General features: G+C 31.9%; 4 protein-coding genes and 1 long non-coding RNA gene across 5 annotated transcripts in view; 4 read left to right on the top strand and 1 right to left on the bottom strand.

Annotated features, from left to right (window-relative positions):
• LOC119682470 (low-density lipoprotein receptor-related protein 1) overlaps positions 1 to 20187 on the top strand; it is a 25189-nt gene extending 5002 nt beyond the window's left edge. Inside the window, exons 2-34 of the mRNA XM_038095919.1 lie at positions 1452 to 1577; positions 1813 to 1932; positions 2036 to 2278; positions 2439 to 2690; positions 2793 to 2952; positions 3067 to 3283; positions 3768 to 3951; positions 4802 to 5126; positions 5310 to 5507; positions 5564 to 5755; positions 5817 to 6011; positions 6068 to 6618; positions 6687 to 6801; positions 6857 to 8437; positions 8985 to 9162; positions 9220 to 9515; positions 9579 to 9934; positions 10004 to 10278; positions 10408 to 15176; positions 15241 to 15483; positions 15544 to 15687; positions 15742 to 15945; positions 16020 to 16360; positions 16419 to 16684; positions 16738 to 17134; positions 17202 to 17369; positions 17434 to 18001; positions 18068 to 18336; positions 18399 to 18532; positions 18596 to 18783; positions 19129 to 19287; positions 19355 to 19481; positions 19544 to 20187. Coding sequence (XP_037951847.1) covers positions 1452 to 1577; positions 1813 to 1932; positions 2036 to 2278; positions 2439 to 2690; positions 2793 to 2952; positions 3067 to 3283; positions 3768 to 3951; positions 4802 to 5126; positions 5310 to 5507; positions 5564 to 5755; positions 5817 to 6011; positions 6068 to 6618; positions 6687 to 6801; positions 6857 to 8437; positions 8985 to 9162; positions 9220 to 9515; positions 9579 to 9934; positions 10004 to 10278; positions 10408 to 15176; positions 15241 to 15483; positions 15544 to 15687; positions 15742 to 15945; positions 16020 to 16360; positions 16419 to 16684; positions 16738 to 17134; positions 17202 to 17369; positions 17434 to 18001; positions 18068 to 18336; positions 18399 to 18532; positions 18596 to 18783; positions 19129 to 19287; positions 19355 to 19481; positions 19544 to 19693 — 13691 coding nt within the window. The 3' untranslated portion in view covers positions 19694 to 20187. The remainder of the gene's footprint in view (positions 1 to 1451; positions 1578 to 1812; positions 1933 to 2035; positions 2279 to 2438; positions 2691 to 2792; positions 2953 to 3066; positions 3284 to 3767; positions 3952 to 4801; positions 5127 to 5309; positions 5508 to 5563; positions 5756 to 5816; positions 6012 to 6067; positions 6619 to 6686; positions 6802 to 6856; positions 8438 to 8984; positions 9163 to 9219; positions 9516 to 9578; positions 9935 to 10003; positions 10279 to 10407; positions 15177 to 15240; positions 15484 to 15543; positions 15688 to 15741; positions 15946 to 16019; positions 16361 to 16418; positions 16685 to 16737; positions 17135 to 17201; positions 17370 to 17433; positions 18002 to 18067; positions 18337 to 18398; positions 18533 to 18595; positions 18784 to 19128; positions 19288 to 19354; positions 19482 to 19543) is intronic.
• A 7732-nt stretch (positions 20188 to 27919) lies between these two features.
• On the top strand, positions 27920 to 28432 carry LOC119673908. The gene has a single exon (XM_038085015.1). The coding sequence runs from the start codon at positions 27960 to 27962 to the stop codon at positions 28302 to 28304; it is 345 nt and encodes a 114-aa protein (XP_037940943.1). The 5' UTR covers positions 27920 to 27959; the 3' UTR covers positions 28305 to 28432.
• Positions 28433 to 31452: 3020 nt separating this feature from the next.
• Positions 31453 to 38724, bottom strand: LOC119678102 (protein deadpan-like). Its single transcript, XM_038089765.1, has 3 exons — positions 38481 to 38724; positions 36636 to 36731; positions 31453 to 32858 (listed from the first exon to the last, which is right to left on the bottom strand). Exons 1-3 carry the CDS (start codon positions 38643 to 38645, stop codon positions 31584 to 31586), a joined length of 1536 nt encoding a protein of 511 aa, XP_037945693.1. The 5' UTR covers positions 38646 to 38724; the 3' UTR covers positions 31453 to 31583.
• Positions 38725 to 50912: 12188 nt separating this feature from the next.
• On the top strand, positions 50913 to 53504 carry LOC119678101 (protein peanut-like). Its single transcript, XM_038089764.1, has one exon. The coding sequence runs from the start codon at positions 51125 to 51127 to the stop codon at positions 52667 to 52669; it is 1545 nt and encodes a 514-aa protein (XP_037945692.1). The 5' UTR covers positions 50913 to 51124; the 3' UTR covers positions 52670 to 53504.
• Positions 53505 to 54662: 1158 nt separating this feature from the next.
• LOC119678100 lies at positions 54663 to 60763 on the top strand. Its single transcript, XR_005252313.1, has 3 exons — positions 54663 to 55140; positions 59721 to 60499; positions 60559 to 60763. It is a non-coding gene; the product is annotated as an uncharacterized LOC119678100 (long non-coding RNA).
• Positions 60764 to 72089: the final 11326 nt, after the last annotated feature.

The following is a 72089-nucleotide window of genomic DNA, read 5'->3' as shown; positions in this document are numbered from 1 at the left end:
TTTATTGGAAATATATCTTAGTCAACTTACAAAAACATTGAAGTATGAATTAAAATTAGAGTTTGGGTTTAAATTCTATTGATTTTAGGAAAACGTATTCACACGATAAAATTGTAATCCTTTATTAAAATTAACTAGATTTTCTTAATAATAAGATTTCTATTTACCATAATATAGACAAAATATACCAAATATATATATATATACTACTTAACTTACTTGATGACTACTTAACTTGATGAGAATTATACGACACACCTCTAAAAACTTAGAGGAGATAGCCTGTAACCAAAAAGTGCTCAAAATTCGCACTTAAAAAGCTGTCATGTAAAATTGTTTCTTTTGTAAAAAGTATGATGCTGTTCTTCGCTCAATACCTGATACCTGCAACAAAGAATATTTCTCTAGTTTTCCTTTTGCAACTACAATGATATCGTGGCAAATAGTATAGATAATAATGGGTTGGTAAGATACAGTACTATTATATAGGTTCATAGTATTATTCATATTAACTCCTATATCCTTCAGTAAACGCATTAATAGACTAAAAATAACTGTAGAGGTAGAGCGTGACTAGCAAAGAGAACAACCCTTCCAAACATAACAAGGCAACTCTGTATGAAAACATGTCACAAAAGTCAAACCCTATTAAGTTTAACAAGAAATAATGTCAATCTGTTTATGTTTGTTATTATAGATTGTTGTTTGAAAGATATATACGTGACCATATTGAGTACTCCAATAAGAACTTCTGTAGAAACTGTCAGAATTATCACAAAAAACAAACGATTAAACTTTTGTTGTGGCGATGTTTGGCTTTCTTCAGACAAGGAATAATTTTTATATTAGAAAATTAGACTAAAAGTTGCAATCTTCCGATTGAAAAATTATATGAATCCCAAGACTTTCTATATTCGAGGCAGTCTAAATAGTAATTATAAATAAAACAAGGAAGATAATGAATCACTTTGTAAACATAATACACTAATTTGACACTATTTTTTAACTTGGACTCATCATCCGCAATTATATGTTATATGAATCAGAACTTCGAATCGGACATTTTTGATTCCATGACAAAAGACGATTAACAAAAAGAACCAAATTAAATCTGAAAAGTTCTTTAAAATTGACTTGACTCCAGATACTTTTTAATCGGAAAGCGTTGTTTTTCGTCATCGTAAAGTCTTGATTTCTTGTATTCCATTTGTTTCGTTTCGTTAAAAATTTATACGTATATAAATAAATTTATACGTATAAGTATAAATTTATACGTATATAAATACTTATTTATAATATAAATATAAAATTATTAAAGATATAATGCATTCCACTAAATTGTAAATGTGCAGAATATATTGCATATAGGAATATTTAAGTTAAATTACGAGATATTCAAGTATCATAAAAGCACAGTATTTTAATCTGTTTCTTATTTCTCTTCGTTTCAGCGAATGCATCCAAGTGTAATGAGGGTCAATTTCAGTGCGAAAAGAGTCAGAAGTGTATTCCCAAAAATTGGTTTTGCGATGGTGAATTAGACTGTGGCATTTCTGATAATTCGGATGAAAAAAATTGTAAGTAACATCGCACTCTAAGAAGAACTTTCAACTTAAAATACTTTATTCAAAATGCCGAAAAATCTAACTTAATACTTTGCCTGATTTTCTTCCGTCCACATCTTTTCAAGTCGTATTATCTTTATTTTATATAGAATAACTTTCAGTTATTTTCATTGAGTTTAATTTTCCAAATATTGTGTCATCCAAAACTTTTAATATACTTTCGCAACTACTACATTTGCATTTGCAGGTCCCTCGGATACTGTTAAATGTTTATCCTACCAAAGCGAGTGCAAAAATGGTGTCTGTCTGGATATTTCGCGTTTCTGTGATGGTGTCTGGGACTGTGATAATGATGAGTTAAATTGTGGTAAGGAAATGCAAACATTCCCACATTTTAACATAAATTCGCCATATTCTATAAGTAACTGTGGCGATAAGTAACTGTGTATTTGCTCTGTTTTTCACTACAGAAACTCAAGATGCCAAATGTGCCAATTTAAATTGTTCCTTCAACTGCAAACTAACGCCGCAAGGTCCAACTTGTTATTGTCCACCTGGGCAAGAACCTGTCAACGGTACACAATGTGTCGATTATGATGAGTGCTCCGTTGAGGGAATGTGCGACCAGTTCTGCCATAATACGCCAGGTTCATACGAATGCTCTTGTGCCACAGGTTATCTAAAACAAAAGAATCGTTGCTTCGCCATAAATGGTAAGTTAAGCCAACTTTTTGAATGTATGTATGCATGTTAATATGTGTATGTATGTGTGCGTGTAAGTATGTCTACTATATATTGCATAATTTTGCCTGCAGGCACTTAACATTAGCTACCTATACTGCAGTGATTCGCTAATTTCTGTAATATTTTTAGTGCCCAAAACGGAGAATGCTTCACTGGTATTCGTAACTCAGTCGGACGTGCGTCGTGTAAACACAACCGGCGAGTTGTTAGGACACTTTGAGTCACCCGATGTATCCGCCATTGAAATTTGGCATCGTAATCGCACTCTCTGCGCCATGTACTCCAGTGCTTGGACGACTATTTATATGAAATGTCATCGCATCGATGATTTAAGCGTGAGCTGGACAATGCCACTACCTGAAATAATTACTTGTACGCATTGTAAGTACACAATAAAAAGCAATGAAAACAAAGTATCCTTTTGTAGTCATAGTCATTGCTGGACCTTTTAAATGTGCATTGCTTATTGTTTTATTTTTGTAGCCATCGATAAATTACGTTTGGACTGGATATCGGGAAATTGGTATTTCATAAGTAATGAGCCTGGTTTGATGTTCATGTGCACGAATAACATGCAATATTGCAGCGTTATATTGGAGGAGGTGAATAGTCCCTCCTCCATGGTATTGGATCCCACTAAAGGGTAAAACATAAGAAATGCTTTTGCAAAAAAACCAACAAAAGCAAGCTTTTGTCGTGGTTGTTGCGGTTGCAGTCATGTTTAATTTTTTAATTGTATCATTATTTTTGCTTGCAGGTTCATTTTCTTTACCGAGTGGAGTCCAAGCTTGTCACGTGCCAATCTTGATGGTAGCAACCGTACGGTGATAGTATCAACACAAATTTTCTATCCGAGCCGTGTGACATTGGATCTGCCCAATGAACATGTCTATTGGATTGATATTTATAAGGATTTTATTGAGCGCACTGATTACGGAGGACACAAGCGCTGGTCGCTAAAGAAAACTGCAGATGTGAGTACCTTTAAAAAGGTAGCAAAAGGTAGCAATGACTGCCTGCAAGTGTGATTAAATAGCCTCAAGTAGAAGGCATGTACTTTTATTGTCGACAAATAGTAAAGGTGTTATAGCTTTTTACTGATATGAAGTCGTCGATGCAATGGAGTAAATTTATTATAAGATTTCGCAACAGTGATTTCATTGTTGTTGTTTGCTACAAGATGTATGAGTGAATTTTAATTATTAGTGTAGCACGTTTGGCGCGTGGGCATTTTAGATGAAATCCATGCACTGCTGAGTGTTGAACTGAATTTTTAATCAAACGAGCAACGTGCCGTATAAGTAACCATTACTACTTTGAGTCGTAATAATATTCACTTCTGTCCGCTTTTGATTGTAAATTCATTTTTTCAGAATTTTGAAATTGTTGACTGCCTCGTTTCGTTTCGTTTCGTTATTTAAAAGTTTTTTTCTTGCTCTGTTTTTCTCTTCGTTTCAGACACATATTCCTGTTAAGTCCCTACATGCGATTGAAGTTTTCGAGAATACTGTGTACATTGCCCCTTGGACTGATAGTGTGATAATAACCATGAACAAATTTACCCTTAAGGCTGAACAAATCGTTAAAAATGTTAAACGCCCGTACGATTTCAGAATATTCCACCGTCAGAAGCAACCAGAGGGTAAGTTTACAGTGTGCAAACACTAACTTAAACAAACAAAACCACTAGATACATCTATATTAAATTACATATTTCTATTGTACGGAGAATTAGCAGTTGCTTTTACATAATTCATATTGCTAGGAAAAAACTTGATTTGTACAATGTGAGACTATTGCAAGGAATGGCAAGGAATAGTATATATGCTCTACTACTATGTTATCATTGCACAATAGTAACTAAGTTATTTTTGAAAATAGTTTCGATTTTAGGAGTTCTTATTCACCACAAATCAATATTTCAAATAGAAAAACTTACAATTACATTAGCAGTGTGCAACCCTCCCGCTTTTTTGCTGAATGCTCGGCAAATAATTCAACAAGAGAGCTTGAGGAACTAATTATAACTAGACTAGACTTATTAAATTAATCTTATATGCAGATTTGACTTACTTAGGTAATGATCAGGACCCTTAGAACACTTGACTTAATAAATGGTAATCTTTACGTGGGAAAACGATAGCTCATCGTATCGGATACACATAGCACAGAATCATTAATATGAGAATTCGCAGTATTGGGCTATGAGAAGAAAACGAACACTCCCTATCACTGTTGGAATAAATAAGAAGATAAACTTATACTAATCGTAATATACATTAAGGAACTGCGAAAGTTTTGTTACTTTAGAATACATTGTAAATTCCAGGACATTTAAACATAACACCCTGTATCTAGCCAGTAATCCGCATATGCCATGAAATAATAAACGTATGCCTATGACTATAACAGAGATCAAAAAAAATTTGAATTTGTTGAAAATATTTTTGTTTTTTAATTTTTGAAATTATTCTCTCGCATGTATTTTTTAGTTGCACATCCTTGTCGTGAGAACAATGGCAATTGCAATCAGATTTGTGTGCCGTTTTGGACAAAAAATTTTGCGACTGCGAAATGCATGTGTACGTCAGGATATAAATTACGGAATCGGACAGATTGCGAGCTCGTTCGATATGACAAATTTTTACTATACTCCAAGCAACGTTTGGGCAGTATCACAGGTGTACCATTAACGAATCAAGATGTTCAGCATGGAGAATATCGTGACGCAATGGTGCCAATATATAATGTTACTTGGCCACTGGGTTTGGATGTTGATGTACGGAAGAAGATGGTGTATTTCATCGAAATGAATTCGTAAGTGAAGTTTCATTAGGTTCTTGTGGAAATATTTTTGTAATATTTTTTAAGTTAGATGTTTTATAAAACCAATTCATTTCAATTTTTTACATATAGTATGGATTATAACTAATTAAGAATTTATAGTACATTTGTAAGAGCATATATTGTATACATTAGTTTGATTAATTCTGTTTTTAGGAACGCTTTACATATACAAAGTCAATCTATAGATGGTTCGGAAAGACAACTTATTGCTAAAGTATCAGAAAGTGTGTCAATTTTAGCTTACGATTGGATATCACAAAATATTTATTGGGGTGGAGTGGAAAGCATTCATGTTGCACCATTGAGCAACATGAGCAAGATCGTAAGTCTACCAATAGGCCATGAACCCATGTAAGTATTGATTGAAATAGTTTTGTTTACAATAAATATAATATAATTTTCTGTAGGTCGATAGCAATTGATCCTATCACAGGCATGTTGTATTGGTCACAATGGTACTCTTTTTCCAAGAAAGCCACTATAAACGGAGCTTGGATGGATGGCACACGCAAACAGTTATTTGCAGAGTCAACAAAAGAAATGCCAATTAAATGGCCTTTGAGTTTAAACATTGATCATCGCAGTAAAAAAATTTATTGGTAGGTTCATGCAAGTAATCAATGGATTTAAAAATTTGCTTAAACTTAAGAACGGTTTCAGGTGTGATGTTAAGGAGGGGACTATTGAACGTATGAATTATGAAGGCTTGGAACGAGTAGTTTTATTTAGAGACGAACAGTATCATCCGTTATCCATTGCCTATTATAATGGTTTTGTTTACTGGGTTGATAACAAAAATGGTACAATACGTCGTTTTAATGTACATCACGCTACCAAAAGTAATGTAAAAAATTTGTAAGTTCCGTCACAAATGAATAACAAACCAAATATATAGAAATGAATAATTTTAGTACTTCTGAGATTCATTCCAATGAACGTGGGCGGACTTCGAATTTGAAAATATTCGATTTAAACACTCAGCCACTTGTTCAAAATAACTCTTGTGCACAAACAAAATGCCCAGGTGTTTGTCTGTTTACCCCAAAAGGACCAGTTTGTCGTTGTCCCGACAAATATGTATTAAACGGCTCTAAAAATCAATGCGTTCCACAAGTTGATACACCCCAAAATTGCAGCTCTGCATTTCAATGCTCTAAATCTAAACAATGTGTTGATCGTAAAGATCTCTGCGATGGTTTCGATGATTGCGATGATGGAAGTGATGAAAGCAGTGACGTAGATGGCCCTTGCAATCCAAAAATATGTGACTTAAATCTGCATTTCGTGTGCAATAGTCGTTGCTATCAACGCGCACTTATGTGCAGTTCCATTACTTATTGCTCTGATGGTTCCGATCAAACAAATTGTGAAACCAATACTTGCAATTCGAATGAGTTTACTTGTGCTAAAAGTGGCAAATGTATACAACTATCTTGGGTAAATGATGGCGAGGTGGATTGCGGTGAGTAGAAAGATTAATAGTTAATAACTTATATTTTTTATATCAGAGGTTATTTTGTATTTTCTAAGGTCCCGATGATTCTTCCGACGAAATGTTTGAAGAGGAAAAATGCCCAGAGTTTGAATGCAAAAATAATAAGTGTCGTCCATTCTCCGATGTTTGTGATGGTGTTGATCAATGCGGGTAATATATTCTCTATACAATTTACAATACAATTTAATCAATAATTTTATTATAGCGATAATTCCGATGAACATGGATGTGAATTTGAGTGCGGTATTGGTGAAAACTATTGCGTACCAGTAGGTTGTTATAATGAAGCTACTCACAGATGTGATGGAATACATGATTGCCTGGACTTTAGTGATGAGGCAAATTGTAATGAAACCAAGAGTGATAATCATCCCATTGATTTAGGAGAAACACTAATTTGTGGTCCATTTGAATTTGGTTGCACAGATCCTTTTGAATGTATACCTGATTTCTTACGTTGCGATGGCATATCCCATTGTTTCGATAAATCAGATGAGTTTAATTGTACTCATATAAATCAATCTAAAGTTGATTTCAATGACACAATAATTAGTTGTGAAGCTCCGGACCGTGCTTGTGCAGTTTCTGGTAAATGTGTATCTATTGACCAATTGTGTGATGGTAATATTGATTGCGAAGATACTACCGATGAAGGTTTTCGTTGTGCTGACAAACTTTGTGAACAATCTCATGAATGTTCGCATTCTTGTCATAACGCACCGGAAGGTTATGTTTGCTCTTGTCCTCTGCATATGTATCTCCAACCCAATGGAAAACGATGTAGTATGCAGCATTCATGTGAGCACTGGGATACCTGTTCGCAAATATGCGAAAATACAGGAAAAGGTTACAGTTGTAAGTGCCATGAGGAATTTGCACTTCAATATGATCATTTCAGTTGCAAAAGTACTGCTGCTGATGAACCATATGTAATATTTACTAATCGTCAAGAAATACGTGGTGTGAATTTGAAAACTTCTGTAGTAAGTAATTTTTATACGGCACTTCGCAACACAATAGCGCTTGATTTCTTCTACAACAATGAATCAGTGCAAATTTTTTGGACTGATGTGATAGATGATAAAATCTATAGAGGGCATTTAGTTGGAGAAAGTTTGCGTAGAGTAGAAGCTGTTGTACACTCTGGTTTATCAACTACGGAGGGTTTAGCTGTTGATTGGATTGGGATGAATCTTTACTGGATTGATTCAAATTTAGATCAAATTGAAGCAGCTAAATTAAATGGAAGTTATCGTCGCACGCTTATTGCTGGTGAAATGGAGAGTCCACGTGCTATTGCTCTTGATCCACGTGAAGGTTTATTGTTTTGGTCCGATTGGGATGATAACTTTCCTCGTATTGAACGTTGCTCTATGGCTGGTGAATTTCGACGTACTATAGCTACAACCTCGCATATATCCGGCGGTTGGCCAAATGGCCTAACTTTGGATTACACACAAAAACGTGTATACTGGGTTGATGCCAAATCTGATTCAGTTAACACTGTCAAATATGATGGTTCAGATTATCATTTAGTGCTTACTGATAAAGATAAATTATCGCATCCATTTGCTATTTCGGTATTCGAAAATTATGTGTATTGGACTGACTGGCGTACGACGTCTGTAATACGCGCTAATAAATGGAACGGTTCGGATATACAAGTCATACAGCGAACACAAACTCAGCCATTTGGGATACAAATCCTCCATTCCAGTCGCCAGCCTCAAGCACCTAATCCCTGTGGGGATAACAACGGCGGTTGTTCACATTTGTGCCTACTGAGGTAACTATTAATTTTTAAGACTCTAGTCCAAATACAGCTGTTCTGAATTATAATTTTGAAAACTAGCAATACGAGACTCCGTACCAACATAAATCAAACTCATTACATACGGATTTGTTGCTATTTCAAATACAGAAGATTTTGTGATAATTTATATCAATTTAAAACTTTAGTACGGACTTATAACACTAGATATCTAATTCAAACTGATGCATTGGTACTATGAAGTAAAAAATTGTTGCTTTAAAAATTATTGACTATATCAACAAATTAATACAAATTACACTTTGAAAGTTTAGCTCTAATCTTTTAGGTTTTACTTCGAATTGTAAAAAATTCCAAATATTATTATATAACTTAAACCAAGATACGATTGCTTTAACGCTTCCAGACAATTTGTAATCTAACAGTTTTTAATATTAAATACATATACAGGATCTTTCACCTTTCTAATACTAAGTCGCAATTTTGAACTATTAAATATATACCTAATATTGTTTGCTCTTCTAATCTTCATTTTTTTCTTTTTAACTTTGGTTATATAAAGCACAAAGAAAACGTTCAAATGTGAGTGCCCACACGTAATGCGTTTAGATCCATCAAATAATCGTACATGTGTACCAAATGAACAAGTTTTACTCTTTATAATGGGTGATGAAATTCGTGGCATCGATCTTATGCAACCAAACCACCACACGATACCAACAATAAGACAGTCTCCGCAGGTAACCCACATATTCAAAACAAAAAAATGGGTCTATATTATTACTTATGTTTTGTAGGTATTGGCTCCTCAGCGTATTGATTTTACTGTTGACGACAATACAATTTATTGGTCTGATATACAACTGAATGAAATAAAAACAGCTGGGATATCCAACGGACTTATCGATACTATAATAAATACAGATATTCAAAAACCTTATGGATTTGCTGTCGATTGGATTACCAAATACATGTATTTCTCTAGTGGAAAATCAAAATGTCGCATATTGGCAAGCAATTTGAAAGGAGAATATGTCACTGAAATACATAAAAATTTAAATATGGTAGAGAGCATAGCATTGGATCCAGTCAAGTAAGTATAAATGCGAACTTATCTTCTAATATCGCAACGTAACACAAAAATTGTATACATTAGTGGCAAAATGTATTGGGTACATTCGGATCGAGAATCGAAATACTTTCAAATTGAACAAAGTAATTTAGATGGTTCCGGGCGTAACGTTATACATCAAAGAACAAAAAGTATCCAAAGTTTAACAATGGATTTTGATTCACACCGTTTGTACTTTGTTTACGGTCATTCCGGTATTGCTTATTATGATATTATCAAAAAAACTGTGTTGGAAACATTGGCTGCAAGTGAAGTAACGACTATTAGTTCAGTGACTGTATACAATGGTTCTTTGTATTTTGCTGAGAACATACACAGTGTGATTATGGGTTGCGAGAAGGACACCTGCCAGGATATGAAAATTCTCCGTAGTAATACAAGTAAATTTTACCAACAATTATTATATAAAATACTCCAATAATAAACCATTATCTTATGCTAAATTTTAGAAAGTATACAATCTTTAAAGATGTTCTATGCTGAAGCTCAAACAGGAACAAATACATGCGCTGGTCCACAACGTGGAGGTTGTGAACAACTGTGTTTAGCTACCTCAGCTGAGACCCATGTTTGCCGTTGCGCCATTGGATACAGTATTGATGTTATTGATCCAACCAAATGTATTGGTATACCTGAGTTTATATTTTATTCAAATCATGAACTGAAAGGAATAAATCTACCCGATCCTGACAAACCTGATTTAGCAGATTTCGAGGAGATGACGGTAAGTTTACAATAAGTCTTTAATTTTTTTTTGTCAAGTATTTATTGGTAGTATTTGTATAATTTACTATTAAAATTATAATTTTTGAGGATTATGCGTTAAAGTACAATTATACACATATATTTACAGGCTCTTGGTCCCATTTCATCTATTTCATTAGCTACTTTTATTGATTATCATGCATCTGAAGATTATTTATACTGGGGTGATACTGAACATGGTTCTATTTCACGCATCAGACGTGATGGTACACAACGGATGGATATATTAGCACCTTTAGAGACATCCGATTTAAAGCAACAGGACTGGTTAGGTGGCATAGCAGTAGATTGGGTTGCTGGCAATATATATTGGAGTGATATGAAACGCAATCTCATAGAAGTTGCACGTTTAAATGGATCCTTTCGCCATGTTGTTGTTTCAAATGTAGATAAGCCAACTGCCCTGGCTGTTGATCCCGTTCAAGGATTGCTATTTTATGCTGCGGAGTTCATTATTGGACGCACTGGCCTTGATGGCAGTCAGTCGTTTATATTAGTAAATCAGACAAACACCGTTAGCAATCTGATTTTGGACATCGATGCAACTAAAGTTTATTGGTGTGAAAGCGATACAAATACCATAATGAAAGTTGATTATGACGGTAATTTAAAAACCCCTATGCTTAATTATAGTCTAGAAAATCCAGTTGCTTTAGCGAAGTTAGACGACTACATATATTGGGCTGATAATAGTCATAACAAGGGTAGTATAAAAGTAGCTCCTATTCACAATATCTCCGACTACAAGGAAATTTTAAGATCAGAGGGTAATGCGTTAAAAGATCTGAAGGTGTTTTCGAAACGTGTTCAAAAGGGCACGAATCTCTGCGCAGAGAACAACGGTGGTTGTCATGAGCTTTGTCTATACAACGGCACTAGTGCTGTCTGCGCTTGTTCGCACAGTCGGGTTGCTAGCGATGGTGTGTCATGCGAACCTTATGAGAATTTCTTATTATTTTCCTACCGCAGCACTATAGAAAGTGTTCATATGACAGATCACACAAACAAAAACGGACCTGTGCGTGCTATCCAAAACACTACATATATGCGTAATGTTATCGCGCTGACTTACGACTATGAGAAAAATCTAATATTTTACTCAGATGTACAGATGAGTACTATAAACAAAGTATATTTTAATGGAAGTAATAATCAAGTTCTTGTAAGTCATCAAGGTCGTGTTGAAGGCTTAACTTTCGATATTGTAAATGAAATGCTGTTCTGGACTTCAAATAATGATGCCTCTATTCGAAATTTAGACTTACAGTATATACATGAAAATCCTGATAACAATACGCAATTAGTGAATAAAATTTTGGTACTTAATTCTAATGACAAACCACGCGGTATTGCTGTGGAGCCTTGCATGGGTATGATATATTGGACAAATTGGAATGAGGACACTCCTTCAATACAACGTGCTTACGTTACAGGATTTGGCGTGGAATCTATTATACGCACAGACATAAGGATGCCAAATGGTTTAACAATGGATTTTGAGGAACAGAAGCTGTATTGGGTCGACGCACGTTTGGACAAAATTGAACGAGCAAATTATGACGGTACTCATCGTACAGTGTTAGCGCATTCAACTCCTAAACATGCATTTTCAATGGCTGTTTATGGGGACTTACTTTTCTGGACCGATTGGGTCTTACATGCAGTGGTACGCGCTAATAAGTACTCTGGTGCAGATGTCGTGTTTTTGCGAGAGAATATAGGCAGACCCATGGGGATCATTGCTGTACAGAACACTACCGTCAATTGCGATTCGAATCAGTGTAAAATATTAAATGGTGGCTGTGAAGATGTTTGTATATTAAGCAAAAATGGTACTGCTAGTTGCCAATGTACGCGCGGTGTTCTTGCTCCCGATGGCCACCGTTGCTTACAAACAAAGAATACAAACTGTAGTAAAGAGCAATTTAGTTGCATTTCAGGAGAATGTGTGCCTTTGGAGTTAACCTGTGATAATATCACGCACTGTTTGGATGGCTCAGATGAATCTCGTAGCTATTGTATTTTGCGTGAATGTCCATCAAATTTCTTTATGTGTGGCAATCACCGCTGCATACCACAAAATCAAACTTGTGATAATATTCAGCAATGTGGTGATGGTTCTGATGAAACTGAGTTATTATGTAAATGCGAACCCGAAAAATTCCGATGTACCAGTGGTGAATGCATTTCTAAAAATTTTGTCTGTGATAATGTGCGAGATTGTAAGGATTTTAGTGACGAGAAACATTGCGCTCCACGCGAATGTCCTAACGGCGATGCACTGTTTGAGCACTGTGCCAACTCTACAGCTTGTTACATGCCTTCTTGGCGTTGTGATGGCGACAATGATTGCCCTGATGGTAGTGACGAACAAGATTGCGACCATATAACAAAGGTAGCTTGTGGTCCTGGGCAATTCCAGTGCTCTAACGGTCGTTGTATAAATGAAAAGTGGCGTTGCGATGGTGAAAATGATTGTAAAGATGGAGTTGGAACACTTAGTTCAGATGAGCTTGGTTGTCGCTTGCAGTGCAAACCAAATCAGTTTCGTTGTGATAACAATTGCATTCCCAGCAGTTATCAATGCGATGGTAAACCAGATTGTGAAGATGGTTCAGATGAGGGAAGTCAGTGTCCAAATCGTCAATGCCGACCACACCTCTTTCAATGCAAATCATCTGGAAGATGTATTCCACAAAGATGGGTGTGTGATGGTGAAGAAGATTGTCCCGCACCTGGCAGAGAGGATGAAGCAGAGCACTGTGCAGCTGCTTCTGTGCCACATATACCAAATTGTTCACCACCTTCTTTTCTTTGTAGTAATGGTATTTGCTTGGATCGCCGGTATGTATGCGATGGCGATCACGATTGTCCAGATGGAGAAGATGAGTATGAAAATTGTGAACCATTCCCACATGCACAAATTTGTGCGCCAGATACTGAATTTCAATGTCACGATCTTGAGTGCATAGCTAAAAACCTGACTTGTAATAGTAAACCAGACTGTGCTGATGGTTCTGACGAGGATCCACAACTGTGTAATGTTTCTCTGTGTACAGGAAATGACGATTTTCGTTGTAAAAATGGTGCTTGCGTATCTGCAGATTTACTTTGTGATGGCAGAAATGATTGCGCAGATTTCTCAGACGAAGAATTATGCAATGTTAATGAATGTGCTATTCCGGATCTTTGTGAACATGGTTGTGTCGATAAAATTATAGGCTATGAGTGCCAATGTCGCCCAGGTTACAAGCACCATAGCTCAAATCAGCATTTGTGTGATGATGTGGATGAATGCAATGAACAGCATCCATGTTCTCAGATTTGCGTTAATACTTACGGTTCATACAAATGCCTCTGTACTAAAGGTTATGAGCTTAAAGATCAACATACTTGCAAGGCTACCAGTAATGAAACTGTAAAGTTTATATTTTCCAATCGATATTATATTCGTCAAGTAGACATGCGAGGTAATGGTTCAATACTTATTCATCAACTCTCCAACTCAGTTGCATTGGATTTTGATTGGGACTCGAAATGCCTTTTTTGGTCCGATGTAAACTCGACGGTTAGTACAATTCGACGATTTTGCCCAAATGAAAACAAAATGTTAACTTTACATCAAGCAATGTTAAAAAATCCCGACGGTTTAGCTGTTGATTGGGTGGCAAAAAATTTGTATTGGTGCGACAAGGGCTTGGATACTATTGAAGTATCGAAATTGGATGGAAAATACCGACGTGTTTTGATAAACGAAAACTTGCGTGAACCGCGTGGAGTGGCTTTAGATCCATTCAACCGAAACATATACTGGTCTGATTGGGGCGATTCACCCCACATTGGCAAAGCTGGTATGGATGGGTCAAATCCTCGTGTAATTATACGTGAAAATCTTGGTTGGCCTAATGCTTTAACAATATCATTTGAAACGAATGAATTGTTTTTTGGCGATGCTCGTGAGGATATTATAGCAGTCTCAGATTTAGATGGCAAAAATGTGCGCATACTACTTGCTCGTAGCATAAATCCAAATTTAAATCTACATCATATATTCGCTATAGCAGTGTGGGAAGATAAAATTTATTGGTCTGATTGGGAAACTAAATCTATAGAATATTGTAACAAATATAATGGACATGATTGTTCAACATTGATTACTACTATACATCGACCAATGGATTTAAGAATTTATCACCCGTATCGACAACAACAACCAACAACTCCAAATCCTTGTCTCACAGCGGAATGCTCAACATTGTGTTTACTTTCACCTGAAGCACCATATTATAAATGCGCCTGTCCAAATAATTTTATTTTAGGCAAAGACGGGAAGTCATGTGTAGCCAACTGCACTGCAGCGCATTTTCAATGTGCAAACACCTACAAGTGCATACCTTTTTACTGGAAGTGTGACACACAGGATGATTGCGGTGATGGCAGCGATGAGCCCGAATCTTGCCCTGCTTTCAATTGTGAGCCAGGACAATATCAATGTGGTAATAAAAACTGTATATATCCATCGTCAATATGTGACGGCTTAAATCAATGTGGCGACTACAGTGATGAACAAAACTGTGATAAGTTCACATGCTTCGAAGGTCATATGAAATGTGAGGCGACCTCGAATTCAAGTGCATATTGTATTGATAACGTTAAACGCTGTGATGGCGTACGCGATTGTCCTAATGGTGAAGATGAGGCTGGTTGCACGCCACTAATATGTAAAAAAGGCGAATTTCAATGTGGCAATAATCGTTGCATGCCTTTTGTTTGGGTATGTGATGGTGATACTGATTGTCCAGATAAATCAGACGAAAGCAATTGCGACCATGTTTCATGCGCACCAAACGATTTTCAGTAAGTATAGTGCAGAAACGTACTAGTTTATGTCGATAAAAACTTATATATATTCTGGTTATAGGTGTAATTCTGGGCGTTGTATACCAATGTCATGGCGTTGTGATGGAGAAGATGATTGTCCAAATGGTGAAGATGAGCCGTCTACATGTCACTCATCTAAAGAAAGCTGTGATCCTACATACTTTAAGTGCAATAATACTAAATGCATACCTGGGCGCTGGCGTTGTGATTATGAGAATGATTGTGGCGACGGTAGTGATGAATTAAACTGCCAAATGCGCAACTGTTCGGAAAGCGAATTTAGGTAAAGTAATTTGATATCTACTCATAGCTACTTTAAAATTTAAATATGATATCATATCAGATGTGGCACGGGAAAATGCATAAAGCATGACTATCGTTGTGATGGCGAAATCCATTGTGATGATAGCAGTGATGAAATTAATTGCAACATCACATGTAAAGCAAACCAATTTAAGTGTGCGGCTTTCAATACTTGCATCAATAAGTAAGTAATATAAATTTGCAAAAGATTTCTTGTATAATCGAAAACTTATTACAGGCAATATAAGTGTGATGGTGATGATGATTGCCCTGATGGCTCCGATGAAGTGAATTGCACTTGTCCAGGTGATCACTTTACATGCGCTAATGGAAAATGTATTATGCTTCGTTGGAAATGCGATGGTTGGGATGATTGCACTGACGGTAGTGACGAAAATTTGGAAACATGCGCACATGTACATTGTCATGCAAATGCTTTTAAGTATGTCGCCAGCTATATCAACAACAAACATTTTATAAACTATTTCCTTTTCCTTTTAATTACCTTCCTTACAGATGCACAAATCTGAAGTGTATACGTAAATCTGCCTTATGTGATGGAGTTAACGATTGTGGTAATAATGAAGATGAATCCGATGAAGTTTGTGCAGCTTTGCCAAAATGCCGACATGACCAATTTCAATGCGAGAATGAGGATTGCATTTCAAAAATATTCCGTTGTGACGGCCAATATAATTGTATTGATGGTTCTGATGAAATGAATTGTCAACCGCCAGTCTGTGGTTTCGGTACTTGTTCTCAAATATGCATTGAAAAGAAAGCAGGCCATTATAACTGTAAATGTACTGATGGTTATCACAAAGGTCCACTAAAGAATGACACTTGCTTGTCCTCAGGTAAAATATGAAAATCAAGCAATAAATATATGAAATAATATAATTTATTTATTAAAAGGTCCGGATCAAGTTCTGTTGCTTGCATCTGAACAGGAATTCAGATTCATTTTACCAGCAAAACAGGAAGGGACTTCAGTTGTAGGCTTCTTTCAAACAGATAGCTTAAAAATTGATGTTTTTGATATACTGATACGTCCTAAGGATACATTGCTCTTCTGGATTGATTCGCATCACGGCAAAGTACATACTATGAAAATAGCTACACCACAATCAGATACAAATACACGTGTACGTAGAGACCTCAAGGAGCTAACAGCGTTTAATGTAAATATATTTATTAGCAAAATTAGTTTTATATACTGATCTCAAATTTGTAGATACCCGTTCTCAGTGATCCAAAATCTCTAGCAGTTGATTGGATTACACAAATGGTTTATATAATAGATTCGCGTCACAACCAAATTCTAGCCACTGACATTGATGGAAAGAAATATGTGTGGTTGGTGTCGACAGGAATGAATCCCACAGATATAGTACTCGAACCAGAGTCACGTATTATGATTTGGTCTACTTTAGAAAATGGAATTTTAGTGGCTTCTTTAGACGGCAGCAATAAAAAGAGTTTAGTAGAAAGCGACGTTGGCTGGCCAATAAGTTTATCTATTGATTATCCAACTGGTAGACTTTATTGGGCTGATTATCGAAAAGGTACCATCGAAACATGTCGTTTGAATGGTAAAGATCGAAATGTAGTACGAAGGTTTGCAAATAAAGGTAAGGATACAAATAATTTTATATTAAATATTTTTATTTTTTATTTATTCTTTATATTAAATTATAGAAAAACCACAAAAAATCGATGTGTTTGAGGATTATCTGTATATTAAACTGTACGACCAAAGTATTATTAAAATGAATAAGTTTGGAAACGAAAATGGCACATATCTGCTTAAGGGCTACCGTTCATCGGATATTGGAATATTACATCCGCTTAAACAAAATCGAAATGGTCAGTTGCAATATTGGAAAATTTTTATAAAATTTCATTGTTTTTATTATTTTATATAATTTAGTTACTAATCCTTGCAACAAAGAACCTTGTAAATCGAAACGCGCGCTTTGCATTTTGTCATCTGAATCTGCAGTAGGGTATTCTTGTAAGTGTCCAGATGATCTTGTTATGTTTGGTGGTGAATGCAAAGCGCACGCAGAAATACCTGACTATTGTCCACTTAAATGTAATTTGGGAACTTGCAAATTAATAAATCATGTGCCTAAATGCATATGTCAGCCACAGTTCGAAGGCGAATTTTGTGAGCATTATAGGTGTTCAGGCTATTGTTTAAATTATGGGCTTTGCACAGTGGCTCCACAAATGCCGGGTTCATTAGAACAGCCAGCATTAAAATGCAGCTGCACTCATGGTTGGTCAGGCGCACGTTGTGAAACATCCGTGCCCGAATGTCAAAGTCGTTGCCATAATGGTGGCTCCTGTTTGATAACTGAGGATGGCATGAAGTGTACTTGCCCCGAAATGTATTTTGGCGAACAGTGCGAACATTGCGTTAATCTTACATGTGCAAACGGTGGTATATGTCGTGAAACATTAACTGGAACAACGCAGTGCGAGTGCCCAGATGGGTTAGTACTGCTTATTAATTAAGTTATTGTTAGCGTGGTTATTAATACAGTTTTTACTACTTTTAGATTTACCGGTAAACGCTGCGAAGTTAATGTCTGCAATGATTTTTGTAAGAATCAAGGCACCTGCAGTATTGGTACTAAAGGCGGTCCGCAATGTCTATGCCCATCAGGCTTTTACGGCGAACGATGTGAATCAGACTCTTGCCGAAATTATTGTCACAACAATGGTACTTGTGTCGATCGTGGACAACGTTTAGTATGTACTTGTTCGGAACGATTTGTGGGCGAACGTTGCGAAACTGATCTATGCAAGACTTCTAGTCCACCCAAATGTAAATATAAAAAATATATTAGGAAAATTATATATGATTGTAATTAAACACTTATTTGACAGTTTGCGATGAATCAGAAATACCATCTCGCAATCCATGTACCGGTATTATATGCCAAAATAGTGGTACCTGTCATGTAATTAAAGGCGTAGCGATGTGCAACTGCACAGACCAGTGGAATGGCGAGTTTTGTGAGGTTAGTAATTTTGCTTTTATGTCGAATAAATTTATTTTATTTAAATACTAAATTCCCTTTTAGCGGCTAGTTACCGAAGATAATCCCTGTATAGATTACTGTGATAATGGCGGCGTTTGTCTATTAGATGCTTATACCGTACCACACTGTACGTGTATTGGCGAATGGGAGGGCAGTACTTGCAATATACCACCAAGTTGCGTTGGTGAATGTGGCGTTTGTCGCATAGGAAGCTCAATTAACGAGTGCAGGTGAGAACATTAGGTGTTGATTACTACAATTTGGAAAGTGAAAAATAAGTTTTAGTTTTGCCAGTACAAATTTATTATTACTATTTATTTTATGTTGTCTAATGGAACATTCTCAATGATTCACTTGTTTATTTCTTTAATATATTTTATTTATTTCATATTAAAAATATTTTATTTCTTTGAATTCGAAAGCGTTCATATGCAAAAGTATACAGGGCATTTGTGATTTTTAATTACAATAACTGGTTTTTTCGAAGACGATTAATTGACTACAGTTCCATTAAAAACTACAATAGTTCTATTTTTTATATATAAATTTGATCAATTTTGTAACTTTTATCGTAGTTGTTTGAATGGGAGAATTATGCCATGTGTGTCGGACAGTGCTGACGCTATTAGTAGTGAGCAGACACGTACATCAAACGTAGTATCCATACTAGCTATTGTTATGGCTGTAGCTATATTAGTGTTGGGAATTTTTGGTGGTGCTTTATACTTCTTGAAGTAAGTGTTTTAAAACTAAAGTTTTCAGCAAATTTGGATTCTTAAAAATATCTTTAATACTATATAGAAAACATCGCATATCGCAACCATTTTCCCATGCCCGACTTACCGATAATGTGGAAATTATGCTTACCAACCCAATGTATCGCGGTGATGTTGACGAGGCGCCTTCTTTCACACATGATGAGGATAAGGTAAATATTGAAATATTATAATCTAATTATTATATTGAAACTATTCAAATGCAACATTGTAGGGGAATTTTGCGAATCCTGTTTATGAATCTATGTATGCTGATGCAATAGTTGAGCAAACAGTGTCAGAGCCCTTAAGCACAGCGCCTGATGAACGCAAAGGTCTGCTGCAGCACTCTCACGATGACACCATTACCCCAGATATTCTTTGATGATTAACAACAAATGAGATTTGTTAAACATACTACATAAAAACGCACACAACTATACATAAACACAAAGGCACACAAAGATACAGAATACCCCATATTTATTGTTTATATATACATATACCTTGTGATCAAAAAAAAACTTTTTGGCCGATCCATTTGAGATGCCCAACAACACTGCAATTTCTCTAATCGGTTCACAACGATTTTCTAACACGATCTGCTTCGCCGATTCAATGTTTTCTTCAGTAACAGAAGTTGTTGGACGGCAAGGGATCTCATCATGGTCCAAGCTTGTACGACCCTCTTTGAATCTTTTAAACCATTCGTATACTCGTGGTTGCGACACACACAAATCACACTTGAATTCTTTTGCAACACAAAATTTGATGCACGCACGTTGTTGAACGATATGCGTTCAACTTTGACAGAATGTGTATACTAGTGTTGCCAGCGTGAAAATAAAAAAAATTTACCGATTGGATAAGCGCGGGAATTCAAAAATAGGCCTCTCGTTCTTTTTTGATCAGAAGGTATTAATATATAAAAGAAACAAAACTAGATGAGTAAGTTTCAATCTTTTAACATAAAAATTACTGTAAAGGACTGATAGTGTAGCAATATAAAATTTTGTTTTTAATGCGAATAATTTAAGGACATAGTTTAAGAGTATCTACATATTATTATATTTAGGATAAAAAGATAAATGCAACTATAAATATGATCTGTTCTGGCAGTGATGCGACAATGTAATGTTTTAGTTCGGCAGATTTTAATTTAAATATTTAAGATCGTAATCCCTTGCAGCTAACGTAACGAATTTATTCTGTTTTTTTATACTATTTTAGTATATTGTATGTAAATTTTATTTATAAGTAATCAATAAACAAATATATATCTGTGTCGAAAATGTGGGCATCTACCAGACGCTGTTTCAAATGGACTGAAAGTAATAGTAGTACAGGAGTGTTAACTTCACTCCTTATAGATGCAATTCCGTTATCTGTAAGCAATATTTTTAATACTCAAATTGTTTGCAGTGTTTGGTAGCTCTTTTATGAAAATAAATTATTAATACAACTTCAAAATATTATAAATCTTATGAGTCTTGCATTTGTAAATTGTAACTTATACATATACGAGTATATAAAGTTTGTTACTATTAAATTAATAATAAATCTTGTTAGTTTTATGTGCATCATATGTAACAAATATTTTGTAAATATTATAGATTTAATGTAGATTTAAAATTTTTGCACCTTAGTTAAAAGTAGTTAAATATAAATATCAAATTTTAAATATAATATTTGTTCAATGGAACTCTCTTCAAAATAGTCATCTCTTATGGTTTTTTTTGTTTTTATATCTAATATGAAAAGTGCTTACAGGACATTTATGCAAGAAAATTACACCAAATGAATGATAGACAAATGCTGTGACAATATTGGATATGGAACATAAGTTAGCCACCTATTTTCTCCGACTACTTTGTTAGTTTTGGAAGTTTTCCAACATCATCTTAGGTAGACTTAGGTAGATTGTCTGGTGAATTTATCTTGAATTATTTTGAAATAATAAAATTTAAAAATAGGATTCACTGAATAAAGGGAGTCTGTCTTTCCAGCTACTTCATTTTCTCTATGTACTAAATTAAACGCACAACATTGTTAGTAAAAAGTTTAATGAATTGTTTATGCATAAAATAATTACAATTATAATTAGTAGAAAATTAGTTTTTTTAAATTTACAAAAATGTTGTTTCAAATTTTTGATAAGACATACCAACTATTAACAATATTTAATAAATTGTTTTGAATCTATAATCACAGTTTAGTAACTATTAAATTTAATTATTATTTTTCATATTCAGTAATTGATTTATTTGTACAAATTATAATAGAACTGTTACATTTTATATTGTTTTCCAATCTATTTCTCCTGTAATTATGAAATAATAACAGCATTTTATTAAATATATAAGATTAAATTTATAATTATTTTATTTATTCCTTTATGTTAAAACTAAAAATAATTTATGTTGTGTATAATTATATATATAATTTTTTTTAATTAATGAAAAAAGAAATATTTGAAAAATTTGTAATAAACTTAATATCATAAAACAATGAAAATGTAATAAAAGAAATGTCATAAATTTTAGTTAATATAAATTCTATTGTAAATGAATAAATCTTTTTAATATATATTTTATATATTCGATTTTTATTTATTTGACTGAAGACTAATTGTTTTGCGAATTATGGAAATCATGTTCTTTTCGCTCATATCATTGAGCGAAATTTAAAAATATGAAAATGGAAGGTTGGTTCTACAATAAAGCAACAGTCAATGGTGTGGAACTCAAAAGGTGATACCTCGTTAACAAGCCAGATCTCAGGATGAAATTACGCACACGTTCCCATATACTTTTTTTACCATTTAGTGCGTTTTTGTGCTCCTTTAACCCAATTTAAAATAGTACTTAATATTTCTTTATTGATAGGTCACTGTCTGGTCGCATCACATACCCACAAACTAAACCTAATTAACAGCGATGCTTGTAGGAAATGCAACGAACCGAATGCAAAGGAAACTCTATAGCATTTGCTGTATAATTGTCCGGCTCTCTCGAGAATTTGAGCACATACCTGAGGTTTCTGTTGAAATCCTAATAAAATTCGCTAATAAAACATCCTAAGTGATGCACACAATCACTAAAATAAACCACTGATCTGGTATCGTAATGGACCTTAATGGTCACTGCGTGGCCTTTTTGGTCTGCCAGCATAATCTAGTCTAATATTCCTTTCTTCTTCTTTTTTTGACCCATTTTCATTGAGTCTGGGAGTTGTTAGAAGAACACGAAAAATTCTAGAGGGCAAGTAAGATTTCTAATATTCACAACTTACTTTTAGGTATGATTTTTCGAGGTGGATTATAATGTTTTCCAATATTTTCAAAATATGAAGATAATAATAATACTACATAATGCATAATAAAAGTAAATATACGTTCCTGTAATAAAAAAAATAAAATCAAACTTTTCTCATAAATCAATAACAGACATTTAAAAATAAATTAAAATTAAGGAAGATTAAGAAAAAATCAGTTTTCACACCACGCCCAAATGTTTTCTATTTAACTAAAAAATGAAAAAACCATTTGGTTGAAAAAACTTTCACTCCTTTACAGTTAAAATTGCTGACCAATTGAAAGGAAAATCTCTGTGCCTTGGGTTCACGCTTAGCAGGATACGCACATATGACGCCACACCAAATGCAACCATATTGCGTGAAAACTGATGTTCAGCGTATCATCCAGAAAAAAGGAAAAGTATAAACGGAAATAATATGCCACTTCCGCAGACAGCCCTTTTCGTAAGTGTGTAACTGTTGTCGTTTGAAAAATTGTTTGATTTCTCAAAAAAAATAACATGATAATCATTTAAACTCAATTAGAATCTTCAAGGATTCTTCATTTGTAGGTAATAAATTGGAAATCAAAAACTACTACAGATGTTTCCGTTTTGATTTCTTTTATTTAAAAAATATGAAAAATACACATTCTCATCTTTCTAATTTTTATACCAATTTAAGAACCAATTTAATACCAATTTGAGAAGTATATTTAGAATTTCTTTAAGAAAGGAAAATGAAGGGTTATCTGTGTCATGCGTATATTATTTTTAGGATTTCCCTCTTTTTAAATTTAAGTATCGCAATCTGTCATATTCATTTTAGAATGTTCTTAATATATAACGATATTTTTATATTAATATATTCAGAAGCACAAAATTTTACTTTTGTGGTTCTGAATGTGTATACATACTCGAAAAAGATGCGAAAAGTAGTAGAAATACAAGGATTGAGTTTTGGTATTAATTAATGTGAATGTAAGGAGCAAAAAGAACATGTACTGAAATTGAAGATTTCAATTCATGGTTTAATAAGTTCGTTTTTGGTCTTTAAGTTACTTCAGTAAGTCCATATCGTTTTTGCAGGCCTCGCATTTCTGGAACTAAATTCCAGTGAGTTTGAATTGCACTCGCATTTCTAATATTGTCTTTAACAACCTGTTAAAGGTGAATCAAGGATTCATTTCATCAATTTCTCATATTTATGGGATATGAATAGTTAAGCCATTCATATTTGTTCGTGGTATTAAAATCAGGGACTATAACAGTTATCATTGAAAAAAAAAATCAAGTTCTAACTCATATTACTCGTAGTATTTGAAAGTAAAACTCAAAAAATAATAATTAAATTTGTTAGGTATATAATTTTAACTTTTATAATTTAAAACAAATTTCAATAATTTGGTTCGTAAAATACTGATCCATATCTTCACTTCGGCCTAATAAATCAATATCCATTCAAGAGTTTAACATGAGTATGAGTAAGTATGAGTAAGATTGAGTGATTGCATAAGGTCTATTTATTTTAAATCACATATCTCAAATAATGCATTCGTATCTTTTCAACACTGAACAGGTACGTCGATTTGAATATATTTGATTGTTGTATAGAAAAGGATTTTGTTTGCTTCCTTGCTGGTATATATTTCCACTTGTGTGGGAGAATTTTTTTTTAACAGCGTGAGACTTTTTGGAAAAAATTTTGTTGTGGGAATTTATTTATTTGGGATCGCAAAGCAAATTTGCAATTTATTATAATAATAAACTCGAATTTATTTGATTTTTTTTTTTGAATTGCAGTGGTTGATGAGTATTAAATGTTCAGATGAAACATAAATTTTGGTTTTAAAGATTAGGAATGCCAAGAACAGCCGGGGTTATGTCTTGGAGCCACTCTTTACCAACAACTAACGACCACTTGTAACTCACATCGTAACTTGACTGTTCGGAATAAAAGCTTGCTGAACTGTAAGTTTTCAAAAAATACAATACGGAATTTACAAGAACTACACATATATTTTGTAAATTTTATGAAAAATTATGTTGAAGTTCTAACCAATCCTGTTATAGGCTTGTCACTGTAACACTCGCATCTCGCAGAGTGTCCATCAAAACTTGACATGTACATATTTTTTCAGATATCTTTCTTAAGACTTGCTACCTTCGTTTCTACCAAAAACCAAAAATAAAGTAGTCATCTAATACCTGACCATTTTTAATATGAACCCTAAAGAAATATCAAAATCCATTATATTTCAAGAATGACTTAGTTAGTTTTCATTTCTAAGAAAGTCTCAAAATTTTTTATAACTGCAAGTTACAATAAACTTTCGATAAACCACAAAACAAGAACTTATTTTTGTCAATATAATAATAACTAATACGTCTAATAAAATATCTCAAGAACACAGTCTCAAAAAGGACATCTTTAAAATATTCCGTTAACAAAAATTCTCCCACAGACAAAAAACAAGCAATGCACTTGTTTCATTAAGACAATTAAGTCCATTCACATAAAAAATCACAGCTACGCGCATATCCTGAGAACTATCAGAAGCAACACAAATGAAATCCTTCAGATAGAATAATGAAAAGGAATTGGAAACGCCAAATAAGCGATAAACCGTATCAAAATCAATAATGACGGCAATAGTGTAGAACACAACAACAACAACAACAACAACAACAACAACGAAAACGTTAAGTAAAAAGTATCCTAGTGAACTTAAAGCAAAAATAATGAAAGGAAAGATCCACACAAGGATCACGCAGAACAAGTGCAACACAAACAACAACAATGGATATAAAAGAATACCAAATAAAACAACAACATGGGATAGGGATTTCGAAGAATGTGTGGGAATTTTTTATTGAATTTGAAGCGAACAAGTGGAACTCTATTTTTAAATATTCACGATAACGTATGGTTAAAAAAAACGCTGTCTGAAGGATATACTCACACACAAAAGGATAAGCGAATTCGAAAAGGAAATGGATATTGTGGTATTTTATTGTGTATGTAAATAAATATTAATATTTTCATTTTGCGTGGGAAGAAGAATTTTGTATGGCAGGACGATTTCGAGTAACTGGTAGCGAGAGTGAAGGATAAGGGATATGACTAAATAAGGAAGCATCGCGTAGCGCGAACGTCTGACACACGCAGTCACAGATGTGATGTTTTACTTAGGAAAGGAACTAATTATAACGACACCTTATGGGAATGGGAAAGGGAAAGGAGTGAAGGAGTAAACGGATCTACGGAATTGATTTTTAAATTAACAGGCTACCTGCACATGAAGAACGGAAGTAAAATGAATATTAAAATTAATACGAAGTAATAATCTAAAATCGAATATAATATCAGTATGTAGAAAAGGTATAAACTCAAAAAAAATGGGTTAGTTGATACATTAATATTACAACTGAAAGACATTCTTAAACATATAAATTTCTGAAGTGTCGTAATGTAACAACGGGGTTATGATGTAAATTCCGTACACATATTTCCCATAATAATTAAAGTCCTAAGATCATCCAAGCAGTTTATTCCGGTTGATTATAAAAATGCTGCTAATTTTCTCAATTTAAAGATACATATATGTTCTTTGATTAATAACTAGCTTCATAGTTTGTCATTCTTCTGTTAACTACTATAATTTAAACATGGGTTAAAAGACTCGGGGACATACTCATAGTCTGTAAAATTCAGCGAAAAGGTTATCTTCTCTTATTTGCTCGAAAGAAGTCTGCAGTCTTAAGCTAAGAGGTATTAAACCATACTACTGTCCTCAACTAATGGCCCGTTCTAGTACCAATTGTCACTAATAAGCCTAGTTTAGCTTAGGTTAGAATAAGTCAGTAGATTTGAGATGTCACGATTCATCATTATTTCTTCTAACAATAATAAAACGCAATTTATTTTTAAATTTAAAAAATATAACTGTATTCAAAAATAAATTGGATATAGATATAAATGTTATATAATAATAATGATAATAATAATACACATAAAAATATTTATACAGTGGACAAAAAACTGCACTGTTATTATTTATAGAATACACTTCCTTGCACAGTAGTTTTTATAAAAAGTTGTAGTTGCCCGAGTAAAAATATTTTTTAATCACGAAAGCTTGTTCAATGTGATCAATGACATTTTTAAAATATATGTACCTCTTTGTTATTTAAGAATCTTCTAATTTTTAATAATGACCACTTTAATATTTCCTTAGATCACTGATAATGAGTATTTGTCAATACTCGAAACAGCGTAGTATGGTCAGCTAAACTTCAATAAATTAATCGAATGTTTGTTGTTGTTTCTTAATTACTGTTCGAACCATTCTGGTTCTTTTCGTGATAAGAAGCATTATAATCGACAAAAACAGTCAACGTCAATAATAAAACGTTTTATAATTTTGACTAGGTTATCACAGCTATACTAGAGATTCATTAAGGTCTCTGATGATCAAACGTGTCATCGTGCAAATCTCGTAGAGTTTAAAGGTATTTCGAACGTTTAATAAAGGCTAAGAATCTCTAAAAGGGAAGATTTCACAATTTAGTGAAAGTCTTTAGAAATTAAGTCCATAACATATTAAACCAACTTTGTACAAGCAGTGGTAAGACTTCTCGAAGAGAATTGATGTGGTTACACAACCGAAAGTAACTCGTCACTATCCCACCATAAGATCCATGCTAATAATTGCAGCATATTAACAAGATCGTTATTTTGTTATTTTAGAGGGGCCAAATTGCGTGCATTTCCATATTATATTAGGCTATTCTATATCGAAAATATATAAATAATTATTTGTATAATTCTTGCGGTATATCCAGATTATTCAGTTATTCCGAATGTGCTATTTAAACACCCTGTCTAGTTGGCTCATACAAAATTCGGAAGTGAATTATTGCTTCTTGTTACGATTTATATATACAAAATAATTACTTACTCGTCAGTATATACGGAAATAACCTTGCCACATATTCAGCTATACCCGCCTGATAAGCCTTTGCATTATTGTTATCGCGCATTGTATTGAGTTGCGTAAAATTGCAACTGAGTCTACTATAAAAGCCATGAAGTTTCGAAATGTATCGCAGACTGTTCATATTTAGGTTGAAAATAAAATCAAGTGCAAGTAACGCAGTGTTTAAAGTATCGACAGGCGTTTTTATTAAAAGTCAAAAGACTTTAAGACAAAAGATTATAAGACAAAATTATAAATACTTGATTCAAAAAATCATATAATTTAATAAATAGTATTTCTAAGAAATTTCTAAGAAAATAACTTAAAAATGTCTAAGTTTCCAGTTTTGATCACTTGTTTGGTCTACATTCACTTTGCAATGAGCTCTGATGATTTACAATTGAACCGAGTGTCTCCGAAACTGGCAGGTCCGGCAAAGTACACACATCCTGACGACGATATTTTAAAAGAATTAGAGGAGTCTCTGAATAAGATCTCTACCGTTTATATGCAAGCTCTGTTCTCTGGGACACATACTCCAGAACTTGATATGCACATGCGTAGTTTGGAAATAAAATTGTTTGATCTATTGGACGGACTTTATAAGAAAAATCGCCTAAATGACTATATGAAGTATGAAGCAGAAGTGACGCGGCAAATGATACTATACAATATGCTCAAGAAATTGTTCGGCTATGCAACTGAAGATAATGAAAAAGTTTGAAGGAAGTTAACTTTAGATCGAAATGATTAAGAAGAAACCTAAATTTTTTGCACAATAGTACAACGCATGGAAAATTCAAGTTTCACAGTGACAAAATATGATATAGGGATCTACAATATATCATAATACTGGTAAAGGCTTTTGGAAATAAAAGTAAAGTTGAAGTATAGTTTACGAAGAATTAAATAAATTGTGATAAATAAAAATATAAAAAACTTTTTATTTAATTTGTAATTGAGGTGCTAATACTACAATATCGCTTAAGAATCTGAGTTGGTAATACTGGATTAATACTAGTAACATTGGTCTGTTAACTAGCTTTATGGTCATAGTATAAAAGAAAATCAAGTTCGTATCTCTTATTATAATTATCTGAAACTTTAATATCATGTATCATCTCATTTCTACTGTAACCAAATTCTTAGCTATATAGTATATAGTTTATATATGAAACTATATATAGTTTATTATGACACCACTAAAACAACAATGTTGAAACCTAAACACATTTTCTACCAGATGATTAAATAATAAATAGAAAGTACAACAACAATGCAATGGTTAGAGAAGTACAAACGAATGTTTGGTTCTAGTTGAGATTGTGCATAGCATTCTAGCGGTGATCTGAGCAAGAGAGATTATGAGAGAGGGCTTTACCACTTGTTATACCCTACGAAATTTTATTTAAAACAATATTTTTTGCGGGCAAAAATGTAAAATCTACAATAGTTAAGGTATAGTAAAGTACAGTATTGTATAATATAGTCAGAGCAAAGAATCTATAGTACAAAGAAGTGCCACGCTCATACAAACGAAATACCCACTTTATTTTGCTGGTGGATTTATAATAAATCCACCCAACCTCATGCAACAATGTTCGATCGAGTCACAACTGCTATGATGTCTAGTTCAAACCTATATGTGAGTCGAGTAAGGCTGACAAAATCCCGACTGCATTCGTATTCAATCATACATGCAACCCTCTGTATTACATTATATGCATGTTTTTATGTTTGTTCGCTGTAAAATGTTCAAGCGATCAAACAGCATTTCAGTGACGAAGTCAAAATTGTGTACATTTGAAAAGTTTTTGAATTTAATAGTATAAAACAAAAACAAAATTATCTGTTTGATATTGTTAAGAATTGTAGTGTAAAAACACATTACAAATTTATTTATGTCTCAAATCTGATTTTTTCCATTCTATGAAGCTTTATTTTTAAATGTTGTCCATGCGCAATGTTTTGGAAGCAATATCGTAATCACCAATTTTAACATTTCAAACCGGTGTAAATAGCATTCATGCGTTTCCTCAAACCAGGAAGCATTATTAGTGGTTTTAGTGACTTCTATACATTTTTTCAATATAATTTTTCTTACTTTTCTAATATTTTTATTTTCTTTAAAATACTTTTCAAACACTTTTATATGAATCTAAAAAATATTTTTTAAAATAATCACAAAAAGTCAACAAAAAATCAAACTATTAAGAAGTATTTCCTTTTGAGGTAAAATATATACACAAATGTGCAATAAAAACATACGTATTAATATACTGCAGACTTAATGTCTCCAATATCACATTTGTACATACATAATGGTTTTTGTAGTGCATCATTTGTTGCAATAAAAAAAATAATATATTTTATTACTCTTTACTCCTATGATATGGGCCTTTCCAGTACAAGAAGATAAAGCAACAAAGTACATCGAAAAATTATTTGAGGGATTTCTTTACCATTCACTTCGTTTCTAATCCATGTATATTAATTAAATAGACAAATAAAAACAAGAAAGGCAAAAGAAACAGGCGTATAAAAACAATTGTGGGTTGCAATGAGTTTGAATTGGACATCATACCAGTTGTGACTCGATCGAACATTGTTGCATGAGGTTGGGTGGATTTATTATAAATCCACCAGCAAAATAAAGTGGGTATTTCGTTTGTATGAGCGTGGCACTTCTTTGTACTATAGATTCTTTGGTCAGAGATAGCTAAATTATATAGATGTCCAAATTGTTGAAAAAACTTCAAACTACTTTTAGCTAGATAGGTTTTTCGTGAAGAAAACTAGTGATAGTTTTTTCAATTTTTTTGTTGTAATTAAGTTTCTTCAAGTATAGATTGAAGTTTCTTTATTGCATTTGTTTCAATTCCAAAATTAAAACTTAATGGGTAATTAATTTCTGACCCTTATGCCAGAAAAAATTTCTTTTTAATTTCTTTTTAAATAAAATGTTATTCTTACTTTACACATCTATCCAGATCAGATACGTTCGGGAGCCAATACAAAATACTGTGCAGATTGGAGGGCTGTAGCCACAAGTACATACGTCCATGGTTTTTTTTGGAGATACGGTGTTAATGTTAAATTTAGTTTTATTCATTTATTCAATTGAATTTTTTTTGAATATGGTATCCCAATAAAATAATTTAATTTTACCAAAATATCTCAAGGGATAATTTATGTAACTGTGGTGGATAAGAAAAAAATCGCGTGGCCGTGGGGCGTGGTTTGGACAGCCCCGATATATACTATAATATTGAAGGAAGTGAATGAAAGCGGGTTTTTTTATTTACACAAAAAACTAAAACGTGATATATCAGAAATTTTTATTTATTAAAAATTAATAAACATTTAATAAGAACTTTATGTAGTGTAATTTCGCATACATTTTATTATCATACAATTGCAGCCATCTTTCTTTTTTAATTATGCATATTCCATATATAAATTTCAAATTATTTATCATGAAAATCAAAACTTAATGTAATAAAACTTAAATAATTAATTTTAAGCAAAACTGATTGCTTTCCACATTTTGAAAAGATTTAAACATAAAAATTAGAAAAACTTAAATTATAAAAAATATACAAAATTATACACAAATCACAGATAACTATAATATATTAAAAAATAGAAATACTTAAACATTTAAAAATAGCAAAAATTGGTTTGAAAAACATAACGTAACTGATAATAGATAAATGTTTTAAAAGTAAATTAAAGATTTAAACGATTCATTTCTGTACATGTTCATCAAAGAATAATAATTTTTAAACAAAACTCTTAAAATTATTAAATAAAAGAATAGTTATTAATATAAAAGAATAATAAAAATTCAACAAATAAAAGTAACGCGTTATCCTTTCATCAAAGCAGTTTCGTTAAATTTGTAAAAATGTAACGAATCTCAACAAAAATCTTATAAATGTTACAACAAAACAAGTATTTAACGATAGCGGCTTCCTAAATTCACCTTCACCACTTTCGAAAGCTACCACGGACGCCACATGCTGTCCCGATCTTCATCGCTCACAAGTAATTCTTTTTTGGTGTCATTGGCAAATTTCTTAGTCGAAGGTTCATCCGAACTATCGCTAGAGTCTGCCACTTCTGAGATGCTACGTTTAAGAGAGATATTAAGTTCACTGCCACTGCCGCTGGTCGAGGTGACTTGCTGTTGCTGCAAGTTTATAGACAAGCGTGAATGCGACAAAGAGGTATCTGTACTTGAAGGAGGTGTATTGAAAACCCCTGAAAAGTTATGTTGCTGGATTTGACTAGTGTTGTGATCTTGCGGTGGTGTAGCTGGACGAGAGTTAATGTATTCTGAGCTGGTGTGCATGATAGAGTCATCACCATGACTAGAGATCGATGATATAGGACTCAGTGGTGGACTTGTAGTTGCAGTAGAGTTATGATGTAAGTTATTTTGTGGTTGATGGAATGCTGTCGAATGATTTGAAGTAAATAGGTTGATGTTTTTGTTCATATTTGGATGGGTGGGTAGAGACGAATGTTTCGGTTGATTTGACTGCTGTATCAGTTGTTGTGGAACTTGTTGCGGCTGCGTTTGTGATTGCGATTGTGGTTTACTGAAAGCACTTAACCGATTATAATTTTTAGCAATATCATTCATTTGCGGAGCATTCACTGGCAACTGTGATGTGGTAGTTGTTGTTGCTGTGTTTGAAGCGTGTGGCCAGTTACCAAACGGTAAATTTGAAAGAGTATTATTATTTAGAAGATTTGTTGTATTTGTATTGGTATTTGGCATTATCAAGGCAAATTCACCAGATGGTAGACGAGATGGTATTAACTGCACCCCACCCATTTGTATAGGCGTCGCATGATTACTGTTATTATTCAAATCTTGTGGTAGAGGTGGAAATATTCCACCTTGTTGATTAACATTGGGTGTCAAAGGATTTGATAAAGCTGCACCAAAGAGACCGGATGCATTTGTAGCACCCAATTGACCACGATAACCGTTATTAAAATTCGTCATCGAACCTATTTGTTCCAGACCAGTGGCGCAGCTATTAAGATGATTCGAAAGCCGCTGACGAACGCCCACATCCACGCCATCTAGTTGACTGATATATCGGTTTACTTCTTCGGCACATTCTACAAAACCAGTTTTGAATTTATGTATAACTGTTGGATCTGTTTGTATAGCCATATTAAGCTGTTGTCGTTGTACTGATTGTAAATGTTTAACAGTCATCTCGAGTATATCAGCCTTTTCAAGTTTTGTATGTCGTGCAGGCTATAAAATAAATGGACGTAATGAGAGTTTAAGCAATATATATGATTATGAGATTAACTTAAAAAATAATCTATAAATTTAATATTAAAACAAATAATAATATATTTAATTCTGAACCTTTCTAAAGCAATATGGTAAATTTCTTGGACTACCTTAAAGAAAAATGAATTTTTATTAAAAATCAAACAGTTTGCCGAGTTCATTTAAAATATGCTATATAATACATTTATATCTGCTTCCCATTCAATTCTAAAAATATTTATACAAAAATTTTACTTTACTTATTCTTAATTCTTAATTATTCTTATTCTTATTATTCTTAATTTTAATTCCATTTTCTTAGAATACCTATATTATATTTTTTATCTCAATTTTTTTTCTTACGTTTGAGTGAAGTTAGCTGGCACTTTGGCTATTGATTTTTAAAATTGTATTTTATTGAAACATAAAAATGTCTAAAATTATGCGTGTTTTATAACGAGAACATTTTAAATTATTTAATCTTCCGCTTTAATATGTGATGGTGAGAATCTTATTATATAGATTTACGATTTTACGATTTTATTTTGATCAAATATTTGAAGACTTTATTATTTTAGATTTTATTGAATTGATATCTTTTAAGATATATTTTGGCCACCATATACATATATTCAGTCTAAACAAAACTTTTTTGAAGTTATTCTGTCATCAATGTAAGAAAAATTGATGGGAACAAAAACATTTTCCCATGCTTCCTTCATCCAGAAAGCGCTACGAAAATAAAAGAGGCCGCTTTGCTTTAAAATATTTAAGCTCATATTTTTTTCTTTCGGATCTGTTTACTCACATAATTCGCATTTAACATATTTTGGCTTGAAATTCTAAAGAGCTTCTTTTGATATGGTGGAAAGAATGTGTTTTGTGGTAAAGCATGGATATTCTAATTGATTGCAATTTGTTAAAGACTCTAAAAAGCCAACAACAATTACATAATCGAAAAAAGCTTGGGATGAGAATGAGAGTAGCAAAATCGGTGGCAGTAGCATGAAATCTGCAATAAAATGACCATGCCAAGGGCCAAAAAGAAGTGTGTTAAACCGAGACTGCAGCACTCTCAGATTTTTGCTCCACAAATAAGCACATCAGGGTCTTAATCAACCGGCCTTTGTTCGCTGTGATCTCATGTATGTGAGTATTAGCAAATTTATGATCACAGCACGAATTTGCCAGACACATAAACAAAAAAGAGTGTATTCATATGGACAAAGTCTGAGCATTTTTTTTTGGATTTTTTTTTGTAAATTCAGAAAAAGTAAGCTAAAATAATAAACCACAGAAATAAATCGACAGACAACGAGTTAAGTTGTCTAATTTCCGAATTACAAAGGATCAACAGAAGAAAAACTGAGTTATTGAGTTTGTGAGCTGAGTTTATACCTTTAAATTCTACTTCTACTTCCTACAAATGGATCGTTGCCAAGAAGTTCAGGTCTCATATTGATCAGTCGATATTTAATTAAAGTGATGCGCACAAACGATCTTTAACAGCATTCCGAAGACAGAGACAAAATCATTTATCGTGAAAAGTGAGTAGCTGCTGTGATTTTCGTAATAACAACAGAACAACAGCACAACAGCAATTTTATTCGATCTGCAACAAGCATTACATTGTGGTTCACTGAGTCGGTAGAACTCGGCTGCATATACAGGCATGCTAAGCATTTTTATGCTTTTTAAAGGGAACTTGTCTACACGATCGTGTCTGTGTACTTTACAGGCAAAAACACTCTTTCCCACGCAGGTTTCATTTTTTGTGTTTACTTTTGCTTTTGTTTTAGTTTCTTATTTTTTTCTTCTTTCTTTTTTTATATAATGGTTGATATACCTACATATATCTACATACCACATAATGACGATCTTGATTTGAAGATCATCAGCATTACGATCAACCTGAACTTGTGCGAACTATTTGTTGCTGGTTGGGAATAACTGATTATTTGGTCATGATCATAAACGTAATTAAACTGATAATAATGAAATTGAATGCATAAAAATTGTGCTGCTCATGATCATTGGTTTTGACGTTTTTTCTCACACAATACGAAAGGCTGTTTGTGTGAATGTAGTGCGATCGCTTCGTGCACAGCAGGATCCGACCAGAAGATCGGCATTTCTTTTTTTCTTTAGACTAAAGACCACTAAATTCGCACATCACACAGTAGTTATGTGTGATGTTGCATTTGAACAGGTTTTTATGGGTTTGTGTTTCTTGTCAATTGACGTTTGGTTCGTCGGAAGATCGTTTCGTTCCTCTCTCTCTCCGTCTGTTTGTATCTGTGTATCTGAATATATGCAATTTTCTCAGACTGAATTTTTTGCTTGTTGGTACATTATGAATGTTTTTTTCTTTTTTTTTTTTTGAGTTTATTTGCTTTTATCAATTCCGCTATGATTTATCAGTATTTAATTTTCGGCTTGTTAACACTTAAAGAAGTAAACCTTCTTTCTTCTTATGCTTTGCGTTTTTTCCAGTGATTATTAATAAAATTTCGTACTCAATTAAATATTATTATAATTTAGTTAAATATGGGAACTTTTGATTTTTTGCCGCTCTTATCACTAAGACTGTGCAGTAGTAAAACAAAATTCTTAAAAAGAAAGTGATTTTGATAGTTTAAAGAGAATCCCAGCATGGAGGGATAACACTTGAAATTGTCATTGAGAATTTGAAAACTCATTGAAAAACTAAATAAAATACATTAATGTATGCTTTAGACTTATGTATGTCAATAGCCAATAAAGAAATTATAGGCGTTGTCCTACATGGAGAGATTTCTTAAAAAAGAAGAAATAATAGGATCAAGTGACCTATGATTTGAAATAATTTTTTTAAATATATTACAAGCTTAAGAACAACTAGTCCTTTATAAATTTAAATTTCAAGTGAGTGCACTTGAAATTTACTTCAAGTAAAAGTATTTCTGTTTACTGAACTAACGAATCCATGGTAAATTTTTTTAAGGATTTATATACAAATATAAACGAATTTATAATAATAGGATAATCAACAGATTCATTTATTCCAATTAACGGTACGAACTTTTAATATGGGGTTGCAAGCGTTATCCTAGTAGATGCCAGAGCAAATGAATGCATAAGCTCTATTGGATCCACTTGGTGTACTAAAGTGAGTATTTTTACAAAAATGATTTGCTATATTTATAATAAAGATCTGCGAAATTGACAACAGTAGCGCATCACTAGCATAAAACTCAAACAGTCAGTCCATATGTTTCGAATTCGTGTACAATCATATGAATTTGGTTTGGTTTCGAAAGAAATGATTTATATCCAATCTATAGATTAATTATTAAACAAAGTTTATTTTTAATTTATAATTTGCATGGTAATTATTTTACTAAGAATTTTAATATTTATTTAAACTAAAATATTGCATCGTCGTTTTGTTAAATTTCGAATATCATGTTGAATAAAATGGACTCTAATTAAAACATCAATTCATCCCAATAAGCCTTGAGAACATAAAAGCAATAAATCAATGTATTTTAAATCAAATTTAATTAAATTCTAACAAATTATGAAAAGAAGTCCATTCTGTTAACTTTTCCGTTTCAACCTTATTTAGTATCTCTTCTAAAAATACCATATGCGCACATAATACTTAAATAAAAATATAACTAATAATTTAAATAATAATACATGGATTAAAATTTAATATATCTTTTGTATCTGTCTATTTAAAAAAAAAATTGCTATTTAGTTTATTTAACTTACGTCCTTTTTCATCGCTTCCAAAATCAGTGATTTGAGCTCATTTAGGCAATGATTTATGCGTGCTCGCCGACGTTTTTCCATAATTGGTTTATTAGTCTGTAATAAAATAAGATGAACACCCAAATTATATAGTTTCGAGTACGCAAAATAATAAGTTAATAATAATAATAATAAAAACTGCATAATAAACATTCAAGGTTTTCACTACTCGTACTAAACGCTACCTGAATAAAGTCTACAAATATTTTGTCTTAACGACACTTAACAAATTTTTGGAACAGATGTCGCGCAAAATCAATTTACCCTCTTCAAGGACTCGTAATTTCGCATTCTTCTAGTCATTTAGCGCAAGCATTTTCGAGGAATAGCCGCTTACTGTTAGTCTAGTAAAGAAAATGTTTCCGAATAATGGGGATTTCTGATATTTTGAAGGTGTTAACTGTTGGTTTTAGTTACCGTTTGGTATATAATACTTTAATATCAAAAATTCCTTTCGCAGTTTTGAAGTGAATTTAGTGATGGCATCTACAAAATACTAGTTTTTGATGCAAAACTATTTCAGAATCGAAAAGTAGTAAAGTGAGTGGATTAAAATTGTAAATTTCTCTTTCCATTAATTTGATGTGCAGTTAAAGTAATTTTTGTTCTAAGATCCTCTATCCTAAAAAATGTATCTTAAAAATTTCAAATACTTTTTGCTAATTTTATACATTTTTAATTTATATTTAAGTAGCTATAGCTTCTGCAAATTTAAGTTAGATATAATTTCTTTTAATTATGTTATAACTTTGTTAATAAAATAAATAAATAAAATAATTTATATTTATAATGGTTCAAACTGAGGTGGTGAGATTTATTTTGAATTAAATAATATTTTATCAAAGATTTGTTTATCAAACAAACCACTACCCCCTAAATATGTAATCGTAGACCTTTAAGTAGGCAGTAGTAGAATTACTAAAAGATGTTAGCAGTTATATAAACAATAAACTCTACCTACTTTCAAAATTATTATGAAATAGTAATTCAATTAAGATAAAAATCAAAATATTAAAAGGAAATGATATAAGGACTAATGTTCATATCATACCTATATATGCTTTAAAAATATAGTTTTGAGAGATATTGTTTTTGAATATATTTTCGATTAATTTGAAAATTTTCAATTTGTTATATTTTTATTCATTTTTATTATAATTGCACCTTGTTTAAGCTAATTAGCAATATTAGAGGATTACTTGATTACTTTCTAAGAATTAATATAGAAAAAACACATTTTAAAATAATTTGTATTTAAACTAAACTATTGTTAGCTATATAACATGCAGACAAAATAATTTGTTATTATTCAGAAATACTCCAGACTATATTTTTGTAGCTTTTAAATAGTTTGAAATACTTTATGAAAAGAGAATAACAATCACGGTTACTTAGAGTTAAGTTTTAATACTTAAAGCAGTTTCAGTTAATATAGTTTTGATGTAAAATTATTTTAGAACCGAAAATTAATAAAATTTAATTTAATTAATATCACATTAAATTTCTCATTTCAGTAATTTGTAGCAAAACTTTCAGTAATTTTTCTCTAAGTATTAACGAATACTTAATTATTCATATGATCGTATAAATCCTAAGATCATGTCTATTTTATACTTTATACTAAACTTTCAGTTTAGACTCCAGACTTAATATCTTGTTATGTTTACAAATTTTGATCAAATCAAATTGATCAACTATTAATTGGTCATAGGTCAACTATTAATTGTGAGTCCCTACACAATAAGAGTGATTAATGCAGTTTTGTAATTCATTTAAGAGTTTCTTTGCACTCGTATGCCAGCTTACCTTTCTCAGTTCAGCTTTGGACAGACCATTTGGATTAGATGTCCGAGACTGTCCATTGGCATTAAAGCTAGAGTTAGAATTATTATTGCTATTGAAGTTATCGCCACCGTAGCTATTCGAACAGTCGAAATCATCATCAGAATTTAAATCGTTTTTGTAATCCATTTCTATGAAGTATTATAATCCTTTCAGCTGAAAATATTATTAGACAATAATCCAGTTTGTCGAGACGTGATAATAATCCAAAATTGTTGTTGAAGTTTAGTAATCAATCAATTAGATTTCTTTTGAATAGATCGTTTAGGGAGAGTTTTGAAAAACTTAAAAATATAGAATATTAATTAAACACAACACTTAAACTTTGGTTAACGTAAAGTTTTAACAAATAACATTAAAAATAAATTTTTTATTATTGCACACGCGCTGAAGACGTTTAATAATTTTTTAAATGTTCATTAAGTAAATAAATTTTTCAATTTGCGCTTAATTAACGAATTTAAACTTAACCGTACCGAATGCTTGCGCGATCAAAACACGCGCACCGAAATCCAAAAGGATACTGATCCTCGCACACGCAGCGCAAGAAAATATATATTAAAACGTAAATACCAGAGAAACGGTAACACGAAGTGTTCGGCAAGACATTGAATTCGTGATCGTGTCCTTTTTTTCTATGTCTTCGCCTGTTTGAGGTGTTTCGTGTTTTTGTTTCTCACGCACATGAACTTTGTTGTTTTTGTTCTTTCGCTTTACCTGGGCGCTTTAGCCGAACAGCAGCAACCCTTCGTACTGATGCCGCAAACGCGTTGATAATGACGTTCCTTTGCACTCTGCTTCACTCCACTCCACTTCACTCCACTCGAGTGTGAGAACTAAAATGTCTTGTCCAGTGAGAAAATTCCTGCACACTCGTTTATCATAAATTGTGCAAGTTTTGTTGTTGGGTTCGTTTCTATTCAAATGAAATGTACCCTCAGTGGCATAATTTTTTGATTAGTGCAAATGCGCTCATATAGACGACATCCATTGAAGCGTGCATGTGTATGAATTCCACTCGAAATTTTTGCTGATTTCACGTTCAGATGATGCTCAAACGATTGTTTCAATTCGTTTTATGGATCAGAATTCGTTGAATTCTGCTTGGGAAGAATATTTATTTACTCGAACACTTATTTTGGATTGGTTTGATGTGAATTATCCGAGAATTAAGCGCCAGAATAGAGTTGCCGTAAGACCAAAATATTTTACGAGTAAAATCTGGCAGTTCTGAATTCTGAAGAGACTTTATATTAACTGAGTGAAATGAAATACACATTGAAAAAAATTTTATTTAACTGGTTAAAGGCACAGTTAGTCGGCATGTACCGTAAGAACTTAAGTCAAAACGAAATACACAGGTATAGTTGGCTTAAATTCTTACGGTACGCACCTACTAACTGAGCCGTAAGTAAGTTCATAGAATTCATTTTACTTTTGATTTACCAGTTCTACCAGTAGTTGGATCTATGTTATAGATCCTCTTATCTTCCACAGTTCATCAAATGGGGATATTAAGTAAACTTTCTAAGAAATTTTATTATTTTACACAACATTAACAAGTCACAAAATAATTTCATTTAAATATTAAAATGAAAAATTATTCTTAAGGATCTCATTTAATTATCTAAAGAGTAGACAAACTTATTTGTACTAAAACCGATGGACCGAAAAAAGTTTTGCTGAAGTTGTCTAGTTATAATAATAAGTATTATTTTTAAGAGATATTGTATCGCGACCTTTAATACTATTATGCCCTCTTCGTGAAATTATACTGATTCTAAAAATATTGTACAATTTTATTAACCAATTTTACTCATTGGACTGTGAAAGTCAAAAGCAGAAACCCCGTTCCAGTGATCAAGGGACAGGCAGACATTGGAATGTAGAAGGTTAGTTTTTAAACAACAAATATATCTCAGTTAAAGTTTAACAAATGCTTACATGAATCCCAAATGAGTTTAGGCATAAGCAAAATTTATGACAGCTTGAATATAGCTAACTAGGCGTCTACACTGATTAGACTTTTGCTAGATTTTTATGTTCGAACACACAAAAACATATATTTGTAGTGAAAAAGTAAGAGTGTATGTAAAATCTTGCCAAAGCTTAGACAATGTAGATTCAGTATAAATGTGAACAAGAATAATATTTGTTTTATTTTACGATATTATATTAAACTAGTATACTATATGTTAGGCATAAAACTAACTTTATTATTATATAGCATTGTAATAATCTCTCTAATACCTTGAATGAGTTAAATTCAACTATTAGTTAAAATTTAACAAGCGACGTTTAACCTCGCTTAATAACTTAACAACAAAAGAATGGCTTAAACTTTAGTCAAAGGAGATTGAACAGGAATTAAAGGCCAATAAAGACATATATTAAACTAATTTAAATTGTAATTTTCTTCTCACCGAAAGGATGAATGTTTGTGTTCACAGATTTAAGCCGTACAGCTGTGGCTGATGTCGTATATAGATATTTTCTTGTTTACATTTGATACTTCTATGAAAAATATTTAACAATACAAGAAAATAAATACAAGAAAATAAATATTGAAATCAATTACATGTTTTACTCGGTAATCAGTCATTATTGTCTGAATATTGTCGACTCAGCAGAGACTTCGGTCAAAAAACTGACGCACTTTTGCAGCCGGCTTGATTGAACTTTTGCAACATTGCAGCTGTTCTACACGAGTCAATATTGTATGTAAGCAAAAAGTGGGGGTTGCATGGGCGCATATTAAGACAGTTAAAAAGAAATCTGTGTGCAGATGAGATTTCTTAGTGGTTGCTAGACCGAAACAAGGGTTACTATTGATATAACTTACAACATTTTGAAATGGTTTCCTACCTGAATGTATCTTAAGATACCCATTGAATTCTAACGAATGACAGTAAGAAATAAATCTTAACGCATGATGTCACACACGAGCTTATATAATAATTTAGTTTTTTAAAACTTCAATGGGAAAGCAGATGCAACCGATAAATCATTAAGTCGCACCAAAAGCAATTAAAGGGAATAAATTTGATCATCATTGCGTTTGGCAACTCTAAAAAAGGTTACAAATATTATTTCAACTCGACTCAATTCGGATTTAAGCCATTAGCGTGTGAAAATTTGGCTTCCTTGCAAAATGAACAGAAATTTAGCAGTTTGAGATTTGAGTGATTTTTTGAGTAATATTTTGGAGAAGTAAAAAAAATTTCATGTACAAAAATATAAAAAATAATATTTAGTGCTTATTAAAAAAATATTAATTTTTTGCCAATATCAATTTTTCAGTTGACTTACTAAATTATATGGTCAATCTAAGATCTTGGCATATTTCTTTGTTGCTAAGGAACATACCAACCCCTAAACTGGTAAAGTTCAAGGAGTTCCTAAAATGAGAAATTAAATTTAATCCTTTTTCTTATATTTAATATTGCCTTCTTTTATATTATGGGAATTAATTTTTTGTTTCTTACTTTGATAAAATGTCATTATTCCTTCAGAGTTGTAGTACGTATTATGTATATAGGTTTGTTTTTGTGTTCAATAACCCTAAACTAAAAAAAAATTGGTAGACAAGGTAGACATGTCTGAGGTTAAAAAAATGTAAGATTTTATATTATATCAAAAAGATAAGTATTTTTGAGTTCAAAAGTTAATTTACGTTTGCACATATTTTTGAGTTTATTTTTATAATTATTTTTATGTTGGCAGAATTTGTACTGTGGCCTAGAGATCTATTGCGTCTTCTTCATGGAGTTACATTATATCTCATCTCTGAAATGTAATATTGAACTGTATAGAGTTTTTTTTCCGTAATCGACATGATATCCCTACACAGGTGATAATCCCAGTAGGCTAGCCCAGGGCTATGGGCTTTAAAACAACAAATCTCTAATTCAGCTCCGCAATTTGATTTATAATTTTGAATGCTGCGGCATATCGATATGCAGCCAAACATGCTAGCAAAGAATGGAACAACCACTCAAATTATTTCAGAAAATTAAAAAATTGATCTTCTTATAAAGACATATGAACTTATACTTAAAAAAAATATATCTTAATGAAATAAATAAATTATGGAATAAATGAATGTTCCCAAAAGTGGGTCAATACGGGACCTCAAAAAACAAGAAGTCCTTTTTTCATACTTAAAAGAAGGTTTCAAATATATTGACTACTGCAGATGCTGTTGCGTTAATGTTAAAGAAGAAAGCACTGAACTCCTTCTCTGTTCACATTTCAAAAAAAGAGATCATGTAACTACAATTTGTGATATAAACTAAATGGTGCAACGGGGACTGATATTTGATGAAGGAGTCTTACTTGAATCATGTGATATCACAAATGACCAATTTAAGCTGTGTTGGATTCAAATAAAATAATGCAATAGTTACGCAAGCCTGGCTACCGATCTACAGACGTCTAAATGGGATAAACTAAGCATCACCGAATGCTAAATTGTCGGTGGTAATACATACTATATAATTAAAAGAAGGAATCAGTGGTAATATGTACTCTTTGTGAATGTTATCTTTTGAATTATTTTTTTTGTTATGGTTTTAGTTATTTTAAAAAGTACAGTGTTTCTCATTGATTTAGGCAGCACTTAAACCATTACTTAAAACATCTGTTAAACATAACTCTACTATTATGAACAAATTATAGTCAATGAAATTTATAGAACAGCTTTAAATGTGGTATAATAATGCAGATTTATATATTATATAAAATATTTGATAATGGAAGTTTTCTTCTTAATTGACTGTAAATGACTGTAATGTAAAAATTATTTTAATAACAAATTAAACTCTCTTAAACCGTTTATTAACCACAACAAAAATATGTGTTTACAATTGTATAATATAAACAAATACATATATACAAAAATAGGTACATGTGTAGTATATACTCATACTTATATTTTGAATATATAAAATATTTATTACTCTTAATCATTTAGTTGGCGCTAACAAATCATTCCTAGAAATCTATCTGACGCAGCACTCGTTTTCTGGCGTTTCTGCTCCATGCACACTTTGTACAGTCACTTACATTAAGTGCGGTTAGTGCTATCTGCATCTAATCACTCCATCGGAGACATGGTTTTCCCCTTAAGCTCCTCTTTTTAAGATAATATACATATGTATGTAAATTGCATATAATTGTGCAATATCAGTATAGATCGATTAAAGAATACAATTTACAATTTATTAACTTTAAAATAAATATACCACATCCAATTCGTATTCATTTCTACTAAATCGATGTACATACATTCATATATGTATGTAACGATAAACATTTACTCATTCTCGAAACAAATAGCTGAAGATCGACTTATAAATTTAATAGAACTTAAAACAATCTGTAAAAATATATGCATTTTATACTTAAAATCAATAAAAAATGTGTATAAATATAATTTTACTTAAATTAAAAAAAAATAAAGGTAAGCAATAAAAAAAACTATAATTGACAATAACAACTATGAGGTCATGTCTCATATTTAAAACAAATTTGACAGATCAGCAAGTCTTCATAAAAAAATTTATAAAGCTTTAAATAAAACTCATGTTAATTGGGAACTTGTGGATATCTCATATTCATGTAAAATAAAATACTTCAAATACTTTTATGTAGCATAAATAGCTGCATAAATCCTTCAAATGAATTTAATTTTAATTTTCTATAGATTTGGCAATCCAGTGATTGTTGACTACATCACATAAAGAATCAATTACAGCATTCCTCATGCTTTAAACGGGCATTGAGATCCTTCTGTCCTTCATTGCTCTGCTTCTTCATGTCGACATGAAGATCGTTCTTCACACTTTTTAAGTGTGCTACTAAAAAAGTCATGAAACGCACGATTTCAACATTAAAACACATTAATTTTAATTTTATTTTTATGTTCCTCTGATTTCTTATTAATCAGCAGGGCATACGCTTCCCCTAAACGCTTAGCGCCCCTTAAATAATCTTAACCTTAAATTCTGTATTGCTGTATCCTTAGCCTTAACAAATTGTGGAGCATGTGAACCTCATTTTTTATATGACGGACGGCACAGTATTTTTAGAACTTTCTGAGCTGGTGGGAACATTTTCTGTGCGGTTGTGTATTCGATGGGAAATATTTTCTCACCAATAAAAGTTCAGATATTTATTAATAATTCATTTTTAAAATTATATTTATATTTTTTTTATTAATTTTAAAATATATATAGATGTATAATATTATATATAGGGATATTTTCTATACAACTGAAATAACATTATAAGTCCTTAATGCCGAATGCAATAAACAGAAGTCAGAGGCGCGAAAAACTTTAGCCATTCCGGCACACTCCACTTATTGAGAGTACACAACTGTCCACTTATATTGCACAATACTGACCTCAAATTTCGTTCGATGTTTCTATTTGTATAAGCAAAAACTCAAAAAAATTGACCATATCTATTAGATAAAGTAACGTAACGGCCGTTACAAAAATTTCTTGTGATTTTGTGAGCGGCTGCAAAATGTTTCGGTCTTAATTGAAATAAATTTGCGCTGTCTTGACAGGATAATGAAGGCATGTGCCAAAAAAGGAAAAGTTGCTCAATTCGTATCCATAAACATCTGCTGCTTTTGATGCTGCACGCTCTGCTACTATAACTTCTTAGCTGTCCTGTCTTGGCTGTGCGGCAAGTAATTCTAAGACTTCTTAAGTAATCTCCCCTTTCTAACGATTGGCATGCTTTGTTTATCTTTTCTTCTTGCAGATTAAAAATCTTTGAAGGGGTTACGTTAGAGTTTGAAAAGATTACGCATTCTCTACCGACATTGAGGGTCAAATCAATTTTCTTATTATTTTGATGTCTATAAGTTTATTCTGTTAATTATGTTACCTGATTTTGAAATTGGGTTCAGATTTTATAAATAAATACTATTAAATAGAATTTATTTTTGAAAATCACTGTTGGTTATATACAAAGTAAAAGCATATTGGTTATATTGATTTTTATTTATAGCTTTATTCAAATTCAATCTATAAAGTTGGCTATTTATTCAATAGTCAACTTAGATATTAAATTTTTACTGCCTCTGAGCAATTTGGATTTGGTAATCACGGATTAAAAAGATTTTATAGCTGCCTGTCAATCCAAATATATTCGTATAAATATACTGGCGTTTTATATTGCCTTTTAAGGCATTCTACAGTACCAATATCTGTCTGAAAATCGTCAAGTATGCAGACGAGTGCCTATTTATAATAGTCAACTCAGATATATTGAAAACTTTTACTGCTTGTGAACAACTTGGATTTGGTGTTAACAGATTGGAGAGAATTTACAGCTTCCTATCTATCCAAGTATATAATAATGCTGGCTTTTTTGTATCAGTTTTTCAGACATTCTACAACACAACTCTTTGCCTGAAAAACCATCGAAATCTAAGTTCCATTGGAATGTCCGATCTAAATCTATGTCCGTGGATTCCAGCATCAGTTAGTTTGTCTTCAAGTTTCCATTCACACGTATTGGGGCTGTGTAAGTACCTGTTCTTTCAACCTTTTGTTTTTATTAGATGAATACTTTATAATTAAAAATACAAATTTCTTTAGAACTGATTTTATAAATTTTTTGTGTTATATGTCTTTGACTCGGAAATAATAAAGAATGTTGTAAAGCACAAGCTGGTCAAGGGTAGGGATTTAATTAGTCATTTTTGCTGTGTATAGTTTATCTCTTACTTAGTAAGATTTTTTCTGAATATATGTACACTTTTATTTAAATTAAAAACAAAGACAGGATTTAATAAACAGTTACTAAACCTTAGGCTTTAAATTTCAACATTAATTATATCCGATTTTTATAGTAACACCCCAATTGAATACTTATATTTTCTTTCTTTCATTCTTTCTATTAGTATTATCTTGTTATGTTCCAGAACTACTTAGTGTATAATGAATAGATAATTTAATAAGGCAAAGTATAAAGCATTTGATTTCTACAAACTGGTCAGTAGCAAACAAAGAAGAAAATTGAATTTCGATTATTGACTTCACTCACTTTATCTATATGTATGAGATAGTGTAAAATTCATTATTTCGAAAAAGATTGTGTTTTAAACTTTATTCGTTAAATTTGATAACTGAGAGAGCAGATTATCAAAGAGACAGATAGATAAACGGACATCGCATTATCGGTATATTTTATAGACTGGTCAAAACTAAATTGGATTTTATCAACTTACTTTTTTCATTACAATATAGTTGCTACTAATAAATATATCAAGTAGTCTTTCATTCAATCATTTTTGAAGAATTATATTTTGTAACAGAACAGTCCTTCCTCTTCTCATCTAAATTGTGGAAAGTACAGTCAACCCATCTAAAACTATGGGTACGAAATAAAACCACACAGAATATAAAATATTTAATATGCCCACATATCAATAATAATAAAGTAAATTAAAATTACTGAGAAAATTATAAAAATAAATAATTATGAGAAAAAAATTTTCTCACGATCACCTCTGCAAGTATTTTTAAACTTTTTGAAATCCACGTGCAAAAGGGGGAAGTCAAGTATGAAACCACCACCACATCGCTGAGACCACTGCTATGCAGATACATGTACTGCTATGCGGAAGAAAGCCAGGAAGTTAAGGAAGCGTCTATGCATACAATTGTAAAGGACAATATGACGGCTCTCTTGTGTGTCTACCTTCTATATATCGCCTTTATGCATATGAGTAAAGTTGCATTTATGCATTGAAATTTCTCCCTTTTTTTATTAATTTTATAAATTAGAAGTAAGAACGTTTCTAACGACACTAAAAATAAAAACAGTGTTTCGGGACTCAGAACGTATGGGAATTTAAATTACAATAGTAAAGGCATGCGAAGCTATCGAAGGATACGCGCAGTCAGAGCTGTGTGTGCATGGGAACGTGCACCAATCCACCCTAAAATTATTAGTGTATTATGAATAAGAGGGCGTTTTCAGGTATCCTTGTCGATACCAGTGCAATAAGTAGGTGAAAATAATGTTTTGCAGTTGGACATCAAATTCAACTTAAATAATTATTTATTACCCCATGTTCCTATAAATGCAAATAAAATTGAAATAAAATTAAATGCTGGTATTTAGCTGTAATTATACCACAGAACTAAGAGTTCAGTTTTACAAGAATATTACCTGAAAAACATGAATACATTAATTAAGATTTTAAGTGTACCTTGCATTCGATTTATTATGGAAGTACCACCAATTTCGATTTTGTGTAAAAGATTTTTGGTTTTTCCATTTATTTATATTGAAAAAGCAATTCATATAAGACGAATTTTATAAAATTTTTGACGGCTGAGTTTTCATTTTATCTCATGGAGCAGAAACCCCACTATGTTGAATGTTTCTCTATTTATTACACAGCATTAGAACTCCAAAGTTTCCCTTTCTATGGCTTACCTCTACGTCATAACCGGTCAAAACTTAACAATAGTTCGTTGTTGAATCGCCTAACGGGTCTCAAAGTACAGTTTGCCTTGTATTATTTTTTTTTGGTTCAATGGTGACTTGTTTTCATTAATATTGATAACTTAATCCACGGCTGTCCAAAGTACGGCTAATGCTTGTGAGGCACGAGAAATATTTTGAAAGTACCATAACTACGAAAATTTTCTTTTGGTGTACTGGTAAAACTACATTATTTTATTACTTTTTATTGTATACTAAATAAATGAAATTAAATTAATAAATTTATAAAATTAAATTTAACATAATAACCGTATTTATATTTTTGTCGAAAACAATTATGAACGTATTTGTTTCTACGGCCCTCCAATCTGTATAGAGACTTGTATTGTCCCTCGATTGCATCTGCTCTGAACAGCCCTGATTTAATCCATTCGAAGTAACAGCACTGTATTTGAAATAAATTGGTCTTTTTTAATTATTTCTGAATATTTATTATATTATCATACAATACAAAAGATGCTTTTATGAGAGAAAATTATATATACATTACTTATACTATACTTATTAATGAAAAGTATGACACATTAAAGCCCTACTCATGACTGAAACGTAGAGGCCAATCCCACATTAGCAACAGTATAAGTCTCAGATATACTTTATAATAAATTTTAGAAAACTTTTTTTTATTAAAAATTAAGATTCTATTAGAATTTTACTATAAAAATTAAGAATATGTATGGTTTTTTATTTTAAATTGCATGGGTTTAGAACATAATACTCCTTGTTTCCACCCAAATGAGCTCATGTTATTTATTGACGATTTTAGAATATTAAATCTCAATATTACCTGGCGGGAATACTTAAATACTTTACTAAACACTTAGTTCTAATTTGATTTGAAAATTTGGATTTTAATTGGATTCATTTATTATTGTAGGCTTATGTGTAAAAGTTTCATTAAACGAAACAGTTTATTTTATCGAAATTGAAACTAGTTTAATTTAGTATAATAAAATTATTTTAAGGAATCCGATTTCAGGGGAAATCTTAAGTAATTTATTCTCACATATAAACAAAACTTATTTCATTTAATTTGGCAATTGTTCTTATAGCTCATCAAGATTTGCTGATATCGTCCCTATTGGGAGTGGTGAGCCTATGGTGGTCGTTGTTGTTGACGAGTGGATCTGGTACGTAAACCCGACTGCTTCTTCTGTAATCATTATTATTAATTAATAATTGAACATAATGATTGATGTTATGATCATTTGTTATAACAAACTGATATATCTTTCAAGAAGGTCAAACAAAAATTCTAATCAATAGAGTACAGATATGTGATTAAGTGACATCATATAATAGGAGAAGTGGTGGAATACCTTGAATGTGTTCCAGTTCATGAAATAACTGTGTTAAATTTAATTTCAATAAAAAGATACAATATTTCAGAAGGTCTCATAAGTATATATCATTTTTCGGTGCGATTATACTTATCTCAGGCGTTACAGGTTGACAATAAATTTTGGAAAAATTGCCAATTCAGAGTAACTTTTTTTTACTACTCAATATGCCAATGGTTCTTTAAGTATCGGTCCGTAAAATTGTAAATGTTAAATATATTAAATAAATATTGCTGGTACTTATTGTCTCGAAAATATTCTGATTAATCAATTTTTACTAAACAACAATATTAAATTTTTATTAGATATGGAAAACATGTTTGTATTATGAGTATTTATTTACTTAAGATATGCTATGGTGTATGATTCGGAACTGTTAACAAATGTATAGCGGACTGTAGAGTGCATTCAAATAAAAAGCAAGGAAGCAAATTATACATTTGTATGTACATATTTCCATGACTTATACTGCATTTATTTCTGGGCACATGTTCATTCCCCACTCTCGACGTGAGAGAATGTGAGTCATGCGCAAAGAAAACACATTTAAAGCATTGGGTTTATATTGCACATTATGCAGAAAATGTGTGAAACAATATATTTGCTGTTATTACAATTGTTTTTAATCGCATTTAATGTTTTCTTATCCACATTGTGAACCTGTAACCATGTTGTGCCAACTTTATACCATATTGCATTATTTTTAATATTTGCTTATTATAATTCTTATCACATAGAGAAAATGAGGACAAATTCAAAATGAGCGCATATTAGTCTTTGCGGCAATTTATTTTAGCATTGCCAACTCAAATAATAAATGTATATAACAATAAATCTATTAAATATTGATGTATGATTTTAATTTGTTTGTGTTTATGTAGTTAGACGATTTTTTTAAATATACGTTATTAAAATGGATTCATGCATTATTAAATGCATATAATCATCTTATATTATCAATAATTATCTATAATACATATCAACTCATATTTCTTATAAGAAATGTGTATTTGAAACTATTTCGTTATAATCATATAATATCAGTTTGACATAATAAATATTGTATTATTTTCATTAATTGGGCACACGTATTTTACGGTCATAGAACTTTATACTTGTAAGCATTTACTTAAAAATTATTTGATATTTTAATCGTTTAGGAGTTTTTGAAACATTTTATTTTAAAATATTCATTGCATATATTATACATGTAGAATAATTAATATATATATATATATATATAAAAGTTCTTAACTATATTATATTAAACTATATAATTACGATAAAATTTGAAAAATGCACAAAAACAGAAAAAAACGTAATGTTAAAATGCTTTACATTGTTTTTTTAAGTTTTTAATAATTCTCATTGTTTTTAAAAAAATTATTGCATTTTAAAAATGTTGTAGAAAATGCAACTGGCAGTGCTTAATAAGAGCGATAATAATTTGTATGAATCCATAAATTGAGTGCAAGAGCATTATTTTTAGCCTGCTCTCACATATGTATTGAAAAATATGGAACGCTGGACTCAGTCGCGTGTGTCTCATTCTTGCAAACTGTTGGTGAATAGTAATTGATAAGTGCTTTGCTCAATACAATATTTTGTTGATACAAATTGAAGTACAAAAAGTAAAACAGAAAGCGAAAAATAGGTGTGAACTATGTGCAACATAAATATAAATATAAGGAATAATTAGCACTCATTAATAAATCAGTAAATCAAAAGAATACAATGCAGAGTCCTAGAACAAACGCAGTGAATGGTGCAATATCATCCTTGCCTAGTACACTGGCACAATTAGCATTAAGAGATAAGCAGCAACCACCGTCACTGCCACAGCAGCCACCAAATTTAAGCAAAAGTCATATCGATGGATCTTTAAATTCGATTGCCTCGAACGGCAGTGCCGGCGATTCAAATAAGTTAACAACCGAACTGCAGGAAAAAGAAAACCAAAATCAACAACAGAAGCAAAAGCCACCTCTACCAGCACGTAACAAGCCAATGGAGATAGCTGGATATGTGGGGTTTGCCAATTTGCCAAATCAAGTGTATCGCAAAGCTGTGAAGCGTGGTTTTGAATTTTCATTGATGGTAGTAGGTGCCAGTGGTCTTGGTAAATCAACATTAATAAATTCAATGTTTCTTTCGGACATCTATAATAATGAACAGTATCCAGGACCTTCGCTACGCAAGAAGAAAACAGTGGCTGTAGAAGCAACAAAGGTGCTACTCAAAGAAAATGGTGTGAATCTAACTTTAACAGTAGTAGATACCCCTGGTTTTGGAGATGCAGTTGATAACACTGATTGTTGGGTACCAATACTAGAGTATGTAGACAACAAATATGAAGAGTACTTAACTGCAGAATCGCGTGTGCATCGAACGCAAATTCCGGATAATCGTGTACACTGTTGTCTTTATTTTATAGCTCCTTCTGGCCACGGGTTAAGGCCATTAGATATTGCTTGCATGCAGAGTTTATCAGATAAAGTTAATTTAGTACCAGTCATTGGAAAGGCGGACACTCTCACACCCGATGAGGTGCATTTGTTTAAAAAACAAATACTTAATGAAATCGCACAGCATAAGATAAAAATTTATGATTTTCCATCTACGATTGAAGATGCAGCAGAAGAAATCAAAACAACACAAACATTACGCAATCGTGTACCATTTGCAGTTGTAGGTGCAAATACCATTATTGAAGTCGATGGGAAAAAGGTAAGAGGCCGACGATATCCTTGGGGTTTAGTTGAAGTGGAAAATTTGACACATTGCGATTTCATTGCACTTAGAAACATGGTCATTCGCACACATCTACAAGACCTCAAAGATGTCACAAATAACGTTCATTATGAAAACTATCGCTGCCGTAAACTTTCAGAGTTGGGACTCGTTGATGGTAAGGCACGTTTGTCCAACAAAAATCCTTTGACTCAAATGGAGGAAGAGAAGCGTGAACACGAACTTAAAATGAAAAAAATGGAAGCCGAAATGGAACAAGTATTTGATATGAAAGTTAAAGAAAAAATGCAGAAATTAAAGGATTCCGAATTGGAGCTAACACGACGCCATGAAGAGCGCAAAAAAGCGCTGGAATTACAGATACGTGAGTTAGATGAGAAGAGGCGTGAATTTGAGCGAGAAAAGAAAGAATGGGAAGAAGTTAATCATATCACGCTAGAAGAACTAAAAAGACGTAGCTTGGGTGTGAATAGCAGCAGCGATAATGTCGATGGCAAAAAAGAGAAAAAGAAGAAAGGACTATTTTAATTTTAATGGTAAATCCTAAAGCAGTATTTTACTAAGGATATTAACACTTGACGAAGTTTAAGAAAAATTTAGAATACCTAAAATCGTATTAAAAATACTTATATTTAAAACTATATTCTGCATTGATAAAGTCTTCATTAGTTAAACTATAAGCGAGAAATACCTAAGACAGTAGGAGAGCAGAAGCAGCAAGTGGGGTTTTCAACTGATGAACTTTATGTACTGTCGTAGCGCAGTTTTGCAACTATTGATACGCATCGCATTGGTGCTACTAAACTCTATTATGGACGAAGGTATGTGTGTCTCTATTTGATTGCGTAGCTTATATATAAACAGATATGCGTAAGGAGTCGTGCTTGATTGAAATTTTCCCAGGATCTTGTATGTTTTAATTTCATACCTCTCCCACTAACAAACAAACCAACGAACGTTCACTGCTAGTCGAGTCATACTTAATAAATAAGCAACATCTGACGCTGATATTATAGCCCCTACAATGTATATTTGGTAGCAGTTGTTTGCGTGTCAATTCCAAAAAAAGAATTACTATTACGATAATTGGAAGTAACGCATTTGTAACAGTTAATACTTTCTCATTACGGGAAAATATTTATTTATAACTTCCACAAAAGATTAAAAGAATGTGCTTTATCCTACAAGTTTGCTTTTATATATTTCCTATGCCCATTATCCTAACTATAAGTACAATTATTATTATTAATAATAATTTTGAATTTTATTATAAAAATCCTTATATATTAATTGTAGAAGAATTTATGTTTTTGAAATTTGTGTTTTACATCTAAATATTTGTGTATGTATTTCTCAAACTGTATATACGCGACATTTTAATTTAATAAAAATTTCTACTTCAATTATACAAATGAAAAAGTCTTTCTTTATTTAATGGAAATTTCAGTACGAAAACAGGAAATGCAATTTACAGAAAATTTTTCCATAAATAAAAATTTCTGTTTTTGAGTTTTGCTTCTGGAGAAAAGTTCATTTACACTCGGGGCAAAGCATTACACACAATTCACCACTACATCACAGCAAAAGCACAGAAAAGGAAAAAGAGAACATAAAAAGCATGCCCTTCCCTAGATTGCTGTATAAATTATGTCAGTTGTACAAATCACATGTAAACACACACACATACAATATAAAACGAAAGGAAGTGTTCACTGTAGTCTGCAACTATTCATAGTAGAGTAAACGGCGTTGCCAACTAAGTAGCTTAATCGAGGTACTTCATTTATAGGGACAACTTCATTCAAGCACAAGAAATGCCTGTGGAGTTATTGATTTTTCAATGGACTATTTTAAAGTTGTGCTAAAAAGGTTTTCTGCTGTGTGGGAGTGTGCTTAAAAATGCTTCTTAAAAATTTTTTTTTTTTGTAATTTGATGTAAGTTTTAATTTCTAACGTATTAGCACGCTAATAAATTTTATACGTTACTGGTCGTGCATATAAAACATTTTTTTATTTTGTAAAAATGTATTAACACGCTTAGAGTTCTTTCACATCAACATTTTAAGCTTAATACGTAAATTGAAATTTATGTACATGCCATATATAATTAAAATTTTTTTTTGTTGCATTTACGTCCCGCTATTCTTCATATTGGAAAGCACTTAGGCAATATTTGTGAGCAATATGATGATCAACCATGTTGATACTCGTATTTCAAAACGAACGATGATTCAAAAGCAAAGCAAAACAGAGTAATGCAAAGGAAAATGACTGTATTGAGGAATTTTAAAAAAAAAGCTGAGTAGCTTTTTTAAACAAAATAATAAAGCAAAAACAATCGGTACATTTGCGTGGTTTTTATTGTTTGATGGCTCATTGTGGCTTCTAATATGTGCTGTAAAGCATTGCGCATACTAAAATATTAAACAGATTTTTTCAATCTATTATGAAAATGATTATTCATACAAAAAGTTTTAATATGATTTTGTATAAAACACATTATTGTTAACAGAAGTTCTTAAATAACGAAGTAGAACAATTCTAAATTTAGCCTAATATAAATATGTGTATGTATGTATGTGTTTGTGTGTAAATACATACATTTATTTTATAATTCATTGCTTTTGCAACCGTTTATTTGCTTGAGCTTCGTTTTACTGTAAATATTTGTTTTACTGCTTTTGCAGGCGCAATTAACTATGCTGTTGCACTGGTACCATTGCCGATCGTGCGCGTAATCAATGCAGTGGTTTTGTTTTTGTTATCCGAAGTAAACAATAAAACACAAACAAGAAAATAAACTTGTTTAAGTGAGAGAAAGTGAAGCAAAGAGTTTTTTCTGTTGCGTTGTTGTTGTTCTTGTTGTAGTTTTGAACTTATGAGAGCTAATCGACTGTGCCACTACAGCCAGCAGTAAATGAATTCCACATGATGTGGTATTGATGTAGTACCAAAAAGATTATTACTGGCATCCGTGTGTCGTGAGCATAAAGCAAAATGTAAGTAGCGTGCCTGACTGCCTGCAGAGGCGATTTGTTTAAACAGAAAATGAAGATCTGTAACTGTTTGGGGTCGCTATATGCAAACATAATAAATTGCTAAGCATATTGTTAAAAATTAATTTAAATAAATAACTATAACAAACTATCCCGCAACATAAATATTTGAGGATATACCTCAAAGGATCTGTAGGACACTAAATGTTTATTTTTAGTTATGGCGGTGTGAATTTTTGATTTAAAGTATTTGTGTGTGGAATTCTTTTGGTTTCCCTACTGCCCTACACACACCAGCAACAAGCGAGATCATTAGGGATCACTGAAGATTAGTCGCATTGGTTTGTTTATTCCTTTGTGGGGATATTCAATTTGTTTGGTATAAGAGGTTAGTGGTTGCTCTGACATTTATGACATTTTGGGAACCTTTCTCAATTTTCCCAAATGACAATATACATACGTAACATACATATAAGCGGAAGTGAAATTTTTTTTTTATAAAGAATTTATAATATTAAAACTTTATTGAGTTTATCTGTTCAGGTTGAATATTATTTTAATTTATTCAACATAAGTAATTTTAAGGCATATTTTAAAATCAAACCAATGACATTCTTAAATTTACAATAATTATGTAAAGCTGATTTTGACAGAACCACAAAATTGAATTAAAGTGTTATATAATTTATTTCCATATATAAGTGTTACACATCAACTTGTTTTATATATTCTTATACATGGTGTGTCATATTATATTAGTTTTAATAAAAATATATACTCATTAATATAACAAAGTTTCTTTAATAAATAAGGTTAAGTTAGGTTGGAGTGGTGGATAATACGGATTAGTTCTGGATTTTGAAGAATGACACTTTCGGGTCAGTTAGAAAAGGAGTCCCAAAGATTTAAATTTTCTTTTAGCCAATGATGTGTAATAAGTTAACATTAGTTTAATACATATATTGTAAAATATGTTTTTGAAAAAACCGTGTTCCAACGCTTTCAAGCTGAATTTTGCATTAAGATATAAGAATACTTTAAGGTGCACACGTGACCGAAGTGCCTGTATAGGAATGCTGCGTCAGGCCGAAACCCGATAACCGGTGGTTATGACCATTTGAGTAAGTTAGGAATATTATTCTGTTGAATTAAATTTAACCATGCAATGGTAGTCAGTCAGTATTGGACACTACGTATTGTCGCAAGCATACATTAACAGCCGGAAGAGTGAGTTAGATATGTTAATATATAGATTATAGATAGATAATAGATAATAATAGATCCTGTGTGTAGAAGGATACATTTATAATGAAATTAAATTCATTATCATTGTGTCCTCTTATTGATGAATGTGTTTATTTTAGTATTATCAATGTGGTAAATTTAAAAGAAATGAGGCTTTAATATTTTTTCCTGATAATGTAGGAAAACCAAAAGTCAGGTTTGCATTATAGTAAGAGAGCAAATCTGTTTAAACATTTGTAGCAAAAAAAGAATGATTTTAAAATTGTGTTTAAGCAAAACAACCTTTCCATTCTAACTAAGCCTAAGTTTGGTGCTTGCTCTTTTAGGATTTACTTGGCACTGTTTTTAGGCTGCTCACAAGTTTAAATTTGAATTCTATTGCTTAAGTTTTTCTTGAGTCTATTGCTATTACTATAGACAAATTATGAAAATAAATTTAGTTTAAACATGAACTACATAAAGTATGAATTAATGTATTACCCTGTATGATGATAGCATATGATGATATGATGGGTAAAGTATTTGATTTTGCATGACCTAAATTCACCAGATATACAATGAAATCTGTTCTCATGGTCATTTTGACCTCATCAAGCACTTGTAGTTGCACAAAAAAACTTTTTTGATATTTTACATAAAATAAAAAGCCAATTTTAATACTTAACCGCAACTAATTTAACCTCAGCTTATGCAGGTTATGCAGGATTTTAATACATTTAATCACTGTTATCCTCTTTCTAAATACTCGCACAAAGCACAATGTAAAGGGTTTGAGCGTGTAAGTGTCGCATGTTCTTTATCCACACTAAATACCGCATATTTTATTCTCATAATGTAAACACGAATCGAAAGTAATTTAATATTATAAAAGTCAGTTTTGGCATACAAAGTATAATTATCGGTGCACACAAATTAACTGTAGACTGAGGTGACCAGTTGTGCCGTACGGTATCAAACAGCTGCTAATGGATTGTAATTCTGTTAGTCATTTTGCAGTGATATTGTAACTTTTACTGGTAGTGTTGATTTCCGATAAGAAGAGAAAAGGAGATAGTCGCCTCTTCACCTCAGCATAACACAGTATAATCGAAGGTGCGGATTGATACCTTTTGTTGACTTTTTCGGGAATACGTGGGAATATTTTTACAGACTTCGTTCAATTTTCTTTGATTCATTAGCTTCCTTTCAAATATAATTGTGTTGCGAAATTTTTATATCATTTTAATTAATATTATTGTGCTGGTATTAAGTAATGAACTAAAAGAGAGTCCTGCAAAATATGCTGGCACTCTGCGGTATTTAAAAAAATTCTTGTAGGCTAAATGTTTAATTTTTAGGTTTAACATAAATTGTTTACATTTCTGTTTCTGTTTAAATGCAAACTCATAGAGTTCATTAGAAAGTCTTCTTTTTTAATTAATGGTCATTAAATTAGACGCCATACAATCAGTCTATGTGTATCACTTTCCTTTGATTAGACCGATTTTTCAATTCGAAATTCTTTTTGAGTTGAGTAGTTGTAAGTATTTAAACCGGAACTTTATATCAATTTATTTTATGTGTAAATCAAAATATGTAACATTTTCTATCTCAAAGTTATTTAACATACACTGTTCTATTATTCAAACAAATATATTATCTGGGTTAAGTCCCGAACTAAACCCTTTCTGTCTACGCACGTACATCATTCAAATTAATTCACACAATGTTGACAGCTCTCAAACTTCCTCATTCTTCTTGACTGGTTTCGTTCAGCCCAAGGGTAAAATGTTTAGTTAGATAAGGGCGCATCTAGGCCTTGTAATTTTATTTCATTTTATTTTAATTTCGAATTTAAACTCTTCTGTACATTAATTTTATGATTTCTCTTACATTTATAGACTTTAAATATTTACATAAAATGTTTAACTTAGCAGATAGGACAGAGAACTTCATTTATTCCTTCGCTTTTAATGATTGTGGGAATTTATTTCGAGTTCATGTCTAGAGATAAGAAGCTCTATTTGCATTTGTAGGTGTCAGAATAAATAACAAGGTTTGGTAAATTATTTGCGACAAAAACAATTTAAGGTTAAGGTTTGTAATACAAAAATTGATAGTAGAAGTACTGTAGTACAGCACTTGCTAAGTTTTAAAACATTGGTTTAAGTATTATATGTGATTACTTAAAAAAACTATCAAGGCGCCGAAAATATACAATGTATCTATCTATGTTTAATGTATCTACATAATGTACCAATCGTCATTGAATAAAGTATCTATCAATAATTATGGGACATTTATTTTCGAAGAAGAGAGCTTAGACAAAAATAGCATAGGTTCTTAGCAGTTAATATTTTATATATGTGTACTTAAATAACAGTTTTTTTTTTTATTTTTTGGAGAAGCACCACAACCAATGGGTTTTTCATTTTGTATAAATGTGTCATTATGGTTTTATATAAGGGAGTATTTATTGTATGCCTTCATCACATAATACTTGTTGAATGATGCCAATACCGGACACAGCAGTCTTGAATTATGATAGATATATATTTATTGTTACGACTTTTTTTAGTGATTGTTCTAGAAATGCTATAGAATGACATTATTATAGTTCACTAAAGACAAAAGATTTGAAAACAAAATTGGTTTAAAATTGGCAATAGAAGTCTACCCAAAGAGCTCTTTTTTACCCAAATAGCGTTTTTATGGAACAACTAATGCAAAAGAGAACGATAATAAATAAGTTAAACTTGGTGCAGAAATGCAATGGAGAGCAGGTTATTCTTTATGGCAATACAATTGAGAATTTTGATAGAATAGTTAGTACAATTTTATTTAGAATTATAAGATCTGTGTTGTTTAATTTACTCATCTCATTATCTAAGGATTAACATATATATTATATATAAAAGATAACCAAAACATACAATATCTGTAGAAGTGTTTATTATAAAAAATGTTCTATAAGAGATCTATAAGAGTTGTGTTAGCTCCCAATTTTTATATATAATCTTCACGGGGATGTAAAGTAAATATTTAAAAATAAATATACTAAAAAAATTGGGTCGAACTACAAAATTTGAATCAATGAAACTCGTTCTTCAAATATCGACTTATTTTAATAAATAACTTAGAACCATCTTTAAGCTATCGACTTGAAATGTAATGAGATATTAATTTATATAGGTGCTTTTGTGATAATGCTTCACCGCGATGTTTTTACTTAAATAAATTTCGGACACTTTTTACAATTATTATTTGAAGTGTTATGTTCATTTCACTATACAATATCCATAGAATATTTTGATCTTTAGTTATGAAAAAAAAAAAAAAACAATAAAGCAACTCATCAGTTTCTTTCAGACTCATTTGGTTCTCAAGATTTTAATCAAATTAAACTTTGTGGGAATAAAATGAAATGAATACGCCAACCAGCAGAAATGCCATTTTAACCAGAAGGTGAAGAAGCGACGTGAAAGAAGAAAAACACTAACAACGATAGTAACACCTACAAATAAACCGACAAAAACAATAGGAACAAACGTTTTCAGCCAGACAGAAACAGAATATGCAGAAACATAAGCAGTTAAACAGACAGACATGCGGACAAACAGACAGACAGACATACACCTGTTAAGAAATGCTATTTATGCAGAACGAAGCAAGAGCAGTAGCAGTGCAGCGAACAACAACAACAACAACAACAACAAACAACAAGAACAAGAACAACAACATTATTAAGTCGAATGAGTTGAAACGAGTTCATAAGGGTGAAATGCAAAAATATATTCCCAGGATGCGCAAGACAAAAGGAGCTCAGGAGTTATGAATTTCATATACATATACATATGTACATCCATATTTATATGAGAAGGAATTATAGCATAAAAAATGTATTTTCTTTTACAGTAAAATTCCAAAGATCGCAGCGTTATCGAAAAATGATGATCACACTTTCAGCGTGCGAATCAATCTACATGGTTAGGGATAAAGGACATTTAAATTCTGGAGTCCTCACAAAAAAAAAATATATATATTAAAAATGATTTGTATAATGAAAATTGTAAACTGATATTTCATTATTTTTTGTGTCTGTGAAAAGTGGAAAAAAGAGCCAAATACCGCTAAAAAGGTAAACGTAGAGAATTATTCCAGTTTTGTTCTTTTACAGTAAACGGAAGTAATTTTTAGATGAGTGAGATACTTCCGTCTGTACTCCCATGGATGTTGCGGAAGTTGTTGCAAATAATTATGGGTATTGACAACGAAAAGAGGGAAAGTGAGTGTATGTTGTGGAATATAGTTTTTTAAAAATTGAAACATTCATGAAGTTGTCAAGATACTGTAAAGATACGGTATGATATATTAATATATACCACATATTATAAAATATCATCTTTTTGCACAGAATAAATACAAACTCTACTTATTAGATATAAAAGTGCTTAAATTGAAGTTATTAATTTACATTGCGTAATATATTCGGATACCAAAACAGAAAGCCATAAATCCTCTTTTTAAATAATAACTTTGAGCTAAATACTAGGTTTTAAAATAAAATACAGTCAATAAATAGAGTTATATAACAACTTAGGGGTTGTGTTGACTTAGCTACAGAAAGAGCTATCTGTACTCTTTGGGAGGTATTGAACTAATACAAGAAGTGAATATACAACGTGAATATCTGTGCGCAAGCTGGTACCGTTTAAATATGCAAGAGTCTAGCATTCTCTTTAAGATATCTCTTAAAGATATCAGTTAATAGTGGGTTTGCTGATGGAATAGCGTTAATTAGGTATCTATGTTAGAAAATTGAATCTTTCTTACAATTTGTTCTTGCCACAGTTGTTAGAAGGTGGTCGTCCAATGTATATGCAACATGAATTCAACAAATTAAGCACTTTCTTAGTTAACTGCAGGAATTCTGTTTAAAATGCATTTTAAGCTTTATTAAAGATCTCAAATGATTCAAAAACCGTCGAGTTTTATACAGTTATACATAAGAGACAGAGCCTTGAAGCTAGGTATTCGTTAGGCTACCCTACTTAGCACTATCTAATTTCAGTATAATCTCTAGCCACACCGGGCCACACCGGATACACAGATCACATAAAGGAAGAGGAAGAGGAACACATAAATTAGTCAGTGAGAAGAGTGGAACTCTGCAGAATCCACCCAGCTATCAAAGAGTAAAAGTACCCAGATACACTAACTCGAAAAAGGACTCAACATGAACAATGGCTCAATAGGCATAGGTAGACCCCTGAAATCATCGTTATTTCATTTAAATTATTTTTGCAATATGTTAAAATTTAAAAAATGGAATCTGTTTTCCCTTTTTTGTTTTTCTGAGTTTTTGCAATGGAACCGAAAGTGTTATGCGGTAAAACAAAAGTACTGAACCACTGAATAAGTTGTCGTTCGATATTGCAGTTTTTATATACCAAATCGAATAGCTACTCAATGGCCCAAGATGCGAACACCAATCCATAATTGGCAACAGCAGCACTAGAGGCAGCACTAGAAGCAGCACTAGAAGCAGCGCTGAAGCAGCACTTAAATTGCTGACAGCATCAGTACAGCTCTTGTCATACTTTCATGCCATGAACATCGAAGCATTTAAGTAGAAAACTTGCACTTGTCGAGAGTAAAAAAAATAGAAAAATTAAAAAAAATAAATGAAATGAGGGTAACATTTATGAGATACATAAAAGACAAAAAATAAAAAATTTAAATAGTATGTATTTAATTTTGATTGAATACGTTCTGAACGGAATTCTATGTATTTAAACGCGGGCATGTAGAATTTGTGACGTACTGATTTATCGTTTCAATTAAAATTGATATTAAAATAGATTTTAAAAACCGGATACATTCACGTTTTTGTGGGGTTAAAAATTGAAAATGACACAATTTTGACATTTATGGTTCAACTATGTCACATACATGATACGGTCATGTGATGCTGTAAATTGCTTACTTACACTTCTTCATCGCTGAAGGAACATATTGAAATCATAAAAATTCAGTTATGGACAATATATACATTACAGCTTAGAACTATTGACGTTTATATATTGACAATCACAACAAGTAGAATATGGATTTTCTTCATCAGCAAATTGGAAGGAAAAAATTAATTGTTTAAAATGCTAATTCCAAAGCTAAATATCAGTTAGATTTGAAGCATTTTTCAATTGTTTAATAATACACATCAATAATTCTTCTTATATTTCTTAGAAGTATTCCACTCATTAAATAAAATGCTTTCTTAATTTAATTTGCTTTATTTAGTTTAACATAATTTGCTTCCAAATACAACTCTCTATGGTGCTACCCAAATTCTACAACAATCGATTATTTGCCAGTTGCAATAATCAAAGAGATGATACCTAGACCCATATTGTTGAATTTAATAGATCTTCAGTTTTTAACAAAGTAGAGTTCAAAAAACTGTCAAATAAGTGCTTCCTAAAAGCCTTTTACTTTCGGAAAATATTTTATTTATACAAAATATTTTATTGTTTCTCACTCCCCTAAGTTTTAAAAATATCTACAATGAATATGCTTCAGTGATTAGAAATGATTACAGTAACCAAATAGTATTCATAAGGTCCCGGGTATAAATTGTTCAAAATCTGATCTTGTTTTATGAAGGTCAATCGCTAAGTTATGTATGACTTAATATTAATTAACTATTAGTAGCAAAAAGAGATAATTACTTCTACTAATGAAATCTGGAAACCCCAAAACGTGCAAAACCGCTTGCTTTTTCATCCTTTCCAGTATTCAGAAACTATAACGAGAGTGATATTAGCAAGACTGTTTAACTTGACTTAAGACTGTATAAAATATGAGAATTTTTAATATTTTCTAAAAGATTGAAAATGTAGACATTTTCAAACAATAAAATTTTTCATTTGTGCATTTGCTTAGTATTCAAGAGGAGTATCTTTTCAATAAAGATCTGAGATTCCTAAGTAAACAGCTGTTTCCGTTTTGTGGGATTTTAATCCTTTCATTTACCGTCTTAAATATTTGGCGCGTTCCATATTAAACTGCCTCAATATTCTTGAAATTTTTTATAGGAAGTCTTTATATCTATAAAAAAAATTTATCTATAAAACACATTACAAACATTTCGTATCTTTAGGTCCTTCAATTAAAATGGCACGTTCCAAGGCATTTACTAAAGCGTATACTTTCAAAAAGAAATACGTTACAACATACAATTACCTAGTCCTTTTGAGCTCAACAATGAGCAGCTCAACATATAAAAGGCCAATCATTTTTACCCCAAAAATTACATGCAGTGCAGTTTTATAGACACAAGTTCTTTGTAACACACAACGGAAAAAAATAATTTAATATTTTGAGCGGCAATTTTTTCACTTCGAAGATGAGTCCATTTGCTCAAAAAATGCCTCAAAGACTCGGAAACACATTCTTAAGCTCAAAAATTTATTACGAGCGAAAAGTAAGTGGATATAATTTGATAATGAAGGGATGCCGAAAGGGCAACATAATCGGTTTTATACAATTATATATCTGCTTGTCTTTTATTGAGCGAATGGTGACTATTATGAGCTATTGCTACGATAAAGGTAGATATACATTTATACATATTAATAATTTTTTCATCTATGTGTAAAAGTATTGTATTAGATTGAAATAAAAAATATTGTTGTACCAATGGCACATGAACATGTCATTGTACCAGTTTTTCGGTACTTACAGAGACTGCTCATTGTATGAGCTTGGTGCACGGGCACACTCCTTTTTGTAGCAGCTGTCCTTATATTGTTATGGAGAAAGAAGATATCTACTAAATGATTAAATTAATTAAATTGGTTATAAGAACTATTTTTTTTTAAATGAATATTAAGATAAGAAAAATAGACTTTAGTGATACGACAACTTATTGTATAGTCTTTTAAATGAAAGATGGGCTTTTAAGTCACAAGGCTCATTAAGCAAGAAGTATATAATAATTTTGTAGTTCTGCTAACAATTTCATTTAATTGCCAATAATTAAATTGATATGCTTTAAATTTGGGATATTTGGCCAAAACCATTACGACCGTAATATAATGGAGGGCTTTCCGCAAAATTTTGGTTAACACTGTAGGTATACCAAATTATCTGTAGTATACCAAATTCTGCGAACTCACACCACAGGAGTGTATTTGAACCATTTTCATGCTTATGAACATATTAGTTGCTCCTTTTGCTTTCTGCTTTCAAAGGTTTTCAAGCTAAACTGTAAAACGAAAGCAGCAGGACCTGCATCAGAATATGAAACCAAAGCGACCAAAACATGAAACAGCAAGCGTTGATCCTTCATTAAGTATTGGAATATAGCAGAGTGTCACAAAATGAGGCGTGACATTGAAGTATTTGTGCAGCATGGAATAAAATCTCTTTGAATATATATTCCATGGAGGGAGAAGTGGTAAAACTATTAGGCATGCATATTGGGGGCCTTGCAACTTTACAAACCGAACAGTGCTGAAAAGCGGTCACAAGAGTGATAATTGAGTTTTAATACTGCTTATGTATATTAAACAGAGATTGTTGTCAACAAAAATTTGACAATATTTTCTTGTCCTGAAATAAAACAGCGTTGAAATGCTTATTAGTCAAATACTATGAACGTTTTACGGCCGATTCTGAGAAAGACGTCCTTTCTGTTTCGTCTTTGGGTGCCAGGTACACAAATATCACAAGACAATAATGAAATTTTTTGTTTCAAAATATTTACAATGTTTATTGTATATAATCTGTATTTTATTTTCCTAATTAAAAGTAAAACATGCATTCATCTTGCAGACAAAGAAAAAATATTGTACCTCAAATGGCAGATTATTTTTGTGAAAGAAAATCGACTACAATGCAAATTTGTCAAATAACTTTACGAAGCCCTAGAATAGACACAATAATAACTGATAATTCCTTGTTTTGAAAGCAATAAGTATAAGGACATGGCATTTTCCATTTACTAACTTAAGGATTTTATTGTTTATTCAGAAAGACCCCGCCATAAATTTTGTAAACTGCGGAATTATTTTTACGAAATAATTGAAATACTTATAATTACGTTATTATTTTAATAAAGTGATAAAATACACAACATTTACATAACAAATAGGAATATAAGAAGATTTCACAATCAATAACACCTATTGCCTCAACTGCTTTAATGTAATAAACGATCCTGATCGATCGATTAATTAAATAATAACCACGGTTATCTTTCAGATCTTTCTTATTTCAGACTTTGCCCTAAGGTGTTAAATTCAAAATCATTTTAATATTCACCACGGAACAGAACTGGATCGTTTTTAGGTAATTTTAGATGACTAGTCGACTGATAGTTGCCAATAGGTTTGATAACTCCCACATTGAAAGTATGAAGACTGTCTGCATAAATACGGTCCTTTGCAGAACGCCTTAAAATAGGTGATAGTGGTGACAGATCGCATGATTTTGGTATCAAATTTATAATAAAAATGTGTGTTAATTAAGGTGTCAGCCGCGCTGTGTATATTAAGATACCCGCTTGTTGGAGCCGCATACCTTCGACAACCATGTCTTCAAATTTACCAGAAAATATTTGAAATCACATGACTGTAGCAATCAACATTTACTATTTGTGTCGCACCGTCTTCTAAATGATCTTCTAAGTGATCCACACGAGAAACGTTGAAGTAAACTTATTTAAATAGTTTTGTTTGATATATGTCACTGAAACAGTGCTACAAAATCCGATCCACCAAATAGGGGTATTTCTTTTTGATTATTTAATAAGTCACATTATTCATGCCGCAATAATTGAGTATAAAAAACAATTAGAAAAGAAGATATCGGTTAAATACTATAAAAAGAATTCATCCCAAGTAACAATAAATCTCACAGCTTCTGCCACAATACAAATAAGGCAGAATAATTAACATGCGTCACATTTATTGCAATAACTGTGCCCTTATTCCCGATGGCGAGCTTCATAGTCCATCATGAAATGTGAAGATTCGATAAGGGAATTTACTGGAATCGAGTATGAAATCAAACGCGTTCGTGTGACCAGGTGTACGCCTCGTCTTGCAAGACACACGCAACATTTTAATAGCAAGGAATTGCTGAACATCCTTAGAGCACGGCATAATAGAATTCAAGTTATAATAAAACATTTTCAATAAGATGAATCTTTCAAGGGGGATGTGCAATCCATAACAGAGCTGACTGTAGAAGAATGCGCTTGCGCAAAAAGGGCACAGAAATTGCGAAACTCAATCAGGGAAATATGCGCAGTTAAAGTTTCCTATAAGTTCATCGGAGTTCAGTTCCCTGTCTTTCGTGGTTTCGTCACCCTAAGGGGTGGTTTTATATGAGAAACAATAAAAATAATTTTATATTATTATTTTATTTTTACCTAAACCATCGTTCAACTGAGAAACAATAATCGTAACAATTATTATATAAGAGTGAGCTCTATAATTAGTGCTGTAAACTCCTTCAAAAAAGGAGTTACTTTTTATAGTCACTTTTTACTTAGTTTGCAAAGAATTAACCTACCAATTTGAACAGTAAGGGGTAATAAGACTCAGTGAAACGGAGGGTTTAGTATGTAACTATTCAAAGTAGTTTGATGTCCTTATCAGTAGTAAGTTATGTACTTTATTGCAATATTCTTGTCTTAAGAAGAAAATGAATGACTGTGATGTGATATAGGTATAAAGCCTTATTTATTATTAAGTGACATGGACAAGCACAAGAAATCGATTAATATTACGGACAAGTCTTGTTAGTGAGTTGCTGGGCTTAGATATATTATAACAACTGCTCTACAGTTATATAAACATAGAAACAGATTAACTTAGTATTAAATGACCTCATTTTGTGTTTAAATTCTACGTAAAGATTACACTACTTATTTAATACTTCTGAAATTTGCTATCAAGATGTATTTAGGTGCAGTAGATGCCTTCACCAATATGTAGTCGAGACAGCAAAGATTGTTCTTCTAAAATATTAAGGTGAAGTTCGATGAATGATAAGATTTGGTGAAGTCCACATCACTAGAGTGTATGCCCATACCTATACTGCTATCGGATCTAGTCACATTAGTTTTAAACAGTGATCCTTATTTCTGCGATGAATGTTTATGCATCCCAAATCTTTGCTATATGTCTGTAAGTTTTAATGAACTTTGTTGCTTGGTTGGTTTAAGTGGTGCGTCAAACCATACGTCCTTGTCACATCCTCGTTATCAACTGCTGCTTTGGGCGTTTGTGTTTACAGTAGCGCTAAATCCAGTCTATGTGGTTTAGAAACTTCCGGAGTTCGTTAATATTAAATTCCGCAAGCTCTTCTAGATTGTTGATGAGTAGTTTACCTAATGCAGCTATTGTCTGCCTTCAGGGAGCAGGACATATACAGAGGAAGTGAAGAATAGTAAATGTTATGAAGATTCCAAAAAGACATTAAATTAGTGCATTCATTTACCTATTTAATGAGTTTAGCCTGGTTTTGATCGCTGATCATAATAAAAGATTGATAATAAAATTAATTAAAAAATGAGAGTTATTTGTATCTGAGATAACTTTAAAGTTTGAAAAGTAACCGGTTCTTTTTGCGTTGAAATTGAAGAGTTTTTGTTTGTCTTAATAATTTTTATATACGGGTACGGGTACGAACTTACATAAATCTTCCTAAATATTCAGTCATAATTTTTTACAAGCACAAGTAAATCTTCGACTATTTGCTTTCGGCACGGCAGCTCAAGCGCAACGACCTTAAGGAAAATGCTATGAAAATAGGAAAAAATGTATAGGGGTTCCTTTAAGTTTTGATATCAACCAAGGCAGAACTTAAAAGACTCGCAATAGTCCCAGACGAATGAAGGCAGCTGTTGCAATATTTTAAGATTTTCTAATTTTTGATTATCGTTTGGGGTTGGTTTTGTTTTCACCCTTTGCTAAATTCAAATGAAACACCGAAGGAATGAAAAAGTGAAAAAAAGATGGAAATCGGGTTACTTTGAAGATTTTTCAGAGTCATGAGCACAAAACAAGAGTTTTAATAATACGAATACGAATATCACAAAATTAAGATTGCCAGTCTGGGTTGGGAGAGTGCAAGTGGTAAAAGGGGAGTTGGTGCTGTACTGAGCTGGTTCGCCTCAATTTTTGCGAGTAAGGAATCACTTCTTTTGTGTCGTGTATGTCCTTTTTCTTACGCGTGTGAAAGTTTTTGCAAGATTTTTTTTTTGAACAGAAAAGGACACGCTTCAGCCATTTTGTTTTAGGTTAAAGTAATTTGAAATTTGCGCATGCGATGGAATTAATATGCAGTAAGTAAGGCGAATCTGCGTAGTAGTTCTCAGAAACTAGCTAAACTGGAAGGAATCTAAATATCCAGGATTCAGTCAGAGTGTCCAATTGTACAACTACGCACTTTAGAAAATTTATGTGAATGGGAATGCGACTGAAGTGAGCGAGTTCCTTTGGGTTGAATTACATTTACAACAGTATGTTGATACTTTCTTATTATTGTAATATGTAGTGATGTTGAGAATATTTGAGGTGGAATGGCTTATCGTTTTAAGAAAATTGCATCATTATTTTTAAAAATTAATTTATTTGAAAAAAATAAAAATGAGAAGTTCGAGAAGTTTTGATAGATTCCTATTGCCTATTTAAGAAAGCTGAATATCAGGAGAATATTTTAAAATTGTTAACATTTATCATCATGATTCTAATATATTGTATATCGCAAATATTTTTATATACAATAAGTTCATTAATTGGAATAAATATATAACCGATTTTCTATGCGAAACATTTCCATCCGTTTAGGTTTCCATAAAATTTTTTAATTTCAATTTTTAATCGTTTTCATACAAAATTTATAATTCGATTTGACTTATTGTTCTACAAATGAGATCGACTCGGCTTCGGCTTCAGCTTCAACTACCTGTTACCTGCCTGCGCTCTGTGGGAATTTCGTGTTTCAGGAAAAAAAATCGAAGATCTCCTGCTTTGCTGCTGTGAGTTCCCTTTGCGTTAACAAGTGTGAGAAGATACTACCGCAGACAAACAGGTTCAGTTCTTAAGTAGGCGCTCCATTTATTGATTCAGTTGAGATTGTTAAATTGTGATAAATACACAATCAAATTATGAAAAAGATCCTCTCATCGAGATATCCTTTTATTGGGTATTGTTAAATATGGGAAATGTTTGTTTAGTGCGAAATTCACACGCACTTGTCTTATGTTGGATGAGTTTTTTTTGAACTTTCTTTTTTATCCATGGGATGCTCTATAAATACACTTGAAAAAAAATGTGGGTTGATCGATTTGATGAAAAAGTATTGTTTTTATAGCGGTACTGGCAGTTACCGGTGGTAACTGTCAGAAGGATACAGTGTTTTGTAAGTAATTTTTTGGTATTGTGAAAATTTTAATTATTGCAGTAAAATAATAAGTATTCGTGGGGTTGCCTTCTAAGATAAATATACCTATAAGTAATTATTAAAAAATGTTTCTTTTGATTTACTTATTCATCGAGAATTATAGATGAAATATGGAGCATGAGAAGTGAAGTTTAATTTTGGTAATCATCGATCTTTTCAAGTCAGCAAAGTTACTACCAATCGTTATAGCGTAAAATGCTACTTGTGCACATATGATTAATAATACGTTTCTAAGTATATATGAAAAGTATTATCCATCACATTATTATGCAATAATTGTATATTATATGTACTAAGGGCGATGTAGACTCGTTAAATAATGTATTAGCGTGGTTAGAACCGAAATCATTTAATCATGTTTGTCTATTGCACGAAGCATGGAGTAACTTCGTGTCTCCTGCGGCTTGCGAAACTTCGATGAGACATATGACGATGAGACATTCGTCCTCAATGAGAAGTAGTGTCGATGGCTTCTTTAATAAGGAGTTATGTAGACACGGTAGCTTCTTTAACTATGTTCGTCGATATATTAGTCTATATATCCTAACCTTAACCCTTAATTTTTGAGCTAACTGAATCAACGTTCGCAGAATCCTTTATGGTAAATCCAAACAGTAGATAAAGTAAATAAATGGTTTATAAATAACACTGGAAATGAGTTAAAATATATAATACGTACGTGGATTAAATTCTATGTCAAAACACTATACTTATAATTGCTGAACAAATTTTTTGGTACTTCTCTTTTTGTTTAGGATAAATATTTATATATGGTATTCGCAATCTATCTCAATATTTCAGGAATGCCTGCTATTCCATTGGAATTTACTTTTATATTCAGCTTTTGTGGTATGTTTCCTAACAAACTTATTTATTTTATAAGTTTATAAATCCTTTACGTAGATCGAATCCGTAGTTTATACAAATTTCTTCTAATTGTGAAACTGTATCTATCGGATTCGAAAATTAGCTGTTATATAGGCAGTTGTGTCCATCAGTAATATTACACCTCATTTACACTATTACATTTGCATTATAGACATAATATGTAAATTAACTATAATTTGCAGTATTTTTAGTAGAAGTAGAAGAAGTTCAGGCAAAGTTTATACATGTGGAATATGTATAAACTGTACTGATATAGGCATCTATTTCTATATTCCATATATATAAAAAAGATTTTCTTGTGAAATGACTAAAACAATAGATTGGGTATATCTAATGCAATCATTAATAACTTGCTAACACAATCTATGTCTTGCAGATCAAGATCAAAGGTCCTTGTAAGTCGCAATTGTTTTAAAATTATTTCTTTAATGTTAATTTTTAGTTTTTGTCTTTTCTTCGCGATGTTTTTCTAGAGAAAATTTTTATGCCATGTCCTTGATATGGGAAACATAAAGAATGATTTAGAGATTTCTAAAAATTCCGTTAAAACGCTATAAACTTCATTAATGTGCAACGCGTGCAGATACTTACAAGTCAAAATATACTCAAATATACATAATATTTTGGAAAAAGAGACGTTACTATATGCGATATTATCCTTGAAAGATTATTGCTTCTTGGAATCGTTGCGCGTTAAGTAATGAATTAGTTGCAGACTAGAAACCAAAAGGCAACACGGAACAAAATAAATGTTTTTTCAAGTATTTTGTACACTTAAGACCTATAGTTATGAAGAATCAGGCTTTTCATTGCGTATCCTTGAATGTTTGCGTGGCCGTAAGGATATTTAAAGACAACACATCACATCATACTAAAATGTTCAATGCAATGTAATTCTCTGCAGTTTTATGTAAGTAACGAAAGGCTGTGAAAATGCACGTAAAGGGGGAATGCGGAATGAAAGACTTCTTGGTTAAAATCCTTGCATATCCTTGACAGTGTTGAAGAAAAGGATTTTAATTGTGGATTGTAAAAACATTTGGCCAACACAATGCAACCGAAAGTGATTATTTGTTTTGGTTGATAAAATTTACAAGCGTAGCTGTGAAGGTTACGCAGAACTCAGTCACGTTATGAGGTCGAGTTAAGGAAAAGGATAATGCAAATGGATGTGGGAGTGCATATGTGTGCGTGCAATTAGCGTAGGATTAACATCGATGGTGTTGATACTTGCTGCATTTGTAAATAAATTGTTGTGTTTCCTTTTAAGGTTAAGGAAAACGTATTCTTTTTTTAGGATATGCAATTAAAGAGGATTTTCATGTAAAAACTGAAGAGAAATTGCATAAAAAGTGCATGTTGAA

The sequence above is a fragment of the Teleopsis dalmanni genome, chromosome 2 (assembly GCF_002237135.1).
Source record: "Teleopsis dalmanni isolate 2A chromosome 2, ASM223713v2, whole genome shotgun sequence".
NCBI classification, from domain to species: domain Eukaryota; kingdom Metazoa; phylum Arthropoda; class Insecta; order Diptera; family Diopsidae; genus Teleopsis; species Teleopsis dalmanni.
This window is presented reverse-complemented; position numbering and strand designations above follow the sequence as displayed.

Bases quoted from the DNA above. Each gene is read 5' to 3' on its own strand.
- LOC119673908 (XM_038085015.1), top strand. From the start codon at position 27,960: ATGAGCTCTGATGATTTACAATTGAACCGAGTGTCTCCGAAACTGGCA.
- LOC119678102 (XM_038089765.1), bottom strand. From the start codon at position 38,645: ATGGATTACAAAAACGATTTAAATTCTGATGATGATTTCGACTGTTCG. The intron at 36,732-38,480 runs GTAAGCTGGCAT...ATTTTATTACAG, and splicing joins CCAAAGCTGAACTGAGAAAG to ACTAATAAACCAATTATGGA. The intron at 32,859-36,635 runs GTAAGTTAAATA...TTTATTTTATAG, and splicing joins TGGAAGCGATGAAAAAGGAC to CCTGCACGACATACAAAACT.
- LOC119678101 (XM_038089764.1), top strand. From the start codon at position 51,125: ATGCAGAGTCCTAGAACAAACGCAGTGAATGGTGCAATATCATCCTTG.